The sequence below is a fragment of the Arachis stenosperma genome, chromosome 2 (genome assembly GCF_014773155.1).
Source record: "Arachis stenosperma cultivar V10309 chromosome 2, arast.V10309.gnm1.PFL2, whole genome shotgun sequence".
Classification (NCBI taxonomy): Eukaryota; Viridiplantae; Streptophyta; class Magnoliopsida; order Fabales; family Fabaceae; genus Arachis; species Arachis stenosperma.
In genome coordinates this window covers 119,114,539-119,186,627 of record NC_080378.1, presented here as the reverse complement: position 1 = coordinate 119,186,627, position 72,089 = coordinate 119,114,539, and the positions used below count along the sequence as shown (strand labels likewise).

Sequence of the window (72,089 nt, the reverse complement as noted above, 5' to 3'; positions counted from 1 at the left end):
AAAGGATATGTACATAGATATAGTTGGATGAAATCTAGGAGCCTTGAAGAACAAACTAAACAAAACGATAAACAGAAAATCGTGACACACTCGCATGGATATTCGTAAAATGGACAGGTAAAATCGAAAGATAACCAAAAATATATATACATATCAGAGTTTCAAAACTCAGATAGCAAGCTCCAAACTCGACCTGCGAAGCTCAGGCCGGCCAGAGTATATAATTATGTATATATACAACCCAAAATAAAACTCAAACCACAAAATAAACCCCTGTATCTCCAAGTCAACCCATAGGAGGAACAAAACACAAAATGTACATGTGGAGATTCTATAAACATGTATACATAGCCCAAAATCAAGATATGACAGTCAAAAAGGTAGTTCTTCGCTTGAAAGGAGGATATCCAGACGCTCAACGAGGTGTCTCTCGACCTGCATCTGAAAAATAACAACAAAGTATGGGATGAGAACCGGAGGTTCTCAGTATGGTAAAGGTGCCTGCATAGTTAATATAAAAGGTCCCGGAAAAGTCAGAGGTATTCCTAGAACTTCGACACTCAGACTTCATCTTAAGGATTCAACTAAACCAGAATTAGGTAAGTTATTTAAGGTATTCAAGTTCTGAATCTAAATTTAACCTAAGATTCTACTTTCTGTCGCTTCTAATCCTCTGAATCTCCCGTAGGACAACCCTCTTCACACCTCCACCAAGAGGGGTTTCTTAGAAAACATACACATATAATTCAAGTAAGGAAAACACAGATAGAGAAGCATTTACAGCAAGTAGAACAAGTAGCATATCAGCATAATTTAGCAGTTAAGCAAACTAAAACGACACACACTCAAACAAAGCAAAAAAATACATATGATGCATGCCTGTCTTATGGCTGATGAGTCTCATCTGTCGGTTATACAGCCAACCCGACAAGTCTTGGTAGTTAACCTTTAACAGCAAATTATTGACAACAGCTAAACCTCACATTTTATACCATATACACAATCCATCAATTATTCATTCATTTCATTCCTATCTTAAGGTCTTCTAGCCTAAGTTTTCACGTGACATTAAACATTAACTACGAGAAACCAAAACCATATCTTCGTACGGAATCAAAATATTCGAAGCTCCGGAGAAACTTTTTGACTGAGTTATCGAAGAAGAAAATGTCCAGAATTGTTTATGCCTCCTAAAACTCCAGTGGGTCAAACTCAAGGGGTAGAGGAGTTACGTCACCGTCAACTTCTACCGATCAAAAATAATGCCAACGTGTAGAAGAAGAGGATACGGATACTTTTACTGGATTAGATTTTTTATTAGAGTTATGAATTGCAAGAAATCGAAGTTGGAAGTTTGATGGGTTTACAGTCTTTCGCGGTTACGTTCTTTTCTCTCCCGTTTTCTTTTTCCTTTTCTCTCCCGCATATGCTAATCATTTATATATGCATGATTAATTGGTAAGCCGCCTTTGGCTTTCTTTATTAGATAAATACACTTTATATATATGTGCACAATGATAATGATAATATATATCTAACTTAATGAAAAATATAAACCGCCTTTGATTTTCATGCTTCATAATTAATAATAGTAATAATAATACTAAAAATAGTAATGATGATCATGTAATAATAAGAATAATAAACGTAATAATAGTAATAATAATAGTAATGCAATGAATATAATATATATAAACTTATAATGTAATTTAATACTTACAGAAATTAAAATACAATGTTAAAGAAATTCTAATTTTATAAAATAAATTATAACTTATTTATATTTATATTTATATTTTTAAAACTGAGGGTCGCTACATTCTACCCACCTTATAAAAATTTTCGCCCTCGAAAATTGATATAAAATGAAAAAAAATCATACTAACGTAACTTCCCTTCTTGAACATGTCAAAGAAAAACAGAAAGATTTGATATGATTTGTTTGTAAATCCAGGATATTCTTATGGCTTAAAAGTCTACACAAAACGGAAGATACAAGATAGACTTGATGCAAAAAGGTTATAAGGCAGGTTAGTATTAGAACGACGGGTTTATCATCCCTAATACTCCCTTCATTTAGCTCCTAAGTTCTGCCGATTCTAATGGTGTCACCTTTCGTAATACAATCGAAACTGGTTCAGCCTCGGACACTAAACTTCCCTTCTTGAACATGTCAAAGAAAAACAGAAAGATTTGATATGATTTGTTTGTAAATCCAGGATATTCTTATGGCTTAAAAGTCTACACAAAACGGAAGATACAAGATAGACTTGATGCAAAAAGGTTATAAGGCAGGTTAGTATTAGAACGACGGGTTTATCATCCCTAATACTCCCTTCATTTAGCTCCTAAGTTCTGCCGATTCTAATGGTGTCACCTTTCGTAATACAATCGAAACTGGTTCAGCCTCGGACACTAAATCTATCACAACTTACTTTTTCTCTCGACACCTAACTGGTTATCAAAGAGATATTTCTATCGGCCTAAATTCTTAGTCCGTATCCAAGTCTAAAACTACGTCCAGTCTTTCCAGTCCTAAACTTTCATATTCGTTTATGTAACCTAAACAAAAGCGGGGTCCTAGCTCTACACATAACAAATCTGTCCTATGCATTCGGTATCATACTTACCTCGATCCTGTCATGGCCAACCCACATCTGTGGCTCTCCCACGCGAACAATCCTTAGACATGTCTCCCGGTGCTCCACATCGAAAACACATTCCCAGTCCGTACCTGTGCGGCTCCTTTGGAGTAGTCTCACCAAAGCCTTCTTGTAGCAATGTCCACTTCATGGAGCAATCCTCTGCGAGCTGGCTCTTCTTAACCAACTCAGTGAAATTTGTTAGCTTTTGTGGATACACGTAATTAAAGATGTCTCTCCTTAATCCTTTCTCATACTGAGCACACTTTCATTCCTCATAATCGGCTGGATTTCCTTGACAAGTTTTTTAGAAACGGCACAGGTTGTCGAATTCACAGGTATAGTCAGCAACGGACATATCCTTTTGCTTCAGCTGCATTAACTCCAATTCCTTTGCAATGTGAAACGCATGCAAGAAATATCTCCCGTAAAACTCTGTCTTGAATCTATGCCAAAGGACATCCATTAACTCCACCTGCAAGGTATGACACAATTCTTGCCACCAATTCTGAGCATCTCTCTCCAACATATAAGTCGCTATCTCCACTGACTGTACTTCAGGAACATGCTGAGTGTACAAAAACCTCTCCACTTCTCGAAACCACTGATAAGCCTCCAGGGCATTGGCGTTTCCGTTAAACCGAGGTGGACCACTCTTGAGAAAGTCAGTAAGGGTCATTGACCTATAGTATCGACTTACGTTACTTGTACTAGCACTAGAGTTTCCACCTCGACGTCGTTGCATTGGTTCAACCACGGGATTTTCTCTCCAAATACCTCGTTCAGATCCACGAGATGACATTTGGTCCCTGTTCATACCAAACAAGTGATATTAAGTTGATCAGTCTCAATATCGCAAGTCTAATGCTTCAAGTTCTAAATGCGTGCTCATGAAAATTTATGCCACATATATCAATTAGATATCCTAATAGCATATACACATACCCAGAGTATGCTTAGAAGCATAATTAGTCCATCCCTCAGGCTCTATAGGAATGAACTGCTCTGATATCATAATGTAACACCCTACCACACAGAGCCTTACGCTTAAGACGTAAAGCAGAGGTGGCAAGGTATTACGACCTATAAAAGAAAAGGATATGTACATAGATATAGTTGGATGAAATCATATCTAAGAGCCTTGAAGAACAAGCTAAACAAAACAATAAATAGAAAATTGTGACACACTCACATGGATATTCGTAAAATGAACAGGTAAAATCAAAAGATAACCGAAAACATATATACATATCAGAGTTCCAAAACTCAGATAGCAAGCTCCAGACTCGACCTGCGAAGCTAAGGCCGGCCAGAGTATATAATTATGTATATATACAACCCAAAATAAAACTCAAACCACAAAATAAACCCCTGTATCTCCAAGTCGACCTCTAAGAGGGACAAAACACAAAATTTACATGTGGAGATTCTATAAACATGTATACATAGCCCAAAATCAAGATATGACAGCCAAAAAGGTAGTTCTTCGCTTGAAAGGAGGATATCCAGACGCTCAACGAGGTGTCTCTCGACCTGCATCTGAAAAACAACAACAAAGTATGGGATGAGAACCGGAGGTTCTCAGTATGGTAAAGGTGTCTGCATAGTTAATATAAAAGGTCCCGGAAAAGTCAAAGGCATTCCTAGAACTTCGATACTCAAACTTCATCTTAAGGATTCAACTAAACCAGAATTAGGTAAGTTATTTAAGGTATTCAAGTTCTGAATCTAAATTTAACCTAACATTCTACTTTCTGTCGCTTCTAATCCTCTGAATCTCCCATAGGACAACCCTCTTCACACCTCCGCCAAGAGGGGTTTCTCAGAAAATATACATATATAATTCAAACAAGGAAAACACAGATAGAGAAGCATTTACAGCAAGTAGAACAAGTAGCAGATAAGCAGAATTTAGTAGTTAAGCAAACTAAAACGACACACACTCAAACAAAGCAAACAAATGCATATGATGCATGTTTGTCCTATGGCTGATGAGTCTCATCTGTCGGTTATACAGCCAACTCAACAAGTCCTGGTAGTTAACCATTGGACAGTCCCTCTGTGCGCGCATCCCCAAGCTCAATAATATTCCATGGAGTCAAACTCCAAGCTCAAATATAATATTCCATAGAGAGCTCACACTCCAAGCTCATATATATATATATATATATATATATATATATATATATATATATATATGCATGCCCATGGGGAATCTGGGGAGTTAAAGTGCCCGGTCACATCTTGCGACAGTGGGTCAACAAATAGTCTCAAATACGCAAGCCACATAAGAATCTCTTTCCTTTTTTTTTAAAATAACACCTCAAATCAAAACTCCAATTCTTATAGAAATTTTGGCAGTATCTCCTCTAAAACTTGAATTTCTACCATCCTTTAAGGGTCCCAACTATCAAATCAAACACCTCTCAGTCCTTCAAATCATTTTCAGTAACAAATTATTTCAAAATCAAACAAATACCAATATTAAATCTTTTTTCAAACCGTCCAACTTCAACAGCAAATTATTGACAACAGCTAAACCTCACATTTTATACCATATACACAATCCATCAATTATTCATTCATTTCATTCCTATCTTAAGGTCTTCTAGCCTAAGTTTTCACGTGACATTAAACATTAACTACGAGAAACCAAAACCATATCTTCGTACGGAATCAAAATATTCGAAGCTCCGGAGAAACTTTTTGACTGAGTTATCGAAGAAGAAAATGTCCAGAATTGTTTATGCCTCCTAAAACTCCAGTGGGTCAAATTCAAGGGGTAGAGGAGTTACGTCACCGTCAATTTCTACCGGTCAAAAATAATGCCAACGTGTAGAAGAAGAGGATACAGATACTTTTACTGGATTAGATTTTTTATTAGAGTTACGGATTGCAAGAAATCGAAGTCGGAAGTTTGATGGGTTTACAGTCTTTCGCGGTTACGTTCTTTTCTCTCCCGTTTTCTTTTTCCTTTTCTCTCCCGCATATGCTAATCATTTATATATGCATGATTAATTGGTAAGCCGCCTTTGGCTTTCTTTATTAGATAAATACACTTTATATATATGTGCACAATGATAATGATAATATATATCTAACTTAATGAAAAATATAAACCGCCTTTGATTTCCATGCTTCATAATTAATAATAGTAATAATAATACTAAAAATAGTAATGATGATCATGTAATAATAAGAATAATAAACGTAATAATAGTAATAATAATAATAATGCAATGAATATAATATATATAAACTTATAATGTAATTTAATACTTACGGTAATTAAATATAATGTTTATAATAATAATAATAATAATATGAATTTAATTAAATTAAAATTATTATAGAATTAGTTCAATTACTGATAATAAAAATAATTTTTCTAAAAATAAGGAATTCTAATTTTATAAAATAAATTATAACTTATTTATATTTATATTTTTAAAATTGAGGGTCGCTACACATATCATAATATCATTCATCCCAAAAATTTCAACTGATAAAAAAATGTAACACTAATAATTATATTTTTAATATTCCTTAAACTTTTATTGTACATATTGTACAAATATTCCATTGACTTCTCATACTTTTCCTTTTAATATTTAGCAACGCTTCGCGAATATATGCTTTAATTTGGTTGTTGCCGCGTTTATCTGTACAGGTTGGTAGCAATAAAATAATCACTAAAAAATTTTAATTTATTTTTTGAGGATTATATTATATATATATATATATATATATATATATATATATATATATATATATAATTCATATGTTTATTTAGAATTTTATAATTTAGTTCGTAAAATAGCTTATTTTCAGGAAAATATATTTTTACAGAGATGAAATATTTATTCTTATTTAAATGGTGATTATTTTCTATTTTTATATTAAAGGAATAAAAATTAATATATATATATATATTATGTTTATTACAGCTATTATTTAATATTGGTAAAAAATATGTGTTTACAATTTTACCAGATTATTTGGTTTTAGGTGAGTTTTATCCTATTATAAACAATTTTTTTTTTAAAATAAAAAATATTATTGATATTTTATCTAAAAAATATTGTTTTAAAATTTTAAAATTTATTAAAATAAAAAACGGCATCACTATTTTGTTTTTTTTTTTTTAAATTTTGAAAATAAAAATAGCATATTTTATTACTTTAACAAATTTAAAAAATTAAAGTTGTAGATCCCCAAAATTTAATATAACACATAATAGATTATTTTGGGAGATAATATCCATCTGAACCCAATATTAAAAAAAATAAAACAAAATTCGTTCATTACTTGTTATAATTTCCAACAATTTATATACGGTACTAAACAAACAAAATATTTATAATCTCCAAATATGATATTCGTCATGTATATAATATTCTTGAAACTATATATAATCTTAAATCTTAAAATAATTATAAGCACCACTTACTAGCTGGACTTATTACATCTCCTATAACATTTATGCAACAATTTCTTGTTACCCAAAAACTGTTCTTGACACTTATTGGTGCATATTTTTAACGCACTGCATTTAGCAATGCATCTTATCAACAATGATAGGTCATTCTTACAAGATTCACTGCATTTTTTGATACACACATCGATATCATCAATTACATCCTTATAAGTTGGCTTCCAACGCCGTCGTATCCACAAAATTTGTGGGCGAATAGTTGCAAGCTGTTGAGGAAAAGCTTCATGAATGTTAGCAATGGCAGAATAGATAACTATTGTGATTATCAATATTTTCAGTGCATGAGATACATTGTTTCTTGTCATAGCTAGCTTTCTCTTTTCTTCTATTTTGTATTGACAAATTTTGATATATACACCGAGTTTTATCAGGTTCAATTTTTTACTTAATGTCTTTTCATTATGCTAAAAGCCATAATAAATTATTAATATAAAAAGTTTCTCATATTCTAATATAATGTTGATTTATTAGATATAAAATTATTTAAGTGTATATTTTTACTAAAATTTGTAGGGTAATAAGTTATTTCATCATATATCAGAGTATTTATATATATATCATAAATTATATATATATATATATATATATATATATATATATATATATATATAAAATACTTTGATGCTTTATTGTTTGTTGTATAGTTAAATCAATTACTTTTTCGATACTTAATTTGTCACTAAAAACATAAATTTCACCATATTTTCATTATGTTGATCTTCTCTATTGTTTGTTTTTTTTTTTCAATTTTGCTAAGGAATTAATTAGGAGTGTAGCCAACTAGAGTTAACTAGTTAAAAAATAGATATGTTATTAAAAAAAATCTACACTATCTTAATTTTTTAAATTTCAAAATTAGAAATATAAAGAGTTGATTAGAGTTTATTTATATTATAATTTACCCCCTAATTTTTTTTTATAGGTCTTTCATGCCAATTTAATTTGTTTTATTTATTCAAGAGTGCAAGCTAGATGAATGAATTGAATTCCATTGTGCATAACTAAGTTAAGATTTGTTTAATTCTTTTCACAAGATAAACGAACAAACGATTCATACGAATAACTTTTTTGAATTCAGTTTTAGGTATAAAAGATTCAAATAAAGAACCCAAAGAAAAAGTACTCTACGATAAACGAAGAAGATTTTTGAAAAAAAAAAAAAGAAAATTATCAAGAAGAGACTCTTGAAAATTTTGTGTGCCTCTCGAATTTTGTTTTAATTTATTTTTTTTAATTTTTTGAGTTTTTTATGCAATTGAAATTAATTAATAAATGGTGTAATTTGAGAACAAATAAGAAATTATAAAATAATACTTTTCTTGTAATATTTATAATTTATAAAAAGAGTTATATTATAATTAATTAATTTAGTAATCAAAATTTAAGTTGAATTAAAAATTAAAATTAATTATGATAAAATAACTAATTTTATTTAATAATTATTACAAATATTATAAGAGGTAATTTATTGTTTATTATTAAAGCAATAGATATAGCTATTTGCATCTTTGATAGCATTTCTCCAATAAATCGCCAATGTATAGTACTCGACACTGGAGGACGCATTCTCTTATCACATTGCATCTATCACTACATTTTAGAAACAATGATTCCTCTTCCTTATAAATGTCTTTGCATTTTGCTATACAGAAATCCAAATTTCCAAGCACATGCAGATAACTTGGCTTCCAACTTAGATACTGACGTGGCTGAGATAGCGACGGTTTAATAACGTCATGAAATTCAGCAATCACAGAACAAATAATTAGTATCATAATAACCAACATTTTTAGTGCACTACACACTCTCTTTTTAGCCATAGAACTCTTTCGGATTTCTATTTTGCAAATAACAACTTTATATGGTTCAAAATCTTTCATATTATTTAATGTGATTCTCTAATTAGAATATTTTTTGTTGTTAATTAATTACTGTCCTTTCGATTTATTGAGATTTGAGAATGTATAATGAATCCTCTCAATTGTTGGAAAAAATTGAGAGAATCTATTTCCCAAATTCTAACCATCATTCAGAGAGCATGTATTCACCCTCTCTATATGAATTTGGGCTTTTTTTTTTGTTAATTTAAAAAAATATTAATGCTGATTGTTTGCTGGTCTAAAAATTAAAAAATTTCTGGCCCTTAGTGGTGCTCTTACCAATATATATAATGCTTTCATGTTAATATATAGTGTTCCGTTATTTTAATAGTTTATTACCTCAATTAAACTTAAACTTGATTGCCTCTTGAATTCAACGAAATTTGAAAAATAATCATTTTATATAGTGTTATTTGATTTTATATGACGACAGGAGCAAAATAAATATTAAATTTAGGATACAAAGAAACAAAAAAAAGACACATATGTGCCAACAAACTATAATTCAAATGACATAGCCTTTTCATATATTCACCTAAAGATCGCAGATTCAAGTTTTATTTTTAACTTAAAAAAAATAAAAAGAAGATACATATGTAAAAAAATATTTTAAGAATGCTTATCGATATTGCATTGAATGTTATACTACAATAAATTTGATTGATTATTTTTTAAATAATAAAAATAATTAATTTTTAATTTTATTATTTAAAAATTATTTAAATATAATTATATATAATTAAATAACGGTATACAAACAGCATATCAAAATTAAATTTATAATATTTTTACAAGAGTATTCATCATTTATTAAGTTCCGGCTCTTGTCAGAAGAGCATGTAAGAGACAAGAGGCCAAGATATTATTCTGCACTCATAAAATAAAATAAATTGTAAATTACACCAAACACTAACTTGAAAATATTATACATATCTATCCAGGTTCATATATATCCAATATATAATAATTTAAATTATTGATTTTGAAGTATCTTATTGAGCATATCAAAGAACACGCATCATGGTATATATATGTTCTTTACTAATGATATTGTCTATAAAATCAAGGGACGATTCAGATCATAGGCTAGATTTAAAAGAAAAAAAAAAACTTTAGAGGTATATAATTTGTACATAAATTATGATATAATAAAAAATATGGAATATAAGTTTGACATGAGAAAGAAAAATACTAACAAAAAAAACGGAAAAACAACATCCTGCTCAAATAAAGTGATTTAAATATTTTTAGTGTATATGTGTTATTGAGAAAATGTGGAAAAATAAAAAAATATAAATTATAAGATTCAAATGAGTTGGTTAAAGTAGTAAAGTGTGTCTAAATTTATAAACAATAAAAATACCTTTAAAATTAAAAGATTTATTATATCTGTTATTGTTGTAAGTGAAAGGAGTGTATGAAATTAGTCACACATAAAAAAAAGCAAGAAAGAGTGAATAGTTTATAAGATAAGAAATCTATTAACTTACTACTTTAAGATTTTGAGTTGGATGTGATGTCTCTCATCTTATATTATCTCACTTGATTTCTTCCCAAAATCTCATCTAGCTACTGCTCTAAGCTATTTATAGTTACAAAACCTAACATCTAGATACAACACTAACTAACTAACCAATTCAATAATCCAGAAAGCTACACTTAATATATTCATAAGAAACTAACCACTCTAGTTACTTGTATCACAAGTCAGTCACAATTCTCATTACTAAGCTAAGCTATTGTTTTCTACACTTCCCATTACAAAACTTACTATGAGCTTTGTGTTACATCTTCAAATTTTGGAAATAAGCTTTTATTCTTGAGATTTTTTTTTATGAAATTGTATGTCTTCTAGCTTTGTCTTGTATTTTTTTCACCTATTTTTAAAATTGTCTAAACTAGCATCTATTATTATAGAAAGATGATAGAATATGGTATTAGGTGGTTTGTATATGTAGAGAAAAATTGATAGAAAATCTTATTAGAATAATGTAGATATATAATAAAAGAAAGAAGAATAGCAAGATGACAAAAAAAATTCTAAAAAGAGAAAAAATTATATACATAAAATAGTCAAAAAGATATTTATACATAAATTTTTTAACTACAGATATAATAATACATGAAAAAAAATTTAGTGCAGGGACCCAATTGAAAGAAAAAAAAGTATATAAACCTAATTAAAAATTTTGCGAAATTATAGGGACAACAGAGTAATTAAACCTTCAGTTTCTCAAATTTCTGGTAGTGGTTTATGCTTTTGCCATTTTATATACCTCATGTTAATTTGTTTTCTAGGCAAGAATCAATCTCAATCCTTTTTTGTTTCTTTGTCTGTGCCATAATGTTCATAACATATAATGCATCTGAAATTGAATATTTGGCTATTTTGCAGCCAAGTAATGGAACAGATTCTAAAAAAGCATCTGATATGAAATTTCAACTGAATGATTAATTAGTTTTTTTGCCGCTTTTTAATTTGAATATGGAAGCAAGAATGGTGTTGTCCTCAGTTATGGGGAAGAGAGGTGCTTCACAACGATGTGGTGTCAGTGGAACAGAACTCAGACCCTGCGAGTTCTCTTTCACTAAACAGACCATCCAAGTTCTTTCTCATAAAGACAAAAAACAATTACAAGCAACACAGATGGTCCGATTTCCATATTCCAAAATTCAAATTTCTCCATCTACAAAACGGACCATGCGATTTGTTATGCAAAATTTTAAAATTAAAGAACTCGCATGGTCCGAGTTCTTCTACTTCACACTCACAAAAACCTGTCCCACATATTTATCTTGTACCCCATGAATTCATACCAAGGCAGAACACATACAAGCCTTCCCTATTCAAAAACTTGAGCCTTTTTTTGTATGGCTTAAACTTTATTATTAGAAATTTTACTAATTTCACTTGATCTAATTGAAATCCTGTAAAGGGAGTAGAGGTCTCCCAAGGTGTAAGTTTTATACCCGGACTAAAATCTTAGACTACTATCCAAAAAAAATCAAAATAATTACCACCTTGACTAAATTGCAGGCTAATATTCCTCACAGCAAAAAATTAAAAAATATATTAAATACTTACCATTTATAAAGTACTATATTTGATAATAAATTAAGAAGCAAACTCACAAACATAAAAAATTAAAATATATTAAATACTTTTAATAATATAGTAAGCGGGGTGTACCTTTTTTTTTAACTGTTTCTCCTTCCAAATACTATCCTTAAGTTTGTCCTGTAACTCTCTGCACATTCGTCTGCATCTTTTCCATCTATTGTTTGATTTTAATGACAAGAATTTGTCATAGGTTTGGTCACATTTTTTGTAACAGACATCTAACTCTAGACATGAATGATCATGAATAGATGGATACCACGGTTCTTCACTGTCACTAATAAAGCTATCAAATTCAGCAATAAAAGAATAAATAATTGTTTCAATTATCATTATTATTATTACGTAAAGCACACCTAATTTACTCATCTCTCTTCACAATTACAAATTCATGATAAATGAAACTAGCTTTTATATAAACCTAAAATCTTTCTTAATATTATTAACATTATTATATGCAGTATGATTCTCGAATTAATTATTGAAATATTCCATGACTAGTTTGTATCCCTTCCTTATTCTAAGAGTAGTAAATTGCCAATGTAAGTAAAATAAAAAATCTTTGCTCTAGTAATTAGTAGAATATTGTTATTGTCATAGAATACTTTATTATTTCAATTTTGTTTAACTCCTTGAATTCAATAAAGGGTCATCAAATTACTTCACTCAAAATATAGCCAAAAAAATTGCAAAAAATATAAAAAATTAAAAATGTAATATCAATGTTGAGTATCATGTATAACAGTAAGATTAAAGAAAAACATGTTTTTAATTATTTAAATATCTTTTGTCTTTAACAATATTTTGAAGCACTTTTAAGAACACACGTTACATATTTACTCATTTCTATTTATATTTTTAATATTTTAAAAATTTCAATATAAATAGTGTTCTTTCAATAAAATTTAATATTTCTCTCCCACCGTCATATTAACCAACCAACTAAGCAAATATGTAATGAAACATGTTCTAAACTTTAAATCTCTAGGCAACTACATACTCATCTGAAAATATTTTCGTTTGAATTGAAAATGATAACTTTTTGTTCATGATTTAAATTCCAGAAAAAAAAAATTTCTCTCATGAGTAACAGTCAAAGAAGTGAATCAAATAAAGAACAAAAATTGGGATGCAAAAGAAGAAAAAAGTTTGATAAATGTAAAGTACAACATGAAACTTAACTTTGCATAAATATTAATCAAATACAACAACACTTTACAGAATTTCAAGGTACTTAACTATGTCATTAGTCTTTAAAGAATTTCAAAAGACTTAATTAAAAAAGTACAGAAAAGAACTAGTACAAGCTAAGAAAGATAAAATACATAAATGAAAGAACATAAAATAAAATGGTGGAAGAAACCCTAGACAAAATACAACCTAGAATAATGCACATGAGTTTGTGGGGATGAGTGTGTGTTTAAATGTATTTTTAAACGTAAGATTCCAACCTTTTGTTAGTCTTGCATCCTCCTATTTATTCTTTCGAACCAATGATCCTCTATCACGTGCCAATGGTTGCCTCTAATCAAATAAACTGCTCTCACTAATTATTTTGCTTGACTATTGAAATTTGAATCTCTTTAAACACAATCATGCACCCGCTTTGATATGCGTTAATTTAATATCTTCGACCCCTTTCACTCCACCAACCTTCTCAAAATGTGCCTAAGTCTTTTCTCGATACATACTGTTTTGTCTAGATATTGAATCGATTATAAGTTTGATCCTTTTTCGGGACAAACCTGGCATTACCTCATCTTATCGACACACTACAACAGAATAACATTTTTGGGACAATAATTTTTTTTATTACTTGGTGATCGTTTAAATCATCGTTAAATTTTTTTGTGACGGTTAAAAAGCATTACAGATTTGGGCATCGCCAAGTGATTGTGACGATTTTGGACTACCATTAGTGTTGTTAAATTGTTTGTGCCGATTTTTAAAGTATAAAACGGTTAATTATGCTATATTTTGTAACGGTTGTTAGAACCGTCACTAAATTATTAATTAATATGACAATTTTTTTATATTTAGTGACTGTTTAATCCGTCACAATATATTTAACGATGGTTAAAACATTCATATATATTCCGATGTACTAAAAAAATAATAAAAAAAGAAAATAGCCTTTTATTTCTTTTTGATAGTTTATATCAAAACTTGTAGAGCAACAATATAAATTAGTATGTGACAAGAAAAAACTAAAGAAAACAGAATCAAAAAATCTATAATTAATACATAAAGAACTTATTACAATTGTCATAGTACGTGAGCACAAAGAATTTGATTATAATGGTCATAAATCATAAATCAGAACTTATTACAATTGTTGCATCACCGAACTATCTTACCCTCACACTCATATACAAGTCACTGTAAGGAATACATGAAATTTAACTTCAAATTATATAAATTGTTGTAATCATCAAAACAAATATAATTAGCAACATATTATCCCTGAAACATAATGCACCTCTCAGCTCTTGCTTAGCTAGAACCTAGAATCATAATTTAATAGACTAATTCAAAACAAGCATGTATGATTAATTGATTATAACTAAAGAAAATTGTTGTATCAATAACAGAGTTAGAGATATAACTATTCATGTAATCTTCTATTATCAATTTAACGTTTTGGGAGAAGTGATATCATGACAATAATAATTTATTTAATTTTTGTCATGATACTACTTCTTCTAAAAGTTTAAACTCATAAGATGAGGTCATAAAAATTCTAATACTATGTTATGATATTATTTTTTCCGAAATCTTAAGATGAGACATGAATTTGTTAAGTGTGTTTTTCATAACTTTTTTTCATTTATCTCATTAAAAAATTTCCTAAATGAACTAATATAATATAATTTAGATCTTATTATTAGAAATTCTACTGATTCAACTTAATTTAATTGAAATCCTGTAAGAAAAGTAGAGTTTTCCCAATGACTAATTTTTTTTATACCAGGACTAGAATCTTAGACTACTATCCAAAAAAAATCATATCAGTTACCACCTTAACCAAATTACAGGCTACGTATTTCTCATTGCAAAAACTTCAGAAAATATATTAAATACATATCATTAATAAAGTACTATATTTAATGATAACAAACTCACAAAAATAAAAAATCAAATATATTAAATACTTACCATTAGTAAAGTAGTAAGCTAGCTAGGTGCACCTTTTTTTCTATCTATTATTCCTTCGTCCCCACATATTTTCTATATCTTCGTTCAGCTTTTTGCATAATTGTATACATCTTTGCCATCTATGTTTTGATTTTGATGATGAGAATCTATCATAGGTTTGGTCGCATTTTTTGCGACACAATTCTAGATCTAGATAAAAGACATCATCAAGAGTTGGATACCACGCTCTTTCATTATCACGAATAAAACTATCAAATTCAAGAATACCACAACAGATAATTGTTCCAATTATCAATATTATTAGTACATAAAGCATATCATGTTTAGCCATTATTTCTATCTTTACGATTACAAATTCATGATAAATGAAACTAGGCTTTATATAAACCTAAAATTTTTCTTAATTTTATTAATATTATTAGATTCAGTATGATTCCCGAATTAATTATTAGAATATTTTTTGATTAATTTGTGTCCCTTCTCTGTTCTAAGAGTAATAAATTGTCAATGTAAACTAAATAAAAAAAACTTCACTCTAGTGAGTAAAATATTGTCTTAGATTACTTTATTATCTCAATTTTGTTTAACTCCTCGTTGAATTTAATAAAAGGTGATCAAATTACGTAACTTAAAATATACTCGAAAAGATTGCCAAAAATAAAAAAGTTAAAAATGTAATATAAATATTAAGAACAGCGAGGATAAAGAAAAAAAAACTGTTTTTATTTATTTATGAAAAGATTAAATATATCTTTTATCCTTAGTAATATCTTATAGTATTTTTAAGATCAATAATACTACATGTATAAACATTTTTAGTAACTAAGTCCAAGTAAATCAGGATAAATACATAAAAAAAAGTGAGTTCATCACCGGTTCTTTGCTAAATATATAATTCAATAATAGTATAGAACCCTCCACTCACTAAGAATCATACCTCTTCCCCTTATTTTAATATTCAGCAACGCTTCGCTAATATATGCTTTAATTTGGTTGTTGTCGCGTTTAATTTTACAAGATGGTTGCAATAAAGAGAAAGTATAAAGAGCCAATATATATTCTGTACAAATATAATACAAATAATGGGGGTTAATTTCAAATTAAAATTAAAGTATGGATGTTTATTTAAAACTGTTTACATATACTTATTTTAGAATAGTAAAAGTGTATTTGTGTGAACAATTTTAAGTATTTTAAATTGGATGTTCGATTTTCAGTAGGATATGAGATGTTTATTATCTCTGGCATTCGAATAGTTATTCTGGATAATATGAAAATTATTTTTTTTAATTAGACGAAAAAATCAACCAATTGTACACATTGTATACTTATTCCATTAGCTCCCTAACAGAATTCAGCAATAAAATATTCTTATTTCTTCATTCTGACCTTACACTAAAGAATTTTAATTTATTTTTTGAGGATTATACTTTATATATATATATATATATATATATATATATATATATATATAATTCATATGTTTATTTAGAATTTTATAATTTAGTTCGTAAAATAGCTTATTTTCAGGAAAAAAATATTTCTACAGAGATGAAATATATATTCTTATTTAAATGGTGATTATTTTCTATTTTTATATTAAAGGAATAAAAATTAATATATATATATATATATAATGTTTATTACAGCAATTTTTTAGTATTGGTAAAAAAATGTGTTTACAATTTCACCAGATTATTTTTTTACGTGAGTTTTTATCCTACTATAAACATTTTTTTTACTTTTAAAAAAAAAACAAAATATTATTGATATTTTGTTAAAAAAATATTGTTTTAAAATTTTAAATTTATTAAATAGAAAATGGCATCACCATTTTGTTTTATTTTTTAAAAAAATTAAAAATAAAAATAACATCACCATTTTATTATTTTAACGAATTTAAAAAATTAAAGTTGTAGATCCCCACAATTTAATATAACACACATAATAGATTATTTTGGGAGATAATATCCATCTGAATCCAATATTAAAAAAAAAAAACAAAATTCGTTCATTACTTGTTATAATTTCCAACAATTTATATGCAATCCTAAACAAACAAAATATTTATAATTTTTTTTTTATCGAAGATAGAAAAACTTAAACCCACAACTTTTTAAATGAGTAAGGAAAGACTATGCCATTTGAATTATAGCTCATTGTTAACAAAATATTTATAATATCCAAATATGATATTCATCATGTACATAACATTCTTGAAACAATATAATTTTAATCTTAAAATAACTATAAGCACCACTTACTAGCTGGACTTATTACATCTCTTATAACATTTCTGCAACAATTTCTCGTTACCCAAAAACTGTTCTTCACACTTATCGGTGCACATTTTTATTGCACTGCATTTAGCAATGCATCTTATCAACAATGATTGGTCATTCTTACAAGTTTCACTGCATTTTTTGATACACACATCCATATCATCAATTACATCCTTATAAGTTGGCTTCCAACGCCGTCGTATCCACAGAATTTGTGGACGAATAGTTGCAGGCTGTTGAGGAAAAGCTTCATGAATTTTAGCAATGGCAGAATAGATAACTACTGTGATTAACAATATTTTCAGTTCGTGAGATACATTGTTTCTTGTCATAGCTAGCTTTCTCTTTTCTTCTATTTTGTAATGACGAATTTTGATGTATACACTGAGTTTTATGAGGTCCGATTTTTTACTTAATGTCTTTTCATTATGCTAAAAGCCATAAATTATTAATATAAAAAGTTTCTCATATTCTAATATAATGTTGATTTATTATATACAAAATTATTTAAGTGTATACTTTTATTAAAATTTGTAGGGTAAGTTATTTCATCATATACCAGAGTATTATTTATATGATCGATATCATAAAATTACTTGTTTCGTAAATTTAAGTATATATATATATATATATATATATATATATATATTCTGGTACGACAAATTTTAATGGAGATTATTTCGATAAAGACACTAAAAATATTTTTTTAAGACGTTTACATGTGTTATGATATTATTGGACATCTTTATTAAATTGGTTTATTATAGCAACAATAATAAATCCAATTGTCCGCACTATAATTATTAGACCCGATTTGATCCGACCAATTTACACAATCTAAACTGAATCATGTTTAAATTTTTTGATAAAAAGACAAATATATTCTTAATTTTTGTTTAAAAAAAATCATAATCCAGTGGGTTATGTAAATTAGTCGGTTCAATCGGATAGTAATTGAATTTATTGTTATTGTTATAAAAAACGGTTTTATTCTAGTTTGATAAAAAATTTAAAAATAATCGATTCATTAATATATCCAATAATAATACGATATATAAGTGTCTTTACAAAAGACTGTTTTACGCGTCTTTTATGGAAGATCCTCGCTCTATTGTTTGTTGTATAGTTAAATGAGGAAGTACTCTACGATAAATGAGGAAGACTTTTGAAAGAGAGTACTGCTAAGGAGCCAATAGTCCAAGTGTATAATGTGTACAATGGACTAAATTTTTAGCTCAATATGAATAAAATGAACACCACCCATAACCATTCATCCCAAAAATTTAAGCTGATAGGAAAAAATAACACTAATGGTTATATCTTTAATACTGAATCGGACATCTCTAACCCTCCATTGTATATATTGTACAAAATTTCCATTAGCTCCCTATACTTCCTCTTTGAAAAAAAAAAAAAAATATATATATATAAGAGAGAATTATCAAGAAGAGACTCTTGGAAATTTTGTGTGTCTCTAGAATTTTGTTTTAATTTGTTTTTTTTATCTTTTGAGTTTTTTTATTGAAATTAATTAATAAATGGTGTAGTTTGAGAACAAATTAAATAAAAAATTATAAAATAATATTTTTTTAGTAATAGTTATAATTTATAAAAAGAGTTATATTATAATTAATTAGTTTAGTGATAAAAATTTAAACTAAATTAAAAATTAAAATTAATTATGATAAAAAATTAACTAAGTTTATTTAATAATCATTACAGATATTATAAGATGTAATTTATTGTTTATTTTTACAGCAATATATATAGCTATTTGCATCTCTGATAGCATTTCTCCAATAAATCGCCAGTACTATATAGTACTCGACACTGCAGGACGCATTCTTTTATCTCATTGCATTTATCACTACATTTTAGAAACAATGATTTCTCTTTCTTATGAACATCTTTGCATTTTTTGATACAGAAATCCAAATTTTCAAGCACGTCCAAATAACTTGGCTTCCAACTTAGATGCTGACGTAGCCGAAATGGCGGCCGTTTAATACCGTCATGAAATTCAGCCATCACAAAACAAATAATTAGTACCATAATAACCAATATTTTTAGTGCACTACACACTCTCTTTTTAGCCATAGTTCTCTTTTGGTTTTCTATTTTGCAAATAACAAATTTATATGGTTGATCAAAATCTTTCATATTATTTAATGTGATTCTCTAATTAGAATATTCTTGGGTTGTTATTAATTAATTACTGTCCTTTCGGTATATTGAGATTTGAGAATTACCAATATATATGATGTTTTCATGTCAATATAGTGTTCCGTTGTTTTAATAGTTTATTACTTTAATTAAACTTAATTGCCTCTTGAATTCAACGAAATTTGAGAAAATAATCATTTTATATAGTGTTATTTGATTTTATATGATGATAGGTGCAAAGCAGATATTAAATTTAGATACAAAGAAACGAAAAAGATACATACATATTAATAAATTATTAATTATAATTCAAATAACATAATTTTTTATATTTATTTAAAGATCGTAAATTTAAATTTTTATTTTTAAATAATAAAAATAAATAATTTTTTATTTATTATTTAAAAAATTATTTAAATATATTCATATAATTAAATAATTATAAACAAACAGTATATCAAAATTAAATTTATAATTTTTGTACAAGAGTATTCATCCTTTATATTAAGTTCCGGCTCTTGTCAGAAGAGCATGTAAGAGACAAGAGCCAAGATATTATTCTGCACTCATAAAATAAAATAAAATAAATTGTGAAATACACCAAACACTAACTTGAAAATATTATACATATCTATCTAGGTTCATATGTATCCAATATATAATAATTTAAAAATTATTGATTTTGAAGTATCTTATTGAGGATATCAAAGAACACGCATCATGGTATATATGTTTTTTACTAAAGATATCGTCTACAAAATCAAAGGACGATTCAGATCATAGGCCAGATTTAAAAGAAAAAAATAAAATTTAAAAATATATAATTTGTACATAAATTATAAGATAAAAAATATGGAATATAAATTTAACATGAAAAGGGACTAACAAAAAAGCAAAATATGGAGAAATAACATCTTATTCAGATAAAGAAATTTAAATATTTTCGGTGTATATATGTTATTCAGGAAAAGCGGAAAAATAAAAAAAAATGTAAATTATAAGATTCACATGAGTTAGATAAAGTGGTAAAATACGTCTGAATTTGTTATAAATAATAAAAATATTTTTAAAATTAAAAGATCTATTTTATTGCACAACCATTAAACTAACTATATATTGTGTGAAACTAGAGGTGTATACATGATTCAGTTTAGTACGAACACTCGGTCCGAATTCGAGTATTTTAGAGACTAATTAGATGTGATTTTGTTGGGTTTAAGATTGGATAAGGATCTCAAAATTAAATCTAGTCATTATTTAGTGCCGGATTTAAATCAAAGTGAACCCGGCTTCATCTAACCCATGTGCACCGTAAGGAAACTAAAAAAGTATATATGTTTTAAATTAATTCTAATATTATGTTATATTAATTATTAGTTTATTATTTTATTTTTAATCACACTTGTTGAATTAGAAAATAGATAAAAAAGCATCAAATTAAAATTTATGGACAAATTTAAGTTCAAATATGAATATCAACTTCTTGGTAACAAGTTTCTTCTTTATAAATAAGTGCATTATAAATAAGTTTCTTTATAAATTATTGTTAAAACTTTAAATGCCCGATTTTCACCCAGTTTGAATCTGATATAATTGTAGTCTGAAATTGTTTAGATTTCATCAAATTTAAAGTCGGATTAGGATCTAAAAAATAAACCTAGTGTATATTAAATTAAAACAAATCCAATTTTACTCAACCCATATATACCGGTACCTCTATATAAAACAACGTGTTAAACAAATAATACTACATATCTAAATCTTTTTGTTACTTATATCACAAGTGCGTCACAATTCTCATAACTAAGCTAAGCTATTGTTTTCTAAACTTCCCTTTACAAAACTCACTATGAGCTTTGTATTACATCTTTAAATTTTGAAAATAAACTTTTATTTTTGAGAATTTTTTTTTTATGAAATTGTCTTTCAGCTTAGTCTTGTATTTTTTTAATCCATTTTTGAAACTTTTTAAAGTAGCGTCTATTATTAAAAAGATTATAGAATATGGTATTAGGTGGTTTAGATATATAGAGAGAAATCAATAAAAAATCTTATTAGAATAATGTATATAATAAAAGAAAGACCAATAGCAAGATGGCAAAAAAAAAATTTTAAAGAAAAAAAAATCATATACATAAAATAGTCAAAAAAAATATTTATATATAAATTCTCTAATTACAGATATAATACATGATAAAATATAATGATTGCTTTATATAACTAACTTCATCTAGTAGGATAATGTTTTATTATTGTTATTATGGATATTGTATAAGTTGTCTAATTATGATTATGACAAGCGTATTTTATTTCACAAGTGAAACAGGTTAACCATTGTGCATGTGAGTATTGATGGCAGCAACAACAATTATTGAAGAGATGAAGTCTAGTAATATAAATCCAGGTAATTAGTTATGGACTTTAGGACTTATGGTAGCATGCATGCATGTCTTTCAATTTAATGTTTTCCCATAATTTATTATTATTAGACTTCAAATAATCTAACTGAAAAAATGTATTTGAGAAGAATCTAATTGTGTTTAGACAGAGTAAAAGTATCTTAGCTTTGATCTAAAATCACTCGTTAAAGAATCAAAGATACTTATCACTTTCTTAACCAACTCTATATTGGTAGAAGACAAATTTATTTTTCGTCAAAAAAATTCATATCGTTGATTATACATACAAAAATAGACCCATCAAAAGCTAAGTATACACAAATAAACCAAACATTATAAATATTGAATACAAGCTATCCTGGAAAGGCAATTGTTTATTTTGTTTAGTAAATTATCTTTTCTAAAAGTGTTAAAATATTGTTAATTTTAACTTTAAAAGATATAAATTAATTTTATATTCATCAATGATTAGATTAGGACAATTTACGCAAATAAATTGAAAGAGCAAAATCTTTACGCAAATACAACATTGGCAATTTCCAGACGCAAATACAATAAACGCAACTATATATAATCTGCTACACCCTGTAGCGGAACTCAATTGCACGTAATTCACTACAGGGTATCGCGGATTACGTTGATGGCTGAGTTACTCATAAACTGCTACACCCTGTAGCGGTTTATGACCAAACGGCGCTACACTCATAATCCGCTACACACTCTAGCGGATTATGAACAATGTGGATTGATGGGAAGATGTCTATATATACCAGCCTTACAGTAACAACTCGTGATGCAAAATGTACGAAGTTATACAAATACAGTGTCCATAAATAATAAGCCATAGAAATATAATAGGCACGAGGCATTAACAGTAACACAGATTAAATTTTTACATTAGGCATAAGTCATAAGTCATACAAATAGGTCGGAACCAAGATTAACACAAACACACGAAAGGAACTAACAGTAACACCCGAAAGCATAAATTGCTACAGGAGAATAAAAAATTCAAAAAAGTAGAAGCACACAGACTAGAAATCTTACGAACTATCGGCAACGGTGGAGCCTCTCTGGGGGCAAGACCTACGCGTGTGCCCAGGCTGTCTGCATAGCCCGCACCGCTTGGGTCGGTTAGGGTCGGCCTCATCCATGTTGTTCCGGATTCTGGTAGACCTTGGTCGGCCATCACGACAACGCCTCAAGCTGGGGTCCGGAATAACGGTCGGACCGTCATAAGGTGGCCAAAGTCCCTCCAGTATTAGCGGCATGAAACCCATCTGGTACACCTTGAACACCTTCTGCATGGTGTAGACCTCATCGACATTGATAGACCAGTCAAGCCGTGACTGGGCACAACATGCAATCGCATGGCAACATGGGTAATGGAGAGCTTGAAAGTATCCACAGTCGCATGTACGGTGCTGGAGGAAAACTCAGTACGTCCTAAGTGAAAAGCTCTCGGTGGGCGTCGTCTCGGCAAGGGTGTACTCAGACTGGTATCTATCGAACAGGGTGACAATGAAACATCTGGAGTCTTTCAAGTTACGCTCCATCGCCTTCATAAAAGACTGGCAGAACTTGGCACCGCTGGCCAATTGAGCCTCTGCCGTCTGACCACGAATCACAAACAACTCCGCTAGCCGACCATATGTGGACTTGACTAGGGCGGTAACTGGAAGATTCCGTGTACCTTTAAGAACAGAATTAACACACTCAGATATATTGGTCGTCATGTGACCGAACCATCTACCACCATCCTGGTGCTGAGTCCACTTATCGTATTCTATTCTGTTCGCCCAATCACACATTGCCGAATTCTCAGTCCGCATTATATCAAACCAATAGTGAAACTCTGCCTCAGTCTTCGCATAAGCAGCGTTCACAAGCAAACGCTTTGTATCCGTGCCCTTGAAACTGAGTGCCAAGTTAGCTGCAACATGCCGAATACAAAATGCTCGGTATGCAAACGGTTCTCTGTCTGTAAACTTCACACCGTGCCTCTTACTCTTTTTTATTTTTCCAACATGATGCACTAACACCAAAAAGCTCTCTTCACTCTCTATTCCTCAAGTTATGAATGAATGAGAATGACACTCTACATAACTTATTGGGTATATATAGGCATCTTCCCATCAATCCACATTGTTCATAATCTGCTAGAGTGTGTAGCGGATTATGAGTGTAGCGCCATTTGGTCATAAACCGCTACAGGGTGTAGCAGTTTATGAGTAACTCAGCCCTCAACGTAATCCGTGATACCCTGTAGCGGATTACGTGCAATTGAGTTCCGCTACAGGATATAGCGGATTATATATAGTTGCGTTTATTACATTTGCGTCTAGAAATTGCCAATGTTGTATATACATAAAGGTTTTGCTCCTTCATTTTATTTGCGTAAATTTTCCATTAGATTATTTAGTTTAAATCTTTCTAGTAAGCGCTCCAATTTTGTGTGTTAATGTTTTTTATTTTGTATTGGTTAGAGGATCTTCACTAATTTAATTGAAGACAAGCCTATGTGCTACTAAATATATAATTACTTTTTGGTATTTTTCCTTATACCCATCTTGAAAGCCCAATTTCCAAAACACCAAAAATAGAAGCCCAAAATAATTGGGCCCAATATGAATCCAACCGAAACTTACACAACCGCCACCATAAACCTTCATTCTTCAGCTACAGCTTAGGGTTTATAAACACAACTATCTTCTCTTTCTTCTTTTTCGTTTTCTTTCGAATCCGAAACCCTTCTCTCCGTCGCCACCATGGTTCGCTTCACTCTTTTTCAACTACTTTCAGTTTCTCTGCATCTGTTTGCTGCGAAGATTTCCTTTTTTTTTTCTGTTTAATTTTTAATTTTTTTGATTTCGATTTGTTCTGTTGTTGTAGCCGCAAGGAGATTACATAGAACGTCACAGAAGGGACTATGGCTACCGCCTCGACCACTTCGAGCGCAAGCGCAAGAAGGAGGCTCGCCAAGTTCACAAGCGCTCTCAAATGGCGCAAAAGGTGCTTACTTTCCACCTCTCGAGTTCAATTATTCGTTCTATTTAAACCTTTTTATTGTTGTATTAACTCGATTGTAATTGTTCTTTTGTTAATTTGATTTTTTAATTTTTAACAGGCTATTGGTATTAAGGGTAAGATGATTGCTAAGAAAAACTATGCTGAGAAGGCACTGATGAAGAAAACGTGAGTTTTTTTATTTTTATTTTTGAGTTTGTTATTTTACTCACTTATGTTATTGCTTAGCTTGTGATTTCTGGTGGAAGGCCTGCATTTTCGTTTAGAAATGAAACTATTTGATGTTGTCATTTGAGATCTGAATTTTTATTTATATTGTACTATTTGAATGGCATGTTTATTTAAGTGTTTTTGGGTAGTGTTGCATTCTGTAGTTTGTCATGAACATGATTATAGAGTTGTAAGTGTTGCATAGGTTCTCAAATTAGTGAGATAATTATATGGTTTTTGTCACTGTTGTGTATCAACAGTTTGGCTATGCATGAAGAGTCGACATCTAGGCGTAAGACCGATGATAATGTTCAGGAAGGTGCTGTTCCTGCATATCTTCTTGATCGTGAGAATACAACTAGGGCCAAGGTATGTAACACATGCAGTATTAAAAATATTCTTAAGTCCTGATATAATAGTCTCTTTGTATATTTAAGCTGAAAGCTCTTCATGTCTAGGTTCTCAGCAATACAATTAAGCAAAAGAGGAAGGAGAAGGCTGGGAAATGGGATGTTCCTCTACCGAAGGTGTGTTCGCATTCAATACTCTGCCGATGTTAAATTGAAATGTGCTTCCTATTTGCTTTGTTTTGTTGACTTAATTTTAATTACTAAGTGTATGCTTCCTTGTTTCTTCAGGTACGTCCTGTGGCTGAAGATGAAATGTTCAAAGTGGTTCGGTCTGGTAAAAGAAAGAGTAAGTATTTTACATCTTCCATGGTTCTTCAAATTTTGCTGTCCAATGTAAAATAGTGGATTCAGTTTCGGTTTAATTACTCTGTTAGTCCCTATAGTTTCGCGAAATTTTCAATTAGGTCCGTATACTTTTTTTTTTGTTTTAATTGCACCATTTTTTTTTTCAATTGAGTCCCTACACTTTTTTTTCCTTTTATTTGAAGTCCCTGCACCAATTTTTTTTAGATGGGTCCCTATACAATTAAGCTAATTACTACCAAGAGTGATCTAATTGGAAAAAATTTTTAGTGCAGGGACCCAATTAAAATGAAAAAAATTATAGGGACCTAATTGAAAATTTCGCAAAACTATAGGGACCAATAGAGTAATTAAACCTTCAGTTTCTCAAATTTCTGGTAGTGGTTTATGCTTTTGCCATTTTATATAACTCATGTTAATTTGTTTTCTGGGCAAGAATCAATCTCAATCCTTTTTTGTTTCTTTGTCTGTGGCATAATGTTCATAACATGTAATGCATCTGAAATTTAATATTTGGCTATTTTGCAGCCAAGCAATGGAAGAGGATGGTCACCAAAGCTACCTTTGTTGGGCCTGGCTTTACCAGAAAACCACCAAAATATGAGCGATTCATTCGTCCAACTGGACTTCGATTCACTAAAGCACATGTCACTCATCCAGAGCTTAAATGCACCTTCAATCTGGAAATAATTGGGGTGAAGAAAAATCCCAATGGCCCTATGTACACCTCCCTTGGTGTCATTACCAGGGGTACTATAATCGAGGTATTTACATTTTCTGCTCTTATAGCAGTTTACTTTTATAATCAATTTTCGAACAAGATGTGCTGATGTGTAATGCAGCATTGATTTTTATCAAAACGTGTTGCTCATTTCTCCGCACACTGTTAATTTAGGTGAATGTCAGTGAACTCGGTTTGGTCACACCAGCAGGGAAAGTTGTTTGGGGTAAGTTTATTTGTGATCCCTTTTTCTGGTTTTCTTGCATCTGATATGAAATTTCAACTGAATGATTAATTGGTTTTTTTTGTATGACAAATGCAGGTAAATATGCCCAGGTTACTAACAACCCAGAAAACGATGGTTGTATAAATGCCGTTTTGCTTGTTTAAGGCTATATAATAGCAAGGATTGAATTTCCAACATGGCTTCAAAAGCATTGTTCAAGACCCTGCTATGTTGTGTGGAGAATCTTGGCCTTGTATCAATGACTGTATCCATGATCAATTTTTCCAGAGTTACCAACTTTTTTGGTATGAGAGTTTTGTCCGGGAAAATATTGAAAGTTACTGTAGTGTCTGTTGGTTGGACTACTGACATATGATATAGTGTACTCAAGATTCAGACAAGTCATGTACCTTTTAAGGAGCTCATGTGAAAAATGTTGATATTATTTTGATTAAGCTATTCAAATTTATAATTTCTCCTTTTGGCATGGACTGCAATTGTCTTGCATTTATGTTTAGGTGGAGAAAGATATCATCTGATTCATCTCCTGCTATATGAAATTCTAACAATGAACCAAGATTATTGTTAAATGGATAAGTAACGAAGATTCAGAGCTCAAATGAATAAAAAATTCAATTACCTCTCTCAAGGAACTAAACCCAACGACAAAGACACAAACAGCAAGATGTTATTAAGCAAAATACACTCTTTCGACAAGTATTTTTATTTTTATTTTGTTTTCCATGCAGCTATGTTTTAAAAATTATTCATTATTCAGTCTTTAGAAGAGAGAGAAGTTTAAAAAAATTTTATAAAAAATAAATAACTTTCTATAAAGATGAGTATTTAAATTAATTAAATATTATTTAAATAAAAAAATTGACTAAAAACTGAAAATGAGGATGACAAGTTATAAAAGCAAACTTGTCTTGCGTATGTGCTTACGTAAGCATATTTTGACCTTCTGGCTAGATATCATTGAGGACTTTTTTTGGAAAGCTTTAAAAATCAATTTTTATTTATTAATGAAAAGTAATAGTATTAATATTTGGTATAATTTTTTAAATTAAATTATAATATTTTAAGAAGTTATTTAGGAGTTTATAAAGAAGTTAAAAAATAATTTCTCTTATAATACTACTATTTTTTATTATATTTTTATAAAATAAGCACTTTTAGAACTAAAAACTCAAATATAAAATAATTTATTTATAAGCTACTTTTAATATAGTCATTTATTATTTAAAGAGTTATTGAGATAAAGACGCTTAAAACGTATTTTTAGTAATTAAAATTTAATGCATATAATCAATTAAACTATATTATTTTTGTCAAAATTATATCAGATAAATTGATTTGATTGAAAAATCAGTAAATCAAACATTAAACCAATCTAAATTAATATTATTTTTAATAAAAATAACTTTAATAATCCTATTATAGAAAATGACAATAATTTAGATCGGTTCAAGATGTAATTTATTAATTTTTTGGCTAAATCAATTTGTCTAATCTAATTTTGACAAAATTAATACGATTTAATAATTATATATATTAAATTTTAATTACTAAAAAATATCTTTAAAAAAAACGTTTTAAATATTTTTATCTAAAACGGCTCCCTATCATTTAAGCCGAATCTATTTATACTTTCATAGTACTTGAATTTTTATTCTCTATTTTTATTCGCATATAATTAATTATAATTCACTCTTATCATTCTTTTATATATTTTATAGTTAAAACCTAAAACAGTCCTGACAATTTCGATACAACCAGATTTTTAAGAAAAAAAAAAACTCAATTCGGCTCGATAATTACTTTGAAAGGACAACGAGACTCCTGTGCTAAAAAAAAATTAATGTCATTTTTTTATATAGAAACTAATTAATCCAAAAAAAATCAAGAATCGGATCAAATATTTTTTTTAGAGACCTCATTGTCCTTTCGAAGTCAGGGGTCGAGTGAGGTATTCACTCAATATTTTATTGTGACTTCACTTTAGAATAGAAACCGAAGTTTAATTCTTAGAAAGTATTATTATTATTATTTTTCCTTAAAGCAAGTAGCACCTGCTCATCTTTGCTTACTATAAAGAAGAGGGGTGTTTCAACAACGAGTACTGTGGCTATTAAGCTTTTGAATCTTTGATTATCTTTGCTGTGATCAATGGCAACAACCACAAGCAAGTTCATTCACGCTAATGGTGGAGTTGGAGAAACAAGCTATGCTAACAACTCCTCACATCAGGTTCTCCTTACTACTTCTTTCTCTCTCTCATCTTGTGGAATTTACAAGAGATTTATTTGTTGATATGAGAGAAGAGAAAATTTAAGAGGGGGAAGTTGAATTTTCTTTTACATTTGGTAAAGTTATCATATTATAGCTAACTTTTCTTTCTATTATTTGAACTATTTGCACAATACATGTTACATTTATCCTACTTTATGTTGAAATTTAATGTTTAATTAGAAGTATTTTGGCTAACAAAGATTGAAATTTCAACCTCTTAGATAGAAGTTGTGATATCATGTAATAGATTAAACATTTGTTACTCTCCTTGCATTATATTGGTATATAAACCTAATTCCAAATTTTGTGGAAAAAAAAAATTATTCCTTTCAGAATAAGCTAATATCCAAAGTGAAACCTATGCTGGAACAAAGTTTAAGGAGTCTCTATAGCAGCTCTGTACCAAGTTGTCTGAAAGTGGCAGATTTAGGGTGTTCTTCAGGTCCTAATGCACTCAAATTAGTGTCTGATATCATTGATATTGTAGATTCCATAAGCTGCAACCTTGATAATCATGATAACAAGCCACTTGGATTCCAGTTTTTCCTGAATGATCAATTTCAGAACGATTTCAACAACATATTTCAGTCACTGCCTCATTTCTATGAGAGGATAAAGGAAGAAAAGGGAGAGAGACTCGATTCGTGTTTCGTGAATGCAACGCCGGGGAGCTTTTATGGGAGGCTCTTCCCTAACAATTCCATTCACTTCTTTAATTCTTCCACAAGTCTGCATTGGCTCTCTCAGGTTTGGCTAACTTCAATGATCTTCAATTTGTAATAAGATTTTGGTTACCTGTGCTTGATAACAAAATCCGTTATGTACTGACAGTGTAAAACGTTTCTTTGTTCTCGTTTAGGCCCCGAAGGGATTGGCTAAGGGAACCGGATTGGTTAATAAGGGAAACATTTACATAACAAGTACAAGTCCACCAGAGGTGTACCAAGCATATCTTGATCAGTTTCGACATGATTTCAGTACATTTCTAAGATCTCGTGCAAAGGAATTAGTGCAGGGTGGTGGTATGTTTCTGTTGTTTCTTGGCAGAGATCAAAGTTCTGAAATAGTAACTCCTTATGGAATTCTTGGTTCAGCACTCAATGACATGGTTTCAGAGGTACATACATGCATGATTACACAGACCATCCAAGCTTGAAGAAAATTCATTCTTGATAATTGCATAATTTTTTATGTTATATCTTTTGGTAAGAAATCATAAGCTTATGAAGTATGTTATATGTATATAGCAAGTGTTTCAAGATAGAAAATATAGAAACCATTGAGAAACAGTTGTGTGAATATATAATATGAAACACTTGGCAAGAAGAAAAATTGGACTCGAGTGGTTTACTAATTTCATATATGTATATATATCATTTTTCTAAGTTCATATATGAAATCTAATGTATTGCAGGGTTTGATTGAAGAAGAAAAATTGGACTCAATTAACATGCCAAGATATGGTGCTACACCAGATGAGGTGAAACAAGTGATTGAGTCAGAAGGGTCTTTTACTCTTCAGAAGCTTGAAGCTATCAATACCCCTTGGGATGAGGGTTTGAACAAGAACAATGACAATGATGATACAAATATGAGTGCTGATTTCATAGCCAAATATGTAAGAGCTACTTGTGAACCGTTGATGAAGGCAGAGTTTGGTGAAGGAATCATTGATGAGTTATTTGTTAGATATAGAAAGAAGCTTGTGATGAAGTTGGAACAAGAGAAGTTAGAGTACACTAATTTGGTCATGTTCATGACTAAGAAATGACATGAATGTTATTATTTTGAATAAGCTATTCAAATTTATAATTCTCTTCTTTTTTTTTCATGGATTGCAATTGTCTTGCGTTTTTGTTTCGGGGAATAATGTTATCATCTCATGCATTGTGAAATTCTAACAATGAACGAAGATTACTGTTAAACGAGATTCATAGCTCAAATGAATCAAAGTTCAAACATCTTTGGAAGAGATTGAGATTGAGAATATGAGACTAAATTAAGTTTTTTATTATGTTTGGTATAAAGTGTACAAAACTGAAGGGACTAAACTTTCGTATTAAGCTTTTTTTTTTTTTAATTAGGAGTGAGATTCAAATCTGCGATTTCTAGGTGAGTATGAGAAAATTATGCCATTTGAATTATAACTCATTGGTAAGTCTTGTTTGATTCATGGTAAATATGAAGCTAAAATAAAAATATTTACTAAAATGCTTTTATTTATTAAAAAAAATACTAAAGCCTTAATTTCAGTCTCTTATATCTTTACTTTCTAAAGGTATTGAATAGACTAAAATTTTGTATTTTCGGACTGAAATTTTAATTTCAATCGTTAACTATACTAAACACAATATGAGTCCTAGTCTTCCAAATTTATGGAAGCAAACACTACCTCAAGGAACTAAACCCGACAACAAATTAAAGACACGTACAAACAGCAAGAAGTTATATTAAAACGAAGCAATTCGATTCTATAGAAACATAAGTAAAGTTTTGTAGAGCTTAGAGAACCAGATGGAATCATGGAAATGGAAATGAGCTTCTAGCTTTGAATTTTAACTATGAATGAATCTAACAAGTATAGATATTCTAATGAATTATCGTGCTTGCATTGTCACTATAGACACATACAAATCTCCATGCCTAATACATTATTGTCATGCCTTTCTATCTTATATGGTGTCAGACTGTCAGTAACTCAGAATCTCATGATCGTATTTATAATGGTATATGAGATTCATACAATAAGTATATGGTCCTTTGAGTGGAGAATAAGTAGAATTTTAATTAACTTTTTATATACATAGAATACAAAAGGTTAAATTACTCTTTTAGTTCATATAGTTTCTCCTTATGAAGTTCTTGGTTCAGCACTCAACGACATGGTTTCAGTGGCACATATACACATAGGTGGAAAATTCTATAATCTTTTCTGTTACATGCTTTGTTAAGAAACCATAAGCTTATGAAGTATTGTAGGGTTTGATTGAAAAAACAAAATTGGATTCAATGAATATGCCAAGATATGGTGGTACACCAGATGCATTGATACAAGTGAATAAGTGATTGAGTCAGAAGGGTCGTTTACTCTTCTAAAGCTTGAAGCTATCATTAACCCTTGGGATGAGGGTTTGAACAAGAACAATGGCAATGATAATGCAGATATGAGTGCTGATTTCATAGCCAAACATGCAAGGGCCACTATATTGCATTACCGTTCCATTTGCCTTTATGAAAACACGATAAAAATACATGCAAAATTTCGAAGATAATGCTGCCAAGAACTTGGTGGGAAGAAATACAAAGAAACAATGAATGGAGGAAACTGGCCTCCAATTCATGTCAAGTGATTTAAGAAACACCTAACACATGAAAAAGTGGATATTAGAGGATTCAATGCAATACATCCCCACCAGCAATGAACTCAGCACAATACAATCTCCATTACAATAGATACTTTTCAACCACAGTCCGGCCGAACTTCTCTTGTACATCTCTCGGTGTTTCAATCTGAGAAAAGCAACAAATTCATATCAAATACAATGACAGAATAGCCATTTTGAATGATTGATTTGAATCATCAGCAAGATACTAACCGCATTAAGGGCTTTGAAGACAGCCTTAACTGTATTATGCGGATTTCTGGAACCGATGACCTATCAAGCGCAACTAAAATTAGAGCAAGGACTATATTTACAGGAATACGCTTTTATTGATTGTATTCAAATGTCAGTTACCTTTGACTTGACATTCTTAAAACCAGCTAAATGCAGAATGGTTTGAACTATTCTACCAGCTTTCATGCCAGTTGTGGTGGAAGCAGGCCAAAGGTACACCTAAAGCATAAACACATGGAGTAATCTCAACTATTAACAAGGATAAGCAAAACACTTGCAATTCTATCCACAAAAACAAAGCCCCTTTACAATTTCATTATAGAAGCTAAAATTAATCAGAGTGATAAATGTGGGAAGTACTACTAGAAGGAAATGGATTACATACCTTCGTCTTTTTATATGATGTTTGTACAGCATGTGCTATCGTGTGTTCCTCGTGTCGCTCCACAGAATGCAAATTCTGAAAGCATTTCTCATATGCCTGATTGTGGAAAAATCAATGATTAATTCAATACTCTGTCAAAACAATAACTTATTAAACATAAATCACTCAAGGTCTACTTTCACTTAGAAAAAATATAGGTACTCTTATTAAAGGCTTATAAACACATATTTAGTTCTTCTAATCCTCTAATGAAAAGATCAATGTTATACAGATTATTATGCGTGTGTATGTATCTTATAAATCTATAATGCAACCAGCACTTTGTGTTCAACTCTCTTCAACTGACTCAAACAAAAGTATACAGTAAAATGAGATCCAAATTTAATTTGAGATTAGAATAAAGCATATTGGATAATAAACAGTTTTCAAAGTAAAATTTAACAATACAAAATATTTGGATACTTTTATAATAATTAAGAATGATCTGTTAGTTGAATTTACAAGAAAGCATGTTCATATTAGCAAGATCTTTGTGTACTGAGTAAAACATGTTTTAGGTTTATTTGAAATCCTAAAGCAACTGATGGTGGAACAAAAGCCACCAATCCCAACTCTCACCGTCTCAAGAACAGATTAACTGCCAAAGAAAACTTAAACAGAACTTGAAAGGCAAAATAAGAGTCAATACCTTCTGAAGGGCAACTGGAATTGCAGGGCCTTTGGCTTTGGCAAATCCGACAACACCATTGTAGTTGCCACAAGCTAACATAGCAGTGTACTTAACAACTTGTCCTCCCTACACCATGAAATAACTAAACACATAGGGAAAAAAATAAAAAAGAGTGGAAACCATGGAAGGAAGTAAAATCTGCGGAGTACCTTAGTGACTTTACACGTTCTATTCACATCTATCAATTTCACATCAAAACCCTGGTAACACATATAAACAAAATCTAAAGTTAGATCTATTGATAGCACAAACATGACAGCGGACAAAATAACTAAATTTACAAACTCAAATTAACAAGGAACACAATGAAAGTGCACAATGTAAAGATCAATAAGAACTCCCTCTATGAAATAAAAAAGAAATGCAATATCTTAAAAGAAGATCAAGATATTAACATGTATTGTATACATATAACAATTTTCATAGAAAAAAAAATCAACATAGGTATTTGTATATATAAAGATGGATGTGAAGCAAGAAATACAGGATACCTAAATAAGGGGTCATTTTGGCACTTAGCACAGAAAAATCATTCTTCAAAAATGGTATACCCATGAGTATCTCTGCATGGGAAATTCAGGCAAGGGATAACAATAGACCTAAATTCTCGAGGAAACAGAAAAGTATATAAAATGCCATTATTTCACGAAAGCATATGCCAGCAATCTATATGATATCTGCTTATTAGAGTCAATAATTAAAATGTCAAGAATCACCAAAGCTAAAAACCAACTTAGAGGGTTAACCAAAAATATCGATCTTGTAGTCACACAGAATGTGCCCCACCTACTCAAATAAACTTTGTGATCACAAAAATTACTCTAAAATAGAAAAACCAGTTCACTTTTTAAGGATTTTCATTTGGAAGTGTGTTTTTTATGGATTCAAGATTCAGCAATTTTTTTTCTCCCTTCTTTTTTTTTTAAATTATAAATGATGTCACTTGATCAAACAAAAAGATCTTATTCAATTCGACTTGTCTGAAATTTCAGTTTATTCTCCAATCAAATTCACTGCAGAAGGTAACGATTCTAAATTCGAACAAACATACCAAAGATCAACTAGCTGATATATATATATATATATATATATATATACTTGTCCAGATAAAGAATTTAACAGTAAAGTGCCTCATAAAACTTCTGAGACAATATATAGAGAAAAACTTTTCTTCCTATGCGGAGAATATAAATGAGAGGCAGTGATATAATTTTTGCATTGTGTTAAAAGATTGAGCATAAAATAAGGTAAACAATAGTATGGTCCAAAATAACAGCAGAAGCTACTCAGATAAACTTTTGAGAACTCAAAATTACTGAAAAATAGAAAACCAGTTAAGGATGTTCATTTGAAAGTGTGTTTTTTACGGATTCAAGATTCAGGGTTCTTTTTCCTCCCTTCTTTATTATTATTTTTTAAATTATAAATGATGTCACTTGATCAAACTGAATTACTGAAAAGATCTTATTCAATTGGGCTTGTATGAAATTTCAGTTTACTCTCCAATCAAATAAACATAACAAAGGTCAATTAACTTATATATATACACACACTTGTTCAGACAAAGAATTTAACAGCGAAATGCGTTACAAAACCTCTGAGACAATATATGGAGAAAAACTTTTCTTCCAATGAGAAGAATATAAATGAGAGGCAGCGATAAAATTTGTGCACTTTGCTTAATAGTGGAGCATAAAATAAGGTAAACAATAGTATGGTCAAAAATAACAGCAGAAGCTAAATCCTTATGGTAATGTTCTCCAGAAAACTTTTCTTTTAGGCAGCATATACTAGATTTAAAAAATATCCATAGGTACTCTAGCAAGAAAACTTACTACATTTTTAGTGCATAAAATTCTCAGAGAAAAAATGAAGCGAACAATTAACTGTACTAAAATCCTTTATATTGAAAGCAAACACACAGAGACAGAGCAGATTAAACTGCAGCACTAATGGTTTTTAATTCTCATACCTAAGAAAATTACTTTCTGAATGGTGCACTCATTAATCAATAATTGTGAGTAAAATAATTGATAAAGTGAAGCCAATGAGCATGAATTAAAAGACCACATCCACAGGCTATAAAGTGAAAAAAATTAGGCATGTATGAGATGTGAATACCTTCCTGTAAAGAGGTTTTCTCTTCTTCTCGGTCAACTCATTCCTCTCCTCGGCGAGATCCCTAATCTCTTCCTCCAAAAGCTTACCCTTCCTCCCAAACGTGTACTCAAGTTCAGCAAGTTTCTCCTCGAGTTTCCTATCAATGGCATCGAGCTTCGCCAGCAGGATGTTGTCTTTCTCCTTCATGTCATCAAACTCCTCCTCATCATCATCATCATCAACATCTTTAGCATCCTCATCGGCTGCTGCATCAGCATTCTCTCCCTGCGTAATCCGATTCTCCTTCTCGAATCCCGCATTCTGCAACGCATCCACATTAGGCCCAAGCTGCTCGTGCTGAATAACTCCGTAATTCGCAGGGTTTTCGGGATCATAAGCCTCCTTCCACTGCACCAACCTCATTGCCCTGTTCAGCTTGTTCTGCAGAAGAAATTTCTGCTTCTGATCAGTCTCCACCTTGAGACGATTCATGAGCTCCCCAATTACCCTGTACTCAGGACGCAACTTAAAATGCTTCTCCTCAAACTTATCAATCCTACTCATTAGTCTAAAAGCTTCGTCGAAAGTCTCGGCCTCGACGAAACTGTTAAGCAAGTCTTTGTGCCTGTTGAACTTCTTCTCGAAGTCATTGAAGCGGTTCTGGATTGCCTCGGGGGTGAACCTCTCGTCGTCTTCGTCGGTGTCGGAATCAGAAGGCTCCTCGTAGAGGTTGAGATTGGATTCCTTATCCTTGACTCTCGCCTTCTCGAGCTTCTCAATGAGGGGACCCACGCCCATGTAGTCCTCTTCGCACTCGGCGTCGATGTCGGCGGTGTCCAATCCGGCCCTAATTCGCTGATCTCTCTCCCGGAGCCTCTCGTTCTCCACTTCGGCGAGGAGGTCCTGCACTATTTTCGACGATGCTGACGTGGACGATTCAGCAGAATATCGACGGTTTGGGAGCCTGAAGGGCGGTTTCGCTGGGTTTCTGACGAGATTGGTGACGTACCTGCGTCTGAGGATCTGTGAGACCACATTTCTGGCAGATTGAATGTACCTCATTAGGGAGTAGGAACAGGAACGAGCTCCACGGTCAAGGTGACGGCGGCGGGATGCTGATAACGCCGGTGACGGTAGGGTTGGGAGTTTGGGAGTGTTTTGAACTTGATATCAATATTTTTTGGTATTGTTTCTTATACCCATTCTGAAAGCCCAATTTCCGAAACACCAAAAAGAAAAGCCCAAATAAAATTGGGCCCAATATGAATCCAACTGAAAGTTACACAACCGCCACCACCTTCACTCTTCACGCTTCTTATATTTGACTATTGACTAGATATAATTAGATATCCATATTCAATTCATATAAATGATATAAATATAATCCTAGTATTTGGGTCGGCATTCTATAATTTCTACTTTTATTAACATAGAAAGGTTATCAGTTATCACAGGTATGATTGTATGTTATTGATACATTAATTAATGTTCCATTTTTTTAAGCGTTAGGATAAATATTTACAAACGATGAAATTGGACAACAAATTTATCTAATGACCTTAATTTTTTTTTAATGCATCTTGAAAGATACACAAATTTATAGCATTTTGCAGCTTTATATATGATCTTAGAACTTAGAAGAGAATCATCATCGTCACAGGGTATGCTAAACAACAAACGGGAATCTTTTACTCCTTTGATAACTTTTTTTATATATTAACTAACTATAATTATTATTATTATTATTATCATCATTTCTATGCTTCCTTAGGTTTTTGAATCTTTGATTATCTTTGCTGTGATCAATGGCAACAAGAAGCAAGTTCATTCACACTAAGGGTGGAGTTGGAGAAACAAGCTATGCTAACAACTCATCACTTCAGGTTCTCCATACTACTTCTCTCTTCCTCTCTCATATTGCTTGCACACTTGATCATCAACTGTTTTTCTTTTTTCCTGAAAGTTAAAGCAGCTAAACATGGATCATGTTATTTCATAATAAGAGTTTCTTGTGATTCATTTTAACAAGTATGAAAATTGGAGAATTTGTGGGACAATTGTATGACATAGAGAGAAATTGAAAGAAGAGAGAACATAAGAGATGGGAGTTGACTTTTCATTCAGTCATCCACATTTGCTTTCTCTACTAATCTAGCTATTTTGAACCAATCCATGTTACACTATTCATCCTATTTTATGTTGAAATTTTTCGTTTAATTAGAAGTATTATCGGCAAAAAGGATGGAAATCTAAGTGTTGTAATTACATAAAAGTTCTGATATCTAAAAAGCTTTTTCCTTAGTTTTGCACAACATTGTTAATCTTGGATTCTATTGGTTTATAACTTATTCCTTGTAGAGTAATCTAATGTCCAAAGTGAAACCTATGCTGGAAGAAAGTATAAGGAGCCTCTATAGCAGCTCTCTACCAAGTTGTCTGAAAGTGGCAGATTTAGGATGTTCTTCAGGTCCCAATGCACTCAAATTAGTATCTGGTATCATTGATATTGTAGATTCTATAAGCTGCAACCTTGATAATCATGATCATGAACCACTTGCATTCCAATTTTTCCTAAATGATCAATTTCGGAACGATTTCAACAACATATTTGAGTCACTACCTCATTTCTATGAGAGGCTAATGGAAGAAAAGGGAGAGAGACTCGGTTCGTGTTTCGTGAATGCAACGCCGGGGAGCTTTTATGGGAGACTCTTCCCTAACAATTCCATTCACTTATTTCATTCCTCTGCCAGTCTGCATTGGCTCTCTCAGGTTAGGCCAACTTCAATGATCTTCAATTTATAATAGGATTTTGCTAACGAATGCACGATAGCAAAATCCATTATGTACTGATAGTATAAAACATTTCTTCGTTCTATTCCAGACCCCGAGGAGATTGGCTAAGGGAACTGGATTGGTTAATAAGGGAAACATTTACATAACAAGAACAAGCCCACCAGAGGTGTACCAAGCATATCTTGATCAGTTTCAACATGATTTCAGTGCATTTCTAAGATCTCGTGCAAAGGAATTAGTGCAGGGTGGTGGTATGTTTCTGATGTTTCTTGGCAGAGATCAAAATTCTGAAATGATATCCCCTTATGAAGTTCTTGGTTCAGCACTCAATGACATGGTTTCAGAGGTACATATACACATACATGGAAAATTATATAATCTTTTCTGTTATATGTTTTGTTAAGAAACAATAAGCTTATGAAGTATGTTACCTATTTTTACCTATTTTTTCACATCTATATCTTTCTATATCTAATGTATTGTAGGGTTTGATTGAAGAGGCAAAATTGGATTCAATGAACATGCCAAGATATGGTGCTACATCAGATGAAGTGATACAAGTGATTGAGTCAGAAGGGTCGTTTACTCTTCAAAAGCTTGAAGCTATCAATAACCCTTGGGATGAGGGTTTGAACAATAACAATGGCAATGATAATGCAGATATGAGTGCTGATTTCATAGCCAAACATGTAAGGGCCACTTGTGAACCAATGTTAAATGCAGAGTTTGGTGAAGGAATAATTGATGAATTATTCCTTAGATATAGAAAGAGGATTGTGATGAAGTTGGAAGAAGAAAAGTTAGAGTATACTATGTTGGTCATGTTCATGACGAAGAAGTGACAAATTGTTGAGCAATGGAGCCGCTAAGTATTGTAATAAACTGCACAAGAAATTTAAGTACTTGATGTCTAAAATGTCCAACAGGATTGTAAAGTTCATTCATGATGAGTCAATCAACTCAGTACTGTTGATGATAAATATTCTAATAAGTTATGCTTGTTTGAGTTGTGATTATTTGAAACAATTCAGATTTTTCCAATGATTAAACTCACATTTTCATCTCAATGACCACTTTAGCTAGAAATTAGATATCAGTTGAACTCACACATAATTGAAAATATCCAAGCAAAGATTCATAACTCAAGTAACAAAAAGCAAAAAGTATCCAAAAACAAGAAACAGATGTACAAACAAAAGTATAACTTCATGTAGTTCCATCACTATAGAGTCTTTCAATCAAATTTGTATTTGCTTACACACCAAGATGGAAATGAAAAAGGGACATTAGAATCACTTTTTTGAATAGTCTTGACAGAAAATATTTAACAAAGACAACAACAAGCACTTATAATCAATGACTAAGAACTTGAGGCTGAGAAGAAGATTGAGGAGGTGCAAGAGCCACAGGGATTTGTGGTTCAACAACCTGAAGCAACCCAGTGGCCAACCTTCTAGTCAAGTCTTCCACTTGCAACTTAACCACATCTCTCCTCATTCCGATGTCAGCAGCATATCTACTCGCACAGTACACTCCGATCGCTGTCGCTGCCATTCCATAAACATTGGTAGTTACCAGCCGAAGTGGCGTGGAAAGAACGGCAGCAAGAGGTCCGCCTATGATGGAAACTGCCTGGCCACTCTGTCCCATAGTTCCTTGTTCGACAACTAGGAGGCCGGTTTTGCAGTAGATGGCAAAGTCTTCACAATTATTCTTGAAAACATTGTAGCAGCCAAATCCATTTTCAAGAAGAAACTTTGCTCGATGGACGACAATGTCATAGTCATCAGAGACTGCAAGAGTACATGTTCCACCGCGGGCTTTTGCAAGAAAGAGGGCAGGGGTGACAGCGTACTCGAACCGATACAGGACGCCACCGGATAAGAAGCAGTTCAGGCAAGAGACAACCACCCCATGCCCCTCTTGGGGTGCTGTGCCTGTGCATGTTGGGCAGGCTTCTCGAGATCTAGCCGGTCCTGAACTAACAAGGAGAAGATCGAGCACGGTGCCAGTTCCTACTTCTTGCCCGCGTCTAGTGAAGTGAATGACTTTGTCATCTCCAACAAAAATTCCTGTTGTTCAGACAGAATGAAAAATCGTCACAACACGAGATTATCTACCATATGATTCTAATGAAAGCGAGAGATTGTAGAACAATGCCAAAGTCTGCAACCACAAAGTATACTTCAAATAAGGAGGCCCTTCAAAACACCATGTCTAATGCATTACTCATTTACTTGTACCACATTATACCATTAAGTGTATCACGTAGCTATGTGGCTCACAATTGTTTCTCACTTAACCACTATCGCAATTGACTTGAGACATGTTCAATAGCACAAAAATGTAGGAGTATGAACTTGAACCCAATGTAACTAAAAATCTCTGCTCTACTAGTAACCTTGGCTCAATCTTAATCTAAACATTTCATGAATTGTCTCATGGTTTTTAATGTTTCATAATTTTAACAGCAAAAAAACTAGTTTCTCCATTATATAATGTCATTATATCCACCAAAACTGTCACTTAATCCACCGAAAATATGCTATAAACTTAAAAAATAAGACTACAAAGAGGACAAAATGATTTGTGGTTCAAGGCTACCCTAAATTGAAATCACCAAAACCAGCCAAGTTACTCTTAATTAAAACCCTAAACTACCATCCATACAATTGCTTCTTTTGATCATTGTTACACTAAAGCTTCACCAAAAACTTAATAATTACTAAGTACTAACTATATCTCTACTCCATTCACTAATTTTTCTTCTTTACACTATTGAATCAAAACCTTAACAAGCTAATATAATCAAAATAATAAAAACAAAACCAGAACCAAAAAAAAAAAAAAGAGTAAGAGAGAGAAACCGTGATGAGCATAAATATAAGCAGTCCTCCATGAATAGATGTGATCTCCCGGTTTCAAGCTCTCTCTACTCACTCTGCACAATCCACCATTTCCATTATTCAAAAAATTTTTTGGGTGTTCATAACATAAACAAAACAACAATACTCCAAATCAAAATCCGACCCAGAATTCAATAACACACCATAAACATAACAAGTTAGGAAAAATTCAAACTTTTTAAGAATTTAACAAGATTTTACCTGTTGGACAGCAACCCCATATCTTAATCTTATGTTTTTCTTCTTCTCCTTTTGCAACAAGAACAGGAACAACCTCTGAATTCGATTCCCCTCTCTCTAACGCAGTTAAAGGGAGAAGAACAGGAAACTGTTGGAGATGAAATGACGATGGTGCCCTTCCGAGGGAGCTTCGCCGTTAAGGAAAGAGAGAGAAGGAGAAGTTGACGGTGCAAGGGAAAATGAATGATAAAATGATGGACACGTGGCACCTGACGTGATGATGCTTGTGCTTGTTGGAACTTGAACGCGTAATAATAAACTAATAATGAAATGAAAGCACAAACCCAAGACGATAAGAGAAAAGAAGAAACTAAGTTGCAATTTTCAGATCTTTTGGGTGTCAAGTTGCAATTTGTGAATATGTTATATTACACGTTAATCTACACGTAAAGTAATAACGAATCTAACCCCCCATTATTTGTGGGCTAAGGTACTTTGGGCTTCAGATATTTTTCGCTAGATACCCCCTCAAATAAACAATCTATTAACCAAGTTGGGTTGATCTAGTAATTAGTTTACTAGTCCGCTTAAATAAGTGTAGGATGTTCGAATCTCGTTTTGTGCATGCAGCAAGACAAATTCTTAAATAAAGTTCAATATCACGATGAATTAGTTTTTAACCTGTCGAGTTGGAAGATACGGTAAAAAACCAAAAAATAAACAACCTATTCGAGGATAACAAATTTTTAAATAAAATTTAATTTATAATAAATTATTTTTTAATTTATTAGATTAATAGATATCGTAAAAAATTAAAAAAATATTGTAATTTGATAAACTTAATTGATCAAATAATTAATTATTTTTTATTTAAATAAATATCAGAATTTCTGAACATTAATTTTTAAAAAAAATAGTATTATATATCACTTTCATAGTTTATACACAGAAAATTATAAAGAAAATTTGATTCAAATATCATTTTTCTTAATTAAACGACCAAATTATGTGACTTTTGCCAATAATCACAATTAATAATTTTACTAATTTAGTTTGGATAAAAAAATTAAAATAATAAAGTAATAGTTTAGTAACAACCGCTTTTAAATTAAGATAGGGAGATTAATAAATAATAAAAGATATAAATTTAAAAATAATTAAAATATTGTTTTATTATGTTATCAATTTTTACATCTTAAATTGTTTTTATTTAGTTTAATATCTTTTTTAACAAATGAGACAATTTTTTTTGCATAACACCATGAATATTGGACCCAATGTCCCAATTCCAGGTCATGCATAGTGGACCAACAACCCATTTTCGTTGGACCCAAACACCTAAAAGCTTTCTCTTACCAAAAAAAAAAAAACCCACGTGGAGAAAAGAGAAATAAACACGTGCGTCAAAAAAGCGTGTTCCCTCCCCAAAGGAACGAGTCGCAACTCCCAAACACATTGGAAGAAGAAGAACCCTCAATCTCCATTGGTTTCTTCTCCTTCCTCCATGGCAACACCACCACAACCCTCTGCCATGGCCACCCACCCTAAAACCCCAACCACCACTACCACTACCACCACCACTTCCTCCGCCAATGCCTTCTCTCTCCTCTCCAACGCATGGCGCCACGACATTCAGCTCATGCGCGACCGTGCCACCTCATTCCGAAACCTCGCCATTTCCTTCGACCCTCCTCCTCCGCCGCAGAACCCGGCGGACATGGACTTCGTTAGGAACCTCCGCCTTAGGCTGCCGGCGACGTCTGAGGGGAGTGGTGCGAGGAGGATCCAGAAATGGCGATTACCGCCGCCGACGGCGACGGCGATGTGTAGTTCGAGGATTCGGATGGGTTTGGTGAATATAAAGGATGCAATTGTGGCGGAGGTTGAGGATACCGATGGAATTTGGGGGTTTGAAGGGGACAATTCGAAGAGGGAAGAAAAAGATTGGGAACCGATCCAGAAGCTGAAAACGAAGTTCAAGGAGTTCGAGAAGAACAACGAGTTCGTTGAAAAATTTAAATCAAGTTTGGTATGCTTCTTTCCTTTTCTTTCTTTCTTTCTTTCTTCTTTTTTTGTTTTTATTTTGCAATGAAAAAATCTTCTTTTTTTTCCTTGCATATTTGAACAAAATTTTAAAGCAATAAGAATTCCAGAAAGGAAAAAAAAAACTGTTTTTAGTTTCTGTAGAAGATGGAAAATTTTCAGCTACTATGACCATGCACTCTTTTGATGCTATATAGTATCATCTTAAGTGTTTTCTTAACTTAAAGTTTCACTCGCAATGACGCAATCATATATTCTCATGAGTTAAAATTTATACAAAATCCTGGGAGTATTAAATAGATAGGAGTGAAACTTCGAATTCGATGAATTTTGTTTGATATTGTTACTTTTTTGTAGTTCATAATACTTTCAATTTTCATGTTTTTATTCTTGATATATGTTTCTGGGATTGTAAAAGACCTCACTTGATGAATTTATATATTAGATGTTGTTTAATATTATCATCACTATTTAGTTGTCTGAAAAAGAACTCGTTTTAAGAATGTTTATGTTTTGTACTTGCAGAAATTAATATACAAGGAGCCTGAAGAGTCAAAGGTCAGTTGTTTTCTTTCCATCATGTGAATATGCCTCATCAAATGCACTTTATTTAAAAGTGTGTTATAGTTAGTTAATTGGTTTTTACTTGTATGACAAGGTCCATTTAAATGTGTCAGTAGCTGTGTTGCGGACCAATTCTTGTATGCTCTGCATATGTGGTTTTGATTTGAATGAGGAACTGTGGTTAATATTTTTCACGCGACGTCTGTTTCAGGAAGTTCCCCCATTGGATGTGCCTGAACTTTTGGCCTATTTTGTGAAACAGTCTAGTCCTTTTTTGGATCAACTTGGAGTCCGCAGAGGTACGTACTTCCGGAGGCTTCATTGCAGTGATTTTCTACTTCACTTATTTTCGCTTGAAGTTTATGTTTCTGCTGTGTTAGTTAGCAAAATTTGTCAATAGTCTTAGATTTCTAGTTTGTTGGTCAAGTTCACTATATTTGTTTTTCCAAATGTGATGACAGATTTTCGCGATAAGATAGTGGAAAGCTTGTATAGTAGAAGTAAGAACCAGCTTGTTCTGCGGTCCCTTTCAAGTGGAGAATCCTCCGCTATTGGGAATGGAAATGTAAACGATGAATTGGATTTACGGATAGCAAGTGTTCTTCAGAGTACAGGCCACCGATATAATGGTGAACCATGGACAGATCATACAAAGCATGATCCATCCGAGAATAAGAGGCATCTGGCCATAGTCACAACTGCTAGTCTTCCTTGGATGACGGGAACATCGGTAAATCCACTATTTCGAGCTGCATACCTATCAAAATCTGCAAATCAGAAAATAACTCTGATGGTTCCATGGCTTTGCACATCAGATCAACAACTAGTTTATCCCGACAATATCACTTTCAGTTCGCCAGAGCAACAGGAAGCTTATATACATAAATGGCTTGAGGAAAGAATTGGTTTCAAGGCAGACTTCAAAATTTGCTTTTATCCTGGGAAGGTAGCTATTTTGGACATTATTTGCATTCTACAGGTTTTCATGTCAAATTGCATTTAGTTTTCACACTTTGTCCTTCTTGTGCATAGTTTTCAAAAGAAAGACGAAGTATAATACCTGCTGGTGATACTTCTCAATTTATACCATCCAGGGATGCCGACATTGCCATCTTGGAAGAACCAGAACATTTGAATTGGTATCATCATGGCAGGCGTTGGACGGATAAATTCAACCATGTAGTTGGTGTTGTCCACACAAATTACTTGGAATACATCAAGAGGGAGAAAAATGGGCCCCTTCAAGCATTCTTAGTGAAGCACATAAATAACTTGGTTACGAGAGCACACTGCCACAAGGTATGGTATTTATCAAAGCCTACATGTACCTGCAACACAAGTAGCAATGTGGTGGTGCTTTTTCTTGATTAATTTTCAAGGAGTTATATTATCATAAATATATGAAGAGAGACGAAATGAACTAAGTTATGTTTTATTTCTTTTCAGGTCCTTCGTCTCTCAGCTGCCACTCAGGATTTACCAAGGTCTGTAATTTGCAATGTTCACGGCGTGAATCCTAAGTTCTTGAAAATTGGAGAAAAGATTGCTGCAGATAAGGAGCTCGGGCAGAAAGCCTTCACAAAAGGAGCATATTTCTTGGGAAAGATGGTATGGGCAAAGGGGTACAAGGAATTGATAGATTTATTAGCAAAGCATAAGAGTGATCTTGATGGCTTCAAGTTGGATGTATTCGGTAATGGGGAGGATGCCAACGAAGTTCAGAGTATGGCTAAAAGATTTGATTTGAATATCAACTTTCAGAAGGGAAGAGACCATGCAGATGATTCGCTTCATGGGTAAGAATAATTTGTTATCTGAGCCACACAATTTAGATTATGATATATATATTTCCTCTTTTTCATGAATGTATTTTGTACATCACAGATGAATTGTATTCCTAGTTCATGTGTTTAATGCCAGATGCTAATACTGAACTTGATTTTGTAAATCTGGTTCCTCTTTGACATTATTTATCTACTTTCGTGAAGGTATAAGGTCTTCATAAATCCAAGCGTCAGTGATGTGCTCTGCACCGCTACAGCCGAGGCACTTGCCATGGGAAAATTTGTAGTTTGTGCTGATCATCCATCAAATGAGTTCTTCAGGACTTTCCCCAACTGCTTGACTTACAAGACATCCGAAGACTTTGTTGCAAAAGTAAAAGAAGCATTAGAAAATGAGCCTCAACTTCTTTCCCCTGAGCAAAGATATCAACTTTCTTGGGACGCTGCTACTCAAAGATTTCTGGAATATTCTGAGCTTGACAGAGTTCTGAATACGCAAGATGACACTGCAAACTCGAAAACACATAACGGACAAAAGCGCATTGCTAAGTCAGTTTCAATGCCTAATCTGACAGAGATGGTAGACGGAGGAATAGCATTCGCTCACTACTGTTTCAACGGCAGTGAATTCTTGCGACTATGTACCGGAGCTTTACCTGGAACACGAAACTATGACAAGCAGCAGGCTCAAGACCTTCATCTCTTGCCCCCGCAAGTACAAAATCCAATCTATGGCTGGTGAATATAGATTGATTAATTCAGATCAGTGGAGCAAATTTCTTAAACTAACTATACAACGATCACCACTCTGAAGACAAAGACCATCATTTCATGCCCCCACAGGTAAATTATTTCACTAATGGCTTGTAATGAATCTGAAGGTTTAGATTCTCCTTTGGATTATTGTTTTTGGTTGCAACTATAGGGCCTTACCAAGATTAGTCCAATTTTTGTTAGTGATATATAGTTTTACGAAATATTAATTAAATAAAATGTATATGACTTGTTTTTGTTAAAATTACACATGAGAAGGTTTATTCTCTTCTTGATGTCTACTAGTACTGATACATGTGGCAATAGCTGGTGATTCTCTACACCTTCGGAGGTAACGGTTTCTTAAGCAGTTTTTAGCTCTTCAGTTACACTCTTCAGGATTCTTATATAATAAGTATAAAGTACCTCTCTGAAATTTAAGGGGTTAAGTGTAATATCATCTTAAGTTAAAGCATCGTTACCATAATAATCATACTGATCATTTGACAATAAGTTGTTCAAATTCATATATTTTATTTTGCCTCACATCCTAATATGAAAGTTAAGGAGAAAAAAGTTGCATAGAATTTAGAAAGCATTAACATGTGATAATTGAAAGTTGCATAGAATCTTATTGTGCAAATCCATGCTTCTCTCATTAACATGTGCAAACAACAAAGTACAGTACAGGTACAAGCAGCAACAAGAAGTTATGCAAATCCATAGTTTGATCTTGCTCATACCCCATATGACAATTAAGAGAGAATAAAAAAAAGAGAGAGAGAACTTAAGAAGCCAGGAATATAGGATATCGTATGACAGCATACATTGAATTAATAATTTGAAAATTGAAACTCTTTTTCTATACTCATTTTACATAGAAACTCTTATGCGAACTTATATCATCAGCACAGTATTGTACATATAACTGTTGATTATGGTGCAACATTCACTGAGATTGGTGTTGAGAAACCATTTTTTGCAATGTTGCTGCCAACTCTTCTGGTTCTAATTTCGGCAGGTTCCTTAGTCCAATGTCAGTTTTAAATATCCTTAAACTGGCAGGAAGAATGGCATTTATTTGGCCACTTTGTCCAACTTCTCCATATTCAACATCTACCCTCCTTGTTTTGCAATACACAGCAAAGTTTTCACAATTGTTCTTGAAAAGATTGTAGCTGGGGAAACCTTTTTCGAGCAGATACTTTGCTCGACGGACAATGATTTCATCTTCGTCTGAGGCTGCGAAAGTACACATTCCGGCACGGAGTCTGACGAAAAAGTAAACCTGGGAGACATCATACTCATACCGACATACATCACCGCCGGCTAGGAAGCAGTCGAGGCAAGACGAAACCACCCCATTCGCCTTATGTGGATCCTTACATGTTGACCTTTGACATCTATGAATCGAGTTTGCAGATGATGAAATAGTTCTTATTGATGATTGTCCATTTACAGTGAAATGAATTACTGTTTCTTCACCAATGTAAATGCCTATTCAGTTAGTCACACAATGAAAGATTCAGTTGAGACTTGAGACATAAACAATGATCTATACATGAATGTATCTAACTACAACATATTAAAAGTTTAATTAGAGTTCATTTTTTTTGTTTGTTCAATATCAATTAATTTTTTTAAATTACATTTTTATTTTAGATTTTGAATCCTAAACTTTAAATCCTAGCTATAAACTCTAAATTCTTTGAAAATAGAGGTTAAAAGAATAATTTTACAATAAAAAAATTAATTAATATTAACTAGTTAAAAGTTGGTTTTATATACTTATTTTAATTTAAAATGTACCGGAAAATAAGAAATACAGATAAATGGAATAAAATTTCACTATATATATTGGCCCAAAATTTCGTTTATTACATCCTAAATAATTATAAAGAGAGAAATTGAGAAAAAATAAAAAGAACCATGATGAGCATATAAATATGCAGTTCTCCAAGTGTAGATGTGATCCCCTGGCTTCAGGCTCTCTCTGGTCTCTCTATGAACCATCCATTATTTCAATTAATCAATTTTTATTTTTTCTTAATCAGAAAAAGAACAACAAAAATTTAACTCAATAACATACTGAACATTAATGAAAAAAAAAAAAAGCAAAGATGAAAGTTTAATAAGAACTTACTTGCTAGATTGCTGCCCCATATATATTCTTATGCTTCTCCTCCCTTAACACAATAGCCTTTCACTTACTCTCATATACACACAAACTCACTCTACATAACTCTCACACTTTCACAACTATAAGCAATACATAAATAAATAATCAAGAGTAGATATGTTATATTGCTTCACCTTCTTATTGTTAAACTATCCTTAATTGTCAATAAATAAGTAGAGTAAATTGCAAAAGGATAAGACTTTAAGACTAGCAACACCATGAGTCAATTTTTTTTTAATTTGTAATATAAGTACTATATTTTTTTAATGTGGTTGCTATTATGTGAAAAAAATAAAGGTAAAAATAAAAATGTTTAATAAATTTTAAAATGTGAAAATAACATATATGTTGCACTGAAAATATTTATTTAAATTTTAAAACAACAATATTGTGAATTAGAGAGAGTATTAATATTCCATAATACTAAGAGCAGAGAATATACTTTTGAAATTTCTCATATATATTATCCAAGAAATATTTGCTTCTACTCTCAAAAGCATTTATGTATTAATTGCACAACTAACATCTAGCCAACCAATAAATCCCAACACCCAACTTTACAATCTCCTTAAATGGATGTTTGCATCTGATCCCCACCATTTTGACTTTGAGAAATTGAAGTGCCAATTAAGTCATATAAATTTTTTATTTTACATTAGGATAAAATTTGAACCTAGAACCTTGTGTATATTATCACAATCTCTTGTAAAAGGGAGAAGGAGAAAGGAAAACATTAAAGAAAAATGAATAGAAAACTCAAAGTTGTGTGATATACACTCTTTTTTTGGCAAACACTTGTGTGATATTATTTTTATTTAAAAAATATTTGTGAAATTAATTTGATGCTTGAAAAATAAAACTCATCTGAGTCAAAATAATATATATTATAAACTTTTTTTTTGTTACATATATATTATAAACTTATAAAGTAACAAAATGGTAACAGCTTACAATGTTTTGGTCTGTCTATGTGAATCAGACAAAGCCCAAATTAATATGACTGATATAAAAATGTCAATATGACCAAAAAAAAAAAAAAGAGGATAGAATGAAAGTGAATAATGAAAAATCCTAATGAGTTTCACTTCTTGAGGTTCCTTTAAATGAATGGGAGTAGATTTTCTCCACCGAAAAGATTAATTTCGAAACGAAATATTAAAAAAGAAAATAAGTGAATTAATTACTTTTTTTTTTAAACTCATAATTACAAAATATTTTATGAAATACATGGAAAATATTTCGAATTTGTTAAAGGTTAAATTATAATTTTACCAAAATTTCAAATTTGTAATTAAGTGTCTATAATTTAAAAGTTTTCAATTGAGTTTTTATATTGTTTTGAATTTAATAATTAGGTTTTTTTTTGTTAATTTTAATATTTTTAGTTTAGCAAGAACTTTTTTTTTAATTAAAGATAAGAGACTCAAACCCGCGACCTCTTAGATGAGTATAGAGAAACTACACCATTTGAGCCATAACTCGTTGCCATTTTATATAACTTAATAATTATAAAATTTAAAATAATATAAAAACTCAATTATTAAAAACTTTTAATTATGAAAACTTTATTATAAATTTAGTAAAATTATCGATAAAGTAATTTAATTATGATTTCTCATTCCCATCACCTCAAATTGTAAGTTTGAACTTGACATCCCTTTATTACAGACAGCATAGGTATCAATATTATTATTTTATTTTTACTGATGGTTACAAATCGTCAGTAATATTTATTGGAATTTACAGCGAGACTTTTACTTAACTTTTTAGTCGTAAAAAATTTTGTTGGTAAAATTCGCACTCTTATAGTCTATTACATAACTTCTAATTCATTGGAAATTATTAAACCAGCCATCATTCTTTTTTCTAGAAACAAAATTTATTATATATATTTTTTTATTTATTATGCTTATATTTTTTTAACAAAATCATCAAGAAAATTTGGTTGTTTTAGCTATTTTAAAATTTATAATTAGTTTAATATAATAAATAAATAGCATTATTGTTCATTATATCAAATACAATAAAAATTCTTTATCTTTTTTCTTTTTATTCTTTCATAGTTTTATTAGAAATAGAAAATTTTTCTTCTCCCGTATCTCTTCCAAACTTCTCTATCAGAGCACATATACCTTATAAAGGTTTTTGTCATGAAAAGAATGAGATTAAGTGACAATGTAATAACAAAGTTTAATTTCATATATTAATAGTTATTAAAAAAACTTAAATAAAAAAGTTAAATTTATTATTATCTCAAAAATTATATAAATACAATGCAAACATATGATAAAAGAATGAAAATGTAACACTCAATATACATCAATTAAATCCATATAAATTTGTTAAATTTTTAACCTTTAATTAAAAAAAAAAAAAAAAGTGAATTGGGCAATGATGGTGTAAATGGGTTTTGAACAAATCATATCAATCTTGTGAAGAAGACATGTAGGATACCACTGCCCTAATATGTATGTGGGAATCTCATCATTGATCAACACAGAAACGATAATATAGGACCCATATCCCCCTATCCTCAATTATTGTTTTCAATTTTTCATCTACTTCATTCATGGCCCTACCACTTTCAACTTTGTCTTCTGTTTTTTTGGTATACATATCCTTATTTTATATTGCTTCTATACCAAACTCTTCCATTCTTGAAGTGATAGACAGATAAATCTTATAAGGCCAGGTTTTAATTGTGGAGATATTGAATTTCTACTTTTATTTTGCATTATTATTATATATATTTTAGCTATTGATGTGATTTTTCTATTATTATTTTGTTTTATGATTTGAACTTGAGTCTATTACAATCATTACATCCCTTTGTAATCTTAATTAATATGATTACATAGCTGTTAGGGTTTAACATCCATATATTGTTCTTATACCGTTTGAATATGATTGTTTTTGAAAAGAAAATAAATATGATTTAATTTTGATTCATTGGTAGTACATAGAGTTTTATATAATTATTTAATTATATTTATAAATTTAAATAATATTTTTAAATAAAAAATTTAAAAATTAATTATTTTTATAATATGACAATATATATATATATAGGGATGGAGCCTCGTACATTTTAAGGGGACCATGGCTCCCTCAATTTAAAATATTTTATGTTGTATATAATCTTTTAATTTTTATATAGTCTTTTTTTTTTCTCTTTCTAAAATTATAATTTTTATATTAGTCCTCTCTAAAAAATTCTAGCTTCGCTCCTGTATATATATAATAATAATATATGCTGTGCATTAAAATTAACTATCAAAATTAATTATTAGTATAAAATATAATTAGAATATAAAATATATATTAAAAATATATAATAACTAATTTAATTATTAATTTTAATATACACATGTAGTATTTTTTTATATGCACAAAGGAAAATAATGAGTATATATATATATACACTTGTTGCCACAAGTATCTAATATAATCATCTGATTTGATATATTAGTTCCCTTTCAAGTTTATAATTGTGAAAGATCAGATATACATACATGACTTTTAGAAAGCTTTATGAACTAATTGATTTGGATATCAATTATTATAGTGTGTATATATAGTAGCATGAATAATAATAATGAATATCAACAACTGATAAGGGGAAAGAAAAAGAGAACCTCATAGAATGATGTACGAGAAAATCTTCATAAATTGCTGGAAAACGACACACTATCCATTCATAAACAAAAAGAAATTGCAAATACACATGCTGATCTATCTTGATAGTGAGATAATAATAAGAAAATAATATAAAACTAATTATAAATTAAATTACTTAGAACTTGCTTGGAGCTGTCTATGCTTTCTTAGGCACTAACCCTCAAAACCTTAGTTTATAATTGTTATATGTTATTATTCTAGCTAAAAGGAAATATACTACAAACACACAAATAAAATACACAAAAAAAAAGCAACAGAGTACATAATTTCAATTTTAAAATATTTATTAATTATCACTTGGTGGCGATTCTCCAACAAAGCCAATTAATAAGGGTGGAAATTCAGGTGCAGTCGACTTCACATGAAGTTGATAGCTGAGAGCTGTTAGATAAAAATTTAATTAAATTAGTCAAATCATTTAACCGCTCTCAATTATCAACTTTACGTAATCGATTACACCTGAGTTTTTACCATTAATGAGAATAATTGTGATTAAAAATTATCATAAGCCTTTTTCATTAATTATTAATAATGCAAGCTTCTGATTTCCATAATCCAATTATTATATGATGATGTTACTTAAGTATCTTTCATGGTAATAATGAAGTATGTATGTATCTTTCATGGATACTCTATAATTTATTATAGTGAACTTAAAAGTTATTATTATATTAATGTTAGTGCTATCTATCTATCTTTCCATTGAGAAACCATTTTCCCTACTAGCTAGTTCCTTTCTTGGGATAGATAACAATAATAATTACATCTTCAATAATGTCACCATCTTATATCCCTTTATAAATTAGCAATCTATGATACTTAAGCTTTGTCTTTTGTAACAATTTAAATATTGGAACAATGTGGAAATTAACGAGCACACATATCACAATTCACAAAGTAGGTTGAATCTAGAACTGTGTTAGGCAAATTCTACTTTAATATCTTTATTTTTTTTATTTTTTCCTCTTGGTGGTGATCACTTTTGTTATTGAATTCCAACTTTCTAAAAGATACATGCATTTGTTTAACTTATATAGGGCCCCGGGACTTCAATTTAAATTTAAATAAAAGTGTGGTGGGGTTCCATGAAAATTGTCACTGTTAGTTATTAAGCGCTTAAGCCTAGAAAATAATAAACACATGGCATTATCTTATTTCACAAAGAAAATAAAAAAATAAAAATAAAATAAAATTAGGGGGCGGGAGTGTTCAGTTGTCTTGGTGCTACCACACAAATTAATAAATTAAGTAAAATTTCTCAAATAAATGAATTACTTATGAAGCTTAGTTTACATCTGTGTATAGTATAATCTAAAAGACATAAAATTAACATAAAAGTTAAAAACACAATACACTACAGCGATTTATATAAAGATTAGCGACAGTTTTTAACCGTTGCAAAATATGAATTATCAGCGGTTCAAAAACCGTTGCAGCATAGAGTGTGGACATTTAATTTTGCGATAGTTTTATAATTAATAGAGATTAATTTTGATTATTGAAAAATTTTATATAGTTATCCAATTAAATTTTTGCATTTAAATATTTTTGTGTAATTTTTTTTATGTTGACCGTCCATAAAAATTAAAATCTAATTAATATTATTTCAATAATAAAAACAGATGAAATGAAAAAAAAAAAAACTATATCTAAAATCAAGTACTATATATATCTAGCTAGAATTTTATTTGAAGGCTAAGAAAAAGGAACACAAGGTAGGGATGGGATCTTTCAACCAATGTATGCGTTGTGTTGTTCAAAAATTAGAAGCTATAATGTTGTGTTGTTGACATAATTAGAAATTTCAACAACCATATTATATATATGGCTTTAATAATATTGTTGATATAATTACATCATTATTACTTGTTTGAAACCCCTCATTGTTTTGCTAACTAATAATAACGTTATCTCCTTCCTTCTCTCTCCCCAGTTTGTTACAAAATCACAAGCTAGAAAGTTGAATTAATATTATTGAATATATCATTGCATGAATTCATAACTAACATACATTTGTCGGTTGCTTCAGTTTAAAATCTTACTTTGATGCGATTGTTATTAGCTGGGAATCTCTCTCTCTATTTTGTATACTAGAGTATAATTAGAACAATTAAAATTAATTAGTATCATTTATATTTATATAATATATTTGTATATTTATAAAATTTTATATTTTTATTGTTTTGATATTTTTAGTATCTATATATACCTTTGTATATTATATCTTTAGATATATTCAATAATATATTCTTTAAATTACTCTTTTACTTTTAACATGATATCAAGAGTATAGATTTTTTATCTCTCTATAAAAATTTGTTTATAGTCTCTTTGTTTTTTTTTTTTGCAGTGTTCTTTGTCCCCATTTTTCGATCCTTTTCCGACGCTTTAGTTAGTCACCTTCGTGTTCGACTCGTCGTCCCGATTCCAACGCATCCAGAATCGTTGTCAAAAATTGCCGCACACGCCGTCACACACTGCCTGAAGCTCGTTGTCCGCTTCAGGTTCTTCCTCCCTCCAGCTGCCTCCAGCACCATTGTATCCACGCACAGGACCATAGCACACCACGTGTCACGGCGGATCCACTTCAACTCACGTCCCTTTCGACCCGGCCCGCCTCCCTGACCCGCAGGTCACCTCATCTTGTCTTGTCAGCGCTGACGCGTTTTCCCTCCTTTTATCATGCGTTGCCACGTGTCCTTCCCTGCTGACGTGGTAGCTGACGTGACAAATAGTGGGACCCTTGCTAAGATTTTTGGTTGAACTCTTTCCAATTCTGTCATCTATTTTTTTATTTTCTGCCTCAAATTTATAGTTTCTTCTCTTTTTCGCCTCTATTTTTGTTATTATGAAAAAACTGGATATTTTTCAGCCTATTCCTATTATCCTTAATGGATTTAACTATGCTCATTCGGTTGAAGCTATGCGAGAATTGCTTAAAGGACAAAAATTATATATAGCGCTATGTGACTGGTGATGTTGTTTGTTCTATTAAGCCAACTGTGACTAAAAAATCAAAAGATGGACCTCCAAATCTAAGGAGGATATTGAGAAAGACTTTGCGAAGAGATTGGAATATTAGGATTGTAAAAATCATCAGATATCACTTGGTTTTGCAACACTTCTACTCCAAACATTCATTTACAGTTAAGGCATTTTGAAACTGCTAAAGAGGTATGGGATCATTTAGCAAAGTATTACACTATTTCTGATCTCTTCCATAAGTACCAACTGTTAAAGGAGCTTCATAGCCTTAAACAAGAACGTGGACAAGCGCTTTTTTTATTTTCTTGCTTAGATAAAAATTATTTGGGATCAATTGACCTCTTGTCAGCCTGTTCTTAAAGATTCCACCGATGCTAAGTCATATGAGAATTATCAGAATCGAACACGTCTTGTACAGTTTCTTATGGCACTTACTGATGACTATGAGCCATTTAGAGCTTCTCTTCTTCATCAAAATTCCTTTCCTACTCTTGAAAATTCTCTTCCTCGTCTTAAGTTTGAAGAAATATGCTTAGGGTTGACTCGCTCTAAGAGTGAATCTGTCTTTGCTGCCATAGACAGAAAGAGTAAATTTTGTCGAAACTGTAACTATTCTAGGAACTCCTTCTCAGACTGTCCTTCTATTGAATGTCGTACATGCAAACGGAAAGGTCAGATTGGCTCCAATTACCCAAAACTGTTCTGCCATTATTGTAAGATCTCGAGTCACTTGATTACTACCTCTCCTACTCGAACACCACGTTCAGATCAGAACATGTATCATTCTCGTCCCAACAACTCTCCAAATGTGCATGCTTCTGCTGCTGCTGCTATTGAATCCACCAACTCTTCCTCTCTAAACCCACCTTCTATCTCTCCATCCGACATTGAATCTCTTCTTAAGCTACTTCTCTCTTTTTCTAGTAATACCTCTGCTACTCTTTTCACCCCTCCAAGTAATTCTAAATGGTATTTTAATTCTATTTGTTTAATCACATGTCTCATTTGCGTCATCTTTTTTCATTGTTGTCCACCACTACAAATGTACCTTCTATCAACATTGCTAATGGTTCCCTTTTGCATACGACACATACGGGATTTATTTCGCAGTCAAATATTAATCTTCCTGATACTTATTTTATTCTAAAATTAAACTTTAATCTTATCTCTATCGGTCAACTTGTTGAACTTAGTTTTGATATCAATTTCTCTATTTCTGGTTGTCGTGTGCAGGATCGTCGGATGGAAAAGATCATTGGGACTGGCTATAAGGTCATAAGATTGTTTGAGCTCGAGAATCTTCATGTTTCCTCTATGTCAAACCTCTGTGCTGTTTTCTCTCCATCTACTATTCACTTGTGGCACCGCCGTCTTGCCCACAGCTCCTTAGAAAAATTGGGCTCTCTTATGTCTACGGGTGTTTTAGGTCAAGTTCATAATGAGTAGGGATATTAATGGATTGGATCCGTCCGCATATTCGCGGTATTTATCCGAATCCGATCCTAAAATTGCGGATATGGATCTGATCCAGAAGGCTATCAGATCAGATAGGATTGCGGATTTTATGTAAGTATCCGCATATCCGCGTATCCGCAAAAATAAATAAATAAATAAGTAAATATTTTTTTCTGTTTTATTTCAACTAATAATTATCATATATATTGTATTATTTTATTTTTATTATTTAAGAAAATATGTTCAATATTATTTTAAAAGTAAACATGTTTAAAAGAGTAGAAAAGGAGATTTTATTGATTTTTTCAAATAAAAATAAGCTTTTAAAAAGTATTTTTATGTTTTGCGGATATATCCGACATCCGATCCGATTCGATGATTTTAGGCGGATGGAATCGAGATTTTTGCCATATCCAATTCACATTCATCCCTAATAATGAGTTTTTTTTATTGCATTTCTTGTCAAACTGCAAAACAACATGCCTTATCTTTTCATAATAATTCCTCTCTTGCTTACTCTCCTTTTGATCTTATTTATTCTGATGTTTGGGGCCCCACTCCCACCGCTTCTATGAAAGGGGTTCGATACTTTGTAGTCTTTATTGATGATTATTTACGTTTTACTTGGGTTTATTTGATAACTAATCGTTATGAGCTGCCTCAGATTTATATTAACTTTGTCACTATGATTAGAACTCAGTTTTTCAAGGTCATTAAGATCTTCAGACGCGATAATGCTATGGAATATCATGACTCCAAACTTTTAAATTTTCTCGCTGAACAGGATTCTTTGTTTGAGTTTTCTTGTCCTGGTACCTCTCAACAAAATGACAGAGCTGAATACAAACACTGTTACATTCTTGACTCTGTTCATGCAATGCTTATTTCTTCTTCCTGTCCTAAGTGTACTTGGGGCGAAATTGTTCTCATTGTTGTTCATGTTATCAATAGATTCCCTTCTTCTATCCTTGATAACACTACTCCCTTTGAGCATTTTTATCATAATTTTTTTTATTATAACTCTCTTAATGTCTTTGGTTGTGTCTATTTTGTCCTTATTTAGCCTTATGAACATAATAAACTTCGACCTCGGATTCATATATCTTGTCAAATTGTATTCTGGGAGCATCACATGTTCTCTAGTTTTTTCTCTTTTGAGTCCATTCTTTCTACTTAGTCACCGTTTTTTACTAACCCCAATATTGATTTTTTTTAGTGATGATACTCAAGTCAATCCCTCGAGCCCCTTCCTCTTCTATCTTGTTCATCTCCCGAAGATTCTAGACCGGACGATGCTCCTACTCTTGCTGTCATGCTTTCTTCTTCCACTCGTTCTTCTAGGGTAAGAAATCTATCTCTTCATCTTCTTGATTATCATTGTTTTTCTACTATTATTCATCATCATGAACCTAAGTCATTCTAAGGAGCCTCCACAAATTTAAGTTGGCAGCAAACAATGCAAGAAAAAATTCAGGCACTTGAAAAAATACACACTTGGAACTTGGTTGATCCTTATTCTGATCAAGAAATTGTGGGTAGTAGATGGGTATACAAATTCAAGACTCACTCCGATGGTTCTATTAACTGTTAAAAGGTACGAATGGTTGCTTAAAATTGTACAAAAAAGTATAGTATTGATTATGAAGAGACTTTTGCTCCTGTTGCTTGTCTCATATCTGTTCGAGATCTCCTTATCATTGTTGCGATAAAAAATGGTCTCTCAGTCAGATGAATGTGAAGAATGTATTTTTTAATGGAGATTTGAAAAAGAATGTCTATATAAAATCACCTCCGGGATATCCTTGTCTTTCTAGCAAAGTCTGTCTCTTTCGCAAGGCACTTTATGGTCTTAAGCAAGCTCCTCGTGAATGGTTTGATAAATTCAACACCACTATATGCGATCTCGGTTTCACTTGCAGCCATCATGAGAATTCTCTCTTAATTCGTAAAAGTAAACGTGGAGTTGTTCTTCTACTTTTGTATATTGATGACATGATCATTATTGAAAATGTTGTTGATGGTATCTCTGATCTCAATGCCTCCCTTCACCATACTTTTGAGATGAAAGATCTTAGTTCTCTTAGTTATTTTCTTAGTTTAGAAGTCATATCCACATATGACAATATCTATCTCTCTCAAGCTAAGTATGCTTTGGATATTCTTACTCGAGGCAGAATTATAGATAGTCGCACTAAGTCTACTCCCCTTGAGCCTAATGTTCGATTTACCCCTATGGATGGCATTATTTTAAATAATCCTACTCTTTATCGACAGTTAGTTGGAGAACTCGTCTACTTAACTGTCACACGATCAGACATCGCTTATCAAGTTTATGTTCTTAGCCAGTTCTTGTTAGCTCCTTGTACTACTCACTATGCGACAGTTCTTCGCATTCTATGCTACATCAAAGTCACCTTATTGTATGGCTTTTATTTTTCTACCCATTCATCTTTATCCCTTCAAACATATTTAGATGCTGATTGGGATGGTGATCCCACTGATCGTCATTCTACTATTGATTATTGTTTATTTCTTGGTGACTCTCTCATTTCCTGGCGACTTAAGAAGCAAACATTCACTGCTTGATCAAGCACAAAAGTTGAATATCGTGCTCTTGCTGACACCACTGCTCAGGTTGTCTCGATTCATTGGCTTTTCGAAGACTTGGGTGCTCTTCAGATGTTTTTGTGACAACCGTAGTGCTATTCAGATTGTCCATAATGATGTCTTTCATGAATGTACCAAACACATTGAGATTGATTATTACTTTGTTCGGCAACATCTCCTTATTGATGCTGTTCGTCTCATAGCTGTTGGAACTCTAGATCAGACTGTTGATATCTTTACAAAGGCGCATCATCCTACTCATTTTTGGACTCTAGTATCCAAACTCAAGATAGTATCATTAGCTCCCACTTGAGTTTGAGGAGGATATTAGAGTATAATAGGATCAATTAAGATCAATTAGTATCATTTATATTTATATAGCATATATGTATATTTATTATAAGATTCTATGCTTTTATTGTTTTAATTTTTTTAATACCTATATATACCTTTGTATATTGTATTTTTAGACACACTCAATAATATATTTTTAAGACCACTCTCTTGTTTCTAACATATATAATTCATGCATGCATGTTAAGGAAAAGCAAATATTTAGAAGATCCATATTCTAATTATGTGTCATTAATTAGTTCAATATTTCTCATCATATGATGAGGTAGCTAGTTAATTCATAATGATTTAGAGATATAAACACTTATGTTGCTATCTTCTATCAGCTTAAGTTTTGAAAGAAGTGATTTTATCATGACATATTTTTAAAATTCTATATTCTAAAGATTTAGAATTCAATTCTTGATAAACTCTAAAAATAAAAATAAAATATAGAAGACTGATAAAAAAAAATTATATGAAAAATCAAACAAATTTAAAAGAAATTTTCAGTTATTAAGACTTGTTAAAAATATAACTATTTATATTGTCACCCCTTATAAGTTTAATCCAAAAAAAAAGGTGATTTCATGACAATCATTTATTTACCAGGCAAGATGAATGTTATGTTAAAAGTATACAAACTAAATCATAATTTGTGTTGCATATTATATTTCCTTCTTCTAAGAATCATGAAGTAGGAGAAAGAAATGGTATGGAAGGCAAAAGATATTAAAAAAAAAAGTTAGAGATATAATTATTTAAAAAATTTTTGTTATCAATTTTTAAATTTTGGAGATAAATAATTTTAAATATAATATTAGGATTTTTATTAGTACTGTTGAAATTAAAAAATAGTACATAAATTTTTTTAATAGTTTCATAAAGATTTAGCTAAAAGAATGCATTTCTTAAAGAGATTTGTTAATAATAAGATAATAATAAAAGATTTTGAAATTTTTTATTTATTCATTACTTTGAAAATATAAAAAACATATCTTTTTAATAACTTTTAATAAAATATCTTTTTAATATTCTCAATGAATATACTCTTAAAATATTTATTAACGATATTCTTAATCTCTCAATTAATAAAAAATGATGAGGTGGCTAGTTTAGATTATGACACTAATCAATGTAAAGAAGTCAACAGCAAGGTGTAGAAAAAAAGGACGGGCATGGTTGGAAAACATGAAAAGGAGTATTTGAATAAAACGTTGAAAATAATTATAATAAAAATTAATTAATAATTTTAAGCTAAAAAATAGTTTACAAGCGAAAACAGTAGTTTGAAATTTATGATTAAATTAAAAGCTTATTATTTTTAAATTTTAATGATTTACTATTTTGTTCCTAAACCATATTAAATAATATAGACAATTATTTCATACTCATTTTTATGATTGTATCACTAAAAAATTATTTTCCATATATTTCAAACGTAATATATTATCTTACAATCACTTTTCAACGGAAATATCTAATATAAATTGTTATATAATTAATTATTTTAATAAAAATTATCAAAATAACCAAATACACCCGTACCAAACATGACTTTGATCTTATCCTCAAACATGCATGCTAGAAGATTTGTTGACTAATAAGCTTTTATCGTTAACCCACAATTTTGGAGCAGTGACACAGACACTTCTATCGTTTTTGATTGATAGATTGATAGGAATCACTTTAATAAAGATATTAATTTTTTTTTTAAAATATTTATATATGTTATATTATTATTGAATATTTTTATTAAATTAATTAATAATTTATTTTTTATTATAAATTAAAATAAAATTAGTTTATTATAATAATAATAATAATAAATTCAATTGTCTATATTATAATTATTGGATTCGATTTAATTCGATCGAATTATATTATTTAAATCGAATATTTTTAAATTTTTTGATAAAAAAATAATTATATTTTTAATTTTTTTATTTTTAGATATTTAAATTTCTAAAATTTTAAAAATATAATTAAATTTCTAAAAAAAATTGGATTTATTGTTCTTATTATAAAAAAAATTAATTTTATTCTAATTTATTAAAAATTTAAAAATAACCAATTCATTAATACATATAATAATAATTTAATAATAATACGATACGTAAATGTTTTTATAAAAAGACGTTTTACTCGATTACTATGAGAGAGAATTAACAAATCATGCATTTTTTTTAATATTTCATAAATATATAAATTTAAAAATAACCCAATTGGGTTTCGTTACGTATGGTTGCACACACTATGCTACTGACTATATAAGAAGGGATTGGATTGAATTGAATTAGTACCAATAAATAATAAATAAATCAGGCCCCCCACCCCCACTATGTGCACCATGCTTTATTCTCTCTTATTTTATTTTATTTTTCTATAAAAACTTAATATGACACCAATTATATATCCTATTAGAAATAAAGTGCAATATCCATTTTTTTTAGGATTTGTAGTAGTTATAATAATATTATCCATTAATAAAAGCTTCACAACAAATAAATAAAAATTGAAGCAAAATTATTTTCATAAATTTCAGAGTTTTATCAATAAATAAAATGAGATAAATAAATGGCGTATTTTAGTTAAAAAAATCCTTTGAAAGACATTTTTGAATTTTATATGTTCTTTATATAGAAAAAACCTACACATATATACAATTTTACAATATATGAACAAATTCTATGGCCGGCCACCTTAATATTACTCTCATGAGAGATTTTAATTATACAATATACATACATACATAATGTAGTTATTTCTTTTATCATGTGATGGAATAATGGATATATATTTTAGTAAAAAGAAATTTATTTTGATTTTTAAAAATTCCTTTTGTCAATGTCAGAATTTTTTAAGACCTATGTATTTTTGATGGTTTATTTTTAAAATTACAAACAACATTTTTATAAAAAGGAGAACATTAAGGAACCTACGAGGCTAATTTAGATATGAGTAGGTTGTGTGAGCCCAAAAATAAATAAATAAAAAATAAAAAAGTGTTGAAAATAGACAAGATTTGAAAGGTAGCTGGTGTAGGTGGTAGTATTAGCCCTACCCCTTACAAGTGTGCACCCACTTTTGTTGGGGATACACCATTAATTGGGAAGGTCCCCATTGCCATGAATGCAAGAAAAAATGGAAATAAAAACAAATTGGAATAAGCAATCAATCCGATCCACAATTTTCTCTTTCATTCTTCCTAATATATATACATCTTAGCTGGCTTAGCTAGCTAGCTAGCCAGTCACCTCCTACTTAAATCTTAAATTAAATTATATATGTTGTTTCTTAATTTTTTTTTATTAACAAAATATTTTTCTATAATATATAAACTTATAATCTCATATATATATATATATATATATATATATATATATATATATATATATATATATATATATATATATATATATATATATAATATTTTTGAATATATAATTACCCAGTAAAATTAATCTCCAAAAATTTTAACAATGAATATTTTAATATTAAAAAAATTAATATACACATCAATTTCTAGTAAATATTTTCATCAATTAAAATAGTCTTCAGTTTACTTTTTGGCGTGACTCAATAATTAAAACTGCTGAATTGACACATTAATTTATACATGTAGCTGTTAAGTATCCATGTTTGTGAGGACAACAAAACAATATCTGAAAAATAGTGAAACAGGTCATTTTAGTGCATAATCCGAAACGTTGCAGTCTAATTATAGTTCAAATTCTTCATCCCTAAAACTCTGTTTATAAACCCTAGTTCATTTCCAATATCATTAAGTAAAGAAAGTTCATATTTTTCGAATTATCGAAAAAAAAGACACTGTGAATTCAGTTGTAGTGATTTTAGACACAATAATAACAATCTAAGAAAAATTAAATTTACTACAAAACAACACCCAAAATACTTATACGATTTGTATGCAATAATTTCTATTTCAAAAATTCCTAAAAATCCAGGTAGATCATTTTTTAGATCCCACTATAAAAAGTAAACAATTATAGGATTTTATTAGTTTACATTCTACTAATATTTGTTATGAATAATGTGATTGTATGATCAGCAAAAAAAACTTTTACAAATTCTTTACATGAGTGATTAGTCAACTTGAATTATGATCATGTGAACGATGTTGTCATGGGTGATAGAGAGATTTTTGCTAATGTTACATATATGACTAATCTCCGAATCTCTTTTTATACGAAGTAATTCACTTTCCAACTCAAAAGTCATAGGATTAAACTAGCATATAGCCTTATAATTCAAATATTCTAAACCTTCAAATAGAGTTTGCAGGTCAAAAAAGCAGGTTAATATCCATCTTAAAAAATTTGTTAACTTTTTTATCAATATATAAAAAAAATCACTTGTTATCCTTTACAAAATATCCACCATGATAAAAAAAAAAATAGAAACTACGAATTTCTTCATCTATCTACAAAAATAAATACTTATAATCAACTCAAGATTTAATAATAATTAACTAAAGTTAGAACTATGGCACAATATAATAATTATTAGTGTCCCTAGCTATTTTATTTAGACTCTCACTCAATCATTAAATCTAAGTATGAGTGATAGATACTAAAAAGTTCACAATTCCGCTGAGTTGTAAACACTTTTTTAATTGACACCATTTTAATACCAGTATAAAAATATATAAGATCTACTAAAACAATATTCAGTTAAAAGTAAATTTATTTTTCAAATCACACTCGTTTTTCAAATCTCTCTTTAAATCAAATCAAAATCAAATTTAAAAAATAAAAAATAAAAAATAAAAATCCAATCAGGCCTCCTATGAAAACATAATAAAACTAGACACTAAACCCTAATTAACAAACTCACAAATAAATCTCCTAAAAATCTATTATCAAATTCATAATTTGTACTGATGAAATCCAACAAAATTATCAATTAAGCACTAACAAATTCACAGATAAAAAATCTTTAAAAATCCTCTACAAAACTTTCTAATTAAACCTCCTATCAAGATGTAATAAACTCATCATTTACATTATTATTGATTAACCCAACAAAATTTCTAAGCAAACACTAATAAACCCACAAATCAAACCCTACAAAACCTTCTAACAAAATTTTGAATAATTAAATTCCAACTAAACCCTCAATTGAATCCCAATAAAACTCAAAAAACAAATTTTAACATACATAGAAAATCATACATTTAGAAAACCTACCATCAAACTCATAGTTTACATTATTGATCAAACTCAAATAAATTTCTTCGAATTATTGATCAAACCCAACTTAACCACAAATCAAACCCTAATAAACTAAAAAATTAAAGGCTAATAAATTCACAAATCAAATACTGTAAAAACCTCAATCAAACACTAAATCAAAATCCTATATGAAAAATTTACAATGGTTTAATTAGAAGAATAAGGATGAAGGAGAAATAAGATGAAAAGAATAAAAAATGACAAGAGCTTGATAATATAACAACAATGTTGCTTTCAATTTGAACAATTAAAATTGAATATAGACAAAAATACTAAAAAATAAAAACAAGTTGAATGTTTCTTATTATTATTTAGCAAGCATATAATATTTCATAACCGAAATTGGCCTTATTTTCCTTTTTTTTTTAATAAATGAAATACGTAATTAATTAATAATAATTATATTTTTTTATGAGTGTCAATGGTGTTTACTATTTTTTTATGAGTCCTGTCACGAGTTACAAAATGAACATCACCCAACATCAAATTTTGGAGTTCACCAAGGATCGAACTCTTGACCTTTTAGATCTAGAGCTCTAATAGTATGTCATGATACCACTCATCCCAAAAATTTCAGCTAATGATTATATCTCTAATACTCCCTAAACCTTCATTGTACACATGGTACAAATATTCTATTGGCTCCTCGTACTTTCCCTAATAATTATATATGAGATAAACTTCTCGTATTGTAACAATTATTTATGAGTAATGCTATTTATATCCAATTTCTTTTATAAATTAAATCCAACCAAATTATATAATAAAACTTAGAATAATGTGATTCATACTTAATTTTTGTTGATATTAAACTAACTTAATTAATAAAAAAATTTGGATGTGTAGTATTATTCATTATTTATCTGCTTTGGCTGAATAATGTTTTGAGTTTGAGTAATAATAAAACATGTTTTTGTCACCACAATTAAAAACAAAGGCACAAGGGTGAGGGAAGGACAAGTGAAAACAATAGCAAAAGATGAAGTTCAATGAACTTGACCATGTCCATGGCAATCTATATATCAGATATAGTATCTTGACTCTAGAATATTTGGACCCTCAAATATACAGTGACAGTGATCAAACTCATCATCACAGTCAATGGCAAAAAAGGTAGCCATGCCTCAGAAAATTGGGTGATAATTTTGAGGGACTGAAGTCTTTTGGATTTTTTTATTTTATCGTTTAAAACCCTAATATAGATTTATTGTAATTGATATATATAAAATAGATATAATACTATAACTAATTACAAGATGACATTGTTGTGGAGTATATACACAATTTTAATGAGTGATACTAGGAAATTAATTTTTTCAGTTAATATGTATTAATTTTTTAAAATTATTTTAAATTTTGAATTTTAAATTATAAATTCTTAATCTTGCATATTAAATTATAAAGCTAAATCCTAAAATTGATTAATTAAAAGTTAATTTCTTAAAATTTTTCAATTTTAATACATTAACATTTTTTAAAATTGTGTTTAACTCATTTAAAGACAATAATAAAGCAATTATTTCACTTTTTTTTGGTGAGTTTGATTAAATTCAATTGAATTGATAGAATTTGGTTCAATTAATAACAACTTTAAACTAGCTAATTGATGATTAAAATATTGAATTTTTGGTTAGACCGGTCGAGTATTTCGGTTCAATCAATCGAGTCGAACCGGTCATTAACTATGGTTTAGTTACCAATCTTTTAACTATAGTTTAGTTAAGTGATGAAGTAGACAAGTTAAGTAAGAGCTAATATTCTTCACATGTGGTGTGGAAATGGAGAAGAAGAAGAAGAGCATATAGAAATAAGAGTGGGGTTAGAGGTTATAAGTAGGTGCATTATGGGACCCATAACTTTTGTAGCAATATTAGGGTTCTTTTGTACTCTACTTTGGTCTTTTACTCAATTCTGCTGAGACCCCAAGTCATGATCCAAAGCCAATAATAATAGTTTGCGTCTCCAAAAGGGTATCCTTTCTTTCTTCCACCAAAGAGAATCACAAATTGGAGATAGATCATATCCCAAGAAAACATTGCACCCTCAACACTCGTCTTCTTTTTATTTTGTTTTCTAGTTATTTAAAAGCATGGGTCCACCCTTTAAATAATAATAATAATAATAATAATAATAATAAAGATAAAAATATATTTTTTATTTTTAAAATTTTACAAAAATTTTAAAAATATTCTTAAGTTTTATTTTATTTTAATTTTATTTTATAAATTTTCGATTTGTATCAAATATATATCTGACGGCTAAATAACATTTTCTCAAGAACAACTCTCAACACAAAGTAAATTAAGCATAATTGTCATGCATTATTGTTAGATTGGTCGTAAATTTTTTGAAAATTTAACCATTAAAAATATATTTGATACAAATCAAAAACTTTTAAGACAAAATTAAAACAAAATAAAACTTAAAAATATTTTTTTAATTTTTACCATATTTTAAAAACAAAAAATATATTTTACCCTAATAATAATTACTCTGTGCCACCCCTATAGTGGGGAGAAAAAAAACAATCTCATGGCCACACTACTATAATATATGTTGTATGTAGATATACTTCAATGCTGCTGAATTTTGAATTTATTATTTGATAGCGAAACGAAATTTTGAAATTCAATTTCTATATAGCGCCATTATTTTTTGTTTTGATTTCTCAAAGGTTATATATATAATTAATTATATATACACCACATGCTTCTTATTATAAAATTCAAAATAATTTAGACATGTAACCCTACTCATCAAAATTGGTCCCTGATTTGAAAATTTTGAATAAAAATATTCGTCGGTATGCATTGGTAATATAATTTGTTTCTATATTTTTTTTTTCCCTGATGATGGAACTTGCTGGATCCTAGTTTTGATGATTGAATTGAAGCATGAGAGTTATTATATACTTGGTGCTATTTCTACACCTTTTGCATTCTCTTATCCTGGCCACTTATATTGTCACAGGACCTCACTAGAGAGATAATGAACTAGACAATAAATTATTTATACAATATATATAATAGATTATTGAGTTATAAAATAAACATTTAAATTAGACAATAAATTATTTGTACAATATGTATAATATGCTATTGAGTTATAAAATGAACATTCTCCATACTATCTAAAAAAACCATCCGAGTACTAAGGATAATAAACATCTTCTCCAAAAATTAAATTAATTTTAGGGTTCACCAAAAATCGAACTCTTGACCTTTCGAATCTAACGCTCTAATACCATGTCATGATACTACTCATTCCAAAAACTTCAGCTGATAAGAAAAGGTAACACTAATGATTATATCTCTAATACTCCATAAACCTCTATTGCACACATTATACAAATATTTTATTGGCTCTCATACTTTTCCATTATCACATACTAACTAGAAATTGTTGCGGAAAATCTTATATTAAACAATTTTTTTCTTATTAAAAGTTTTTTTTGTGTGTCTGTCTTACTAAAAGTGTTTGCTTCTTTACAAGTCATTTTCTTCTTAAAAGAAATTGAAGTATAATGGACAACAATTCCATGATAACAACATTGAAAATAGATATGAAGCACACATGCATACATACACAAAATGTTTCATGTATTCATGTATGTATAAAAGAAAAAAGTTGGTTAAATAAAATATTAGATGATCTATTCTATTGATTACATAGCTAAAATTAGGGCACTTTATTATAATTAATTATTTATTTATTTATTTTGTTTAATAATAAATTAAATGTTACTAATAGCCATAGCTAATATATTAGTAGCTCTTAGGAAATATCATAGGTACAATATCCAAAGTAATTGAATTCCATGTCACCATCATCATCATGATAACTTCCACCTTGTTAGATTCTAGGGTTCTATAATGGTTTTACATTTACTTTTCCTAAATCACATAGTAAGGGACATGCACCCAATTATACAGCATGATTGATAGATTGATTGCTAAATCCAAAGTGAGGAATTTGAGCCTTCCAAGTTTCTTTCTCTTTTATCTCTATCTCACATCAAAATAATAAACCATGTACATAGTACTCTCAACTATCACATAAATTTTCATGTAAGCATATACTTGTGGATTTGGATTTTTCTACTCAATATTCTATAAATAAAAAAAAAGACTTATTAATTTATTTTTGGAATAAAATTTAAAGTATTTGATGCTTTTAATATATTGGATATCTTATCAGTAACTTATTTAAAATTTTTACTAATTTAGAGTATAATTAGCAAAACTTTATACCCATTATAAATTATATTCTTTTGTTGACCAACCATATTTCTATTTTGTGTTTATTTTCTCTAAACACAGTTAATGTGAGTAATTAAATATATAATAAATAAAAATAAGTATAGAAATTTATTTTTAATTACTCAATATTAGCCAACTTTTTAACTAAAATTATTTTCTTAACCTTTATTTTTTTTATAATTTATGATTTAGGATTAGAATTTAGAATTTAAGATTTAAAATTTAAAATTAAAAAACTTAAAATTTAAAATAAAAAGATAATTTCAAAAATTAATTGATATTAACCGAAAAAAATAGCTCTCTAGTTGAACTCAACAAAGAAATATATAATACACTTTCCTTAGGAGAAGCTGCATGGAATTTAACTAGAATTAGTTATTATTATGATATTCTCCATATATATGGTTATTATTAATTAATATTAAAGCTTTAAATAATCATAAAGCAGCACTACTTGGTCAAATTTTTCATGATAAAAGATAATTAAAAAAAAAGAAATATAGAGAACTAATTTTTAAATAGTTAATATTAGTCAATTTTTTTATTGTAATATTATTTTTTAAGTTTTATTTTTAGAGAATTTAAGGTTTATAGTTAGAATTTAGGATATAAACTTTAAGATTTAATATTTAGAATTTAAGATTTAAAACAATAACTAATATTTATTTCAAAAAAATTAATTTTCTAGTTAAACTCCAATAATAAATAAGCATCCAGTGGCTTTTTTTTTTTAAGAAAAGAAAAGAACCAATATATCTCAATTACTCAGTTATACTATTATGTAAGATTGTTGATCATGTTTTGTACATTCAAGTACACCCATGAAAACTATGTATATATATGCTTCTCTACTGACATTTGAATATTCATTAGTAACAATATGATGAGTACACCCTTTTGCTATTGTTTATACATGTGTCCAATTGATAGATCCAATGTGCTATATATATCTATATATACTTATATATATATATTATAGTAGGTACCTGTGAATATTATTTCCAGTTTGTTAATTTGTGGTTGAGTGAGAACAAAAAGTTCCAATGAGTTTTCATGAAAGAATCCAAAGTGAAAGTATAGTAATGAAATAAATACTATTGACATTGATCTCTTAGGAGAATGACATGCATCTTCATTACTAAAAGGTATCATTCATACAAAACCAACTCTATATAGTATATTATTAATAGCAACTACCGTGCACTTTTTTTTTCTTTTCTTAATTTTTTCCCCTAGCTATAATATATAAATATATATATATATATACTCTATACTAATGAATGTCCCCAAACTTCGAAAATGTTATAGTCCTAAAATCTTTGTCACTGCACACATTCTTACACAATAATAGTTACTGATGGTGATTGAGAGCTTTTAAGGACTTGGATATGTATTAGAAAATGGCCCTCTAGATTTTCATAATTTTTATTTTAATTTAATATGGTTATTAATTAATTAATTATTCTCTGTCTTTCCATGCAAATGATGAGATTGCCTCATTCATACCCTTGAAAGGGTTAGTACACTAATTATTTATTTGTTAGTCACTTTCTTTTCTTGTCAATAATTATAATTATTATTATTAATCCTTCATTAATCTAAGTTATCCTTTGGGTATGATCAAGAATTGTTTAGGAAGAATGATGAAGGAAATTAAAGACTTTGAAATTAGTTCTTCTTTTTTAAAAAATAAATAAATAAAAAGCAAGAAATAAATATACGTAATAGAAGTAATAATAAATTACTAAATTATATTGTTGATATGAAAATTAATAATTTATTTAATGTGATGTATGTGGTGATGCTTGATACAGGTCTGATGCATGAAATGCAAGGTAGGACCACATTATTGAAGGGTCATTATTTGCATACACATCATACATGCACTTGATTGGGACCCTTTACTTTTATAACTCTCTTTCCCTTTTTCTCTTTTTTTACAATAATTGCTTTTAATTTTCTCTAATTTGCTAAATTCACAAGATATATAGTAACAAAATATATATAGGTAATTTTCTCTTTTAGATATTCATTATTATCTCATACATTCCCCATAAAGGAAAAGATTAATTAGAGTCACAAAATTATATAGAATAATGGAAAGTAATAAGTTAATATTGTCCACATAATTGAATTTTATTAAAGGATAATGATGG

At 30.1% G+C, this 72,089-nt stretch overlaps 7 protein-coding genes across 9 annotated transcripts; 4 read left to right on the top strand and 3 right to left on the bottom strand.

Annotated features, from left to right (window-relative positions):
- Window positions 1-24,808: 24,808 nt before the first annotated feature.
- Window positions 24,809-27,510, top strand: LOC130960341 (uncharacterized). Its single transcript, XM_057885725.1, has 9 exons — window positions 24,809-24,906; window positions 25,028-25,147; window positions 25,263-25,330; window positions 25,633-25,741; window positions 25,831-25,899; window positions 26,011-26,068; window positions 26,614-26,849; window positions 26,981-27,032; window positions 27,129-27,510. The coding sequence occupies exons 1-9, from the start codon at window positions 24,904-24,906 to the stop codon at window positions 27,194-27,196; spliced, it is 783 nt and encodes a 260-aa protein (XP_057741708.1). The 5' UTR covers window positions 24,809-24,903; the 3' UTR covers window positions 27,197-27,510.
- A 1,548-nt stretch (window positions 27,511-29,058) lies between these two features.
- On the top strand, window positions 29,059-31,155 carry LOC130958344 (probable caffeine synthase MTL2). Its single transcript, XM_057885209.1, has 4 exons — window positions 29,059-29,282; window positions 29,658-30,071; window positions 30,184-30,441; window positions 30,739-31,155. The coding sequence occupies exons 1-4, from the start codon at window positions 29,202-29,204 to the stop codon at window positions 31,093-31,095; spliced, it is 1,110 nt and encodes a 369-aa protein (XP_057741192.1). The 5' UTR covers window positions 29,059-29,201; the 3' UTR covers window positions 31,096-31,155.
- A 1,015-nt stretch (window positions 31,156-32,170) lies between these two features.
- LOC130961281 (uncharacterized) lies at window positions 32,171-37,332 on the bottom strand. Its single transcript, XM_057887058.1, has 7 exons — window positions 36,178-37,332; window positions 34,206-34,256; window positions 34,015-34,122; window positions 33,327-33,422; window positions 33,062-33,160; window positions 32,921-32,980; window positions 32,171-32,834 (listed from the first exon to the last, which is right to left on the bottom strand). The coding sequence occupies exons 1-7, from the start codon at window positions 37,216-37,218 to the stop codon at window positions 32,769-32,771; spliced, it is 1,521 nt and encodes a 506-aa protein (XP_057743041.1). The 5' UTR covers window positions 37,219-37,332; the 3' UTR covers window positions 32,171-32,768.
- A 151-nt stretch (window positions 37,333-37,483) lies between these two features.
- On the top strand, window positions 37,484-40,001 carry LOC130961282 (probable caffeine synthase MTL2). 2 transcript variants are annotated; one of them, XM_057887059.1, is made up of 5 exons: window positions 37,484-37,610; window positions 37,928-38,039; window positions 38,515-38,928; window positions 39,041-39,298; window positions 39,438-40,001. In XM_057887059.1, exons 2-5 carry the CDS (start codon window positions 37,962-37,964, stop codon window positions 39,792-39,794), a joined length of 1,107 nt encoding a protein of 368 aa, XP_057743042.1. In that variant the 5' UTR covers window positions 37,484-37,610; window positions 37,928-37,961; the 3' UTR covers window positions 39,795-40,001. The 2 variants fall into 2 exon arrangements, with proteins under 2 accessions (XP_057743042.1, XP_057743043.1); XM_057887060.1 differs by lacking the exon at window positions 37,484-37,610 and adding an exon at window positions 37,741-37,817.
- A 138-nt stretch (window positions 40,002-40,139) lies between these two features.
- Window positions 40,140-42,425, bottom strand: LOC130961283 (protein LEAD-SENSITIVE 1). Its single transcript, XM_057887061.1, has 3 exons — window positions 42,060-42,425; window positions 41,820-41,893; window positions 40,140-41,024 (listed from the first exon to the last, which is right to left on the bottom strand). Exons 1-3 carry the CDS (start codon window positions 42,077-42,079, stop codon window positions 40,306-40,308), a joined length of 813 nt encoding a protein of 270 aa, XP_057743044.1. The 5' UTR covers window positions 42,080-42,425; the 3' UTR covers window positions 40,140-40,305.
- A 1,047-nt stretch (window positions 42,426-43,472) lies between these two features.
- LOC130961014 (digalactosyldiacylglycerol synthase 1, chloroplastic-like) lies at window positions 43,473-48,438 on the top strand. 2 transcript variants are annotated; one of them, XR_009079335.1, is made up of 8 exons: window positions 43,473-44,067; window positions 44,607-44,639; window positions 44,857-44,944; window positions 45,107-45,591; window positions 45,678-45,944; window positions 46,092-46,441; window positions 46,634-47,272; window positions 48,204-48,438. XR_009079335.1 is itself a non-coding variant. In XM_057886617.1 (7 exons), exons 1-7 carry the CDS (start codon window positions 43,543-43,545, stop codon window positions 47,169-47,171), a joined length of 2,286 nt encoding a protein of 761 aa, XP_057742600.1. In that variant the 5' UTR covers window positions 43,473-43,542; the 3' UTR covers window positions 47,172-47,895. The 2 variants fall into 2 exon arrangements, 1 of the variants encoding a protein (XP_057742600.1); XM_057886617.1 differs by lacking the exon at window positions 48,204-48,438 and having other exon boundaries at window positions 46,634-47,895.
- LOC130961015 (protein LEAD-SENSITIVE 1-like) lies at window positions 48,132-49,578 on the bottom strand. Its single transcript, XM_057886618.1, has 3 exons — window positions 49,326-49,578; window positions 49,111-49,184; window positions 48,132-48,679 (listed from the first exon to the last, which is right to left on the bottom strand). The coding sequence occupies exons 1-3, from the start codon at window positions 49,343-49,345 to the stop codon at window positions 48,132-48,134; spliced, it is 642 nt and encodes a 213-aa protein (XP_057742601.1). The 5' UTR covers window positions 49,346-49,578.
- Window positions 49,579-72,089: the final 22,511 nt, after the last annotated feature.

What these genes read in the sequence shown, in the direction of transcription:
- LOC130960341 (XM_057885725.1), top strand. An exon ending in GCTCTCAAATGGCGCAAAAG is followed by an intron (nt 25,148 to 25,262) that starts GTGCTTACTTTC and finishes AATTTTTAACAG; the next exon opens with GCTATTGGTATTAAGGGTAA. An exon ending in TCGGTCTGGTAAAAGAAAGA is followed by an intron (nt 26,069 to 26,613) that starts GTAAGTATTTTA and finishes GCTATTTTGCAG; the next exon opens with CCAAGCAATGGAAGAGGATG.
- LOC130958344 (XM_057885209.1), top strand. Translation starts at nt 29,202, where the DNA reads ATGGCAACAACCACAAGCAAGTTCATTCACGCTAATGGTGGAGTTGGA. An exon ending in CTAACAACTCCTCACATCAG is followed by an intron (nt 29,283 to 29,657) that starts GTTCTCCTTACT and finishes TATTCCTTTCAG; the next exon opens with AATAAGCTAATATCCAAAGT. An exon ending in TCAATGACATGGTTTCAGAG is followed by an intron (nt 30,442 to 30,738) that starts GTACATACATGC and finishes AATGTATTGCAG; the next exon opens with GGTTTGATTGAAGAAGAAAA.
- LOC130961281 (XM_057887058.1), bottom strand. Translation starts at nt 37,218, where the DNA reads ATGAGGTACATTCAATCTGCCAGAAATGTGGTCTCACAGATCCTCAGA. An exon ending in TTCCAGTTGCCCTTCAGAAG is followed by an intron (nt 33,423 to 34,014) that starts GTATTGACTCTT and finishes TTCCACAATCAG; the next exon opens with GCATATGAGAAATGCTTTCA. An exon ending in CATCATATAAAAAGACGAAG is followed by an intron (nt 33,161 to 33,326) that starts GTATGTAATCCA and finishes TTTATGCTTTAG; the next exon opens with GTGTACCTTTGGCCTGCTTC.
- LOC130961282 (XM_057887059.1), top strand. Translation starts at nt 37,962, where the DNA reads ATGGCAACAAGAAGCAAGTTCATTCACACTAAGGGTGGAGTTGGAGAA. An exon ending in GTCTGCATTGGCTCTCTCAG is followed by an intron (nt 38,929 to 39,040) that starts GTTAGGCCAACT and finishes GTTCTATTCCAG; the next exon opens with ACCCCGAGGAGATTGGCTAA. An exon ending in TCAATGACATGGTTTCAGAG is followed by an intron (nt 39,299 to 39,437) that starts GTACATATACAC and finishes AATGTATTGTAG; the next exon opens with GGTTTGATTGAAGAGGCAAA.
- LOC130961283 (XM_057887061.1), bottom strand. Translation starts at nt 42,079, where the DNA reads ATGGGGTTGCTGTCCAACAG. An exon ending in ATGGGGTTGCTGTCCAACAG is followed by an intron (nt 41,894 to 42,059) that starts GTAAAATCTTGT and finishes TGGATTGTGCAG; the next exon opens with AGTGAGTAGAGAGAGCTTGA. An exon ending in TTATATTTATGCTCATCACG is followed by an intron (nt 41,025 to 41,819) that starts GTTTCTCTCTCT and finishes TCTGAACAACAG; the next exon opens with GAATTTTTGTTGGAGATGAC.
- LOC130961014 (XM_057886617.1), top strand. Translation starts at nt 43,543, where the DNA reads ATGGCAACACCACCACAACCCTCTGCCATGGCCACCCACCCTAAAACC. An exon ending in AAAAATTTAAATCAAGTTTG is followed by an intron (nt 44,068 to 44,606) that starts GTATGCTTCTTT and finishes TTGTACTTGCAG; the next exon opens with AAATTAATATACAAGGAGCC. An exon ending in GCAGATGATTCGCTTCATGG is followed by an intron (nt 46,442 to 46,633) that starts GTAAGAATAATT and finishes ACTTTCGTGAAG; the next exon opens with GTATAAGGTCTTCATAAATC.
- LOC130961015 (XM_057886618.1), bottom strand. Translation starts at nt 49,345, where the DNA reads ATGGGGCAGCAATCTAGCAA. An exon ending in ATGGGGCAGCAATCTAGCAA is followed by an intron (nt 49,185 to 49,325) that starts GTAAGTTCTTAT and finishes GATGGTTCATAG; the next exon opens with AGAGACCAGAGAGAGCCTGA. An exon ending in ATATTTATATGCTCATCATG is followed by an intron (nt 48,680 to 49,110) that starts GTTCTTTTTATT and finishes CTAACTGAATAG; the next exon opens with GCATTTACATTGGTGAAGAA.